We start from the raw sequence: 72089 nt of genomic DNA, 5'->3' as shown, positions 1-72089 counted from the left end.
CTGGTGCGTTGGACAAGCCGAATGGCATTACGAGATATTCGTAGTGCCCTGTTTGGGTACTAAAGGCAGTCTTCCATTCGTCTCCCGCTTTTATGCGGACAAGGTTGTAGGCACCGCGCAGGTCGATCTTAGAAAAGATCTTAGCGGTGCGAAGCTGGTCAAACAACACAGATATTAATGGTAATGGATACGTGTTTTTTACCGTTATCTTGTTGAGTGCCCTGTAATCTATACAGGGTCTTAAGGAGCCATCTTTTTTGGAAACAAAAAAGAACCCTGCACTTAAGGGAGACTTTGAGGGCCGAATAAAGCCTTTAGCCAAATTTTCTTGAATATAGGTATTCATGGACTGCGTCTCAGGTCCAGACAAGGAATAAAGTCTGGCTTTGGGAAATTGTGCCTTGGGAATTAGCTCAATGGCGCAATCGTATGTGCGATGAGGGGGTAAGACCTCAGCTTCGCCTTTAGAAAAGACATCCTGGAAGTCAGCGTAGGCCGCTGGAATCCCCTCCACAGAAACCATTGCCCCAAGTATAGGCTGCCCTAGACAATGACTGGAGCAATGATTACTCCAACGAGTTATTTCCCCTGCCTGCCAGTCAATCTGTGGGTTATGAACCCGGAGCCAGGGGTGACCCAGAACGATCGGCACAGTAGCGCATGAGATAAGAAAGAAAGAAATTTTTTCTGTATGAAAAATGCCCACACGTAGGGAAACTGGCGGGGTCTGATGGCGGACCACTCCGTTGACCAACGGGCTGCCGTCCAGGCCTCGCATTATTACAGGTTTTTTTAGAGGGAGCAGGGGAATGGCCAGTCTTTCAGCCAGCTGAATATCTAAAAAATTCCCAGCCGCCCCGCTATCAATAAATGCAGTAACAGACATCTTCACCTCTACACCCTGAATCTCAGTAGGGACTAATAATGCATTGTGAGGGGAAATAAGAAGAGAACCAAAGTGAATCCCCTCTGCATTCACTTGGTTTTGGCGTTTCCCGACTTGTTGGGACAAGCGCGGAGGAAATGCCCTTTGCTCCCGCAATAAATGCATAACCCGGCATTCATCCGGCGAGCTCTCTCATCTGGGGTGATGCGGTAAGCACCAATTTGCATTGGTTCTTCTTCGTCCTCTGAGGGTACAAAGCCGAGGGAAGTAGGCCTCAAACTGGGTCCTCTCTCAGACCTGCGTTCCCTAAGACGCCGATCAATTTTAATCGATAACTCCATGAGTTTATCAAGGGATCCCGGGACAGGATACTGGATAAGGCTATCCTTAATGGCTTCAGAAAGCCCTAGCCTGAATTGGCTACGTAATGCTGGGTCATTCCAGCCACAGTCATTCGACCACCGTCGGAATTCTGTGCAGTATGCTTCTGCAGGGTTCCGGCCCTGTCTGAGAGAGCGCAGATGACTCTCGGCAGACGCCTCTCTATCAGGGTCATCATATAGAAGTCCTAATGATTTAAAGAAAGCATCCACCGACGCTAAGGCGGGATTATCAGACTTTAACCCAAAAGCCCAAGTCTGGGGATCCCCCTGAAGCAAAGACATAATTAAACCAACTTGCTGCAATTCAGAGCCGGATGACCGGGGTCGCAGCTTGAAATAAAGCTTACAACTTTCTCTAAAATTAAAGAAATCCTTCCGGTTACCCGAAAACCGGTCTGGAAGATTAATTTTGGGTTCTACCAGAACCGGCGGATTTCCTCGTACACCCTCCTCCTGGGTTTTCATCCTAAGAGATAAATTTTGAACCATCTGCGTTAAACCTTGTAATTGACTGGCAAATGCCTGAGCCTGACCCTCAGGAGTAGGATTCATCTTAATAACAGATCCACTCCAGAGACAACAAAGATATACACACCCAAAATGCTATCTGTCCAGAAAAAACGGGAGAATAAGAAAGGGGAAGGGAGAGAGGGGAAAAAAAAAAAAAAAATTCTTTTTTTTTTTTTTTTTTTTTTTGTATGGCCGGTGATAATGTTAGGTTTTGGGTGTGACCCCACCGCCGGGACTGCTGTTTAGGACAGCCACGGCCAAACCCTATACTACCTCTGTTGTACCCCCCAGGCTGGGTGACCGACTCCTGCAGGTGTTACTAGGCTTCGCCTGTAGCCGCCACGTTTGAATGGGTAGGTTAAGCCCACCCAAGCTCCGGTGCAGCCAGGTGTTATGAGAGGACAAGGAGCCGGGGACCCCCCTAGGGTACGGTCAAGAGGAGAGCTGACTGAGGGCCTAACTAAAATTATAAAACGGCGACTTGCCGAGCCCTGGCTAACGCAACTAAGCGCCCGCGACCTGGTCGCCACAACCCGCGACAACCGTCGCCCAGGGAACCACACAAAATATGAGACACAATACCAAAGTATACAAGGAGCAGGAGGGACTGGAAAACCCCAGAAAAACTGGGAGACAAGGGGAGAGAATGAGTGGGAAGCAATGGGCCTTCCCAACATAAATGACCTGCCAATGCGGCAGACAGAGAACACAGGTAATGCGTAAGGTAATGACAATAAAGAAGGAGTGAATGAAACTACCCCAGAGGGGCAACTCACGACACAGGGGGGACCAATGGAAGAGAAGACCACGAAGGAGCCGCTGGGAACAGCAGGGAAACGGACCGGAGAACAGCAGACAGATAGGTCCAAACAGGAGCTATCACCGGCGAGGACTGCAGGGCTGGCTTCCTAGATAAGAAGGCTAGGAGCCAATGAGGATGGAGGCCTGAGTCCCGCCTGTCCTAACGAGTCCTTTCCGACACCTGCGGCTTGTTGAATTTCGCGGCTTTCCTCTCTGCCTAGCAGCGTCTGCCGTTGCTAAGCAACGGCGCTGCCGCGTCTCAGGCGCTGAGAGACGCGAGGAGGGAGGACGGGCGTCGCGCTCCGACGCTGCGTCCTCCGGCGTCCCTGGTTGCTAGGCAACCGGACGTCAGAGCCGGAAGGACAGGCGGCTAAGCGTACATGCCGCTCTGTCCTTCCAGAAGCGCTCCCACGGCGCCTAACAGCAACTTGGAAATTAAATAAAGGTCTGGCATTGTCTAACTTTTAGAATTTCATTTCATTTCCATCTCCAGTGGTAGTGGCTGGCCTCAGGGCCGGCAAGAGAAATCCTGGGCCCGGGTAAACTGTACCTGCCCCCCCCCCCCTCTCGGCACCCCTGGCTGGCCTTCCTATTGCACTACTCCAGTGATTATCATATAATATAACTAGGAGGCTCTGGCAGTAGAGTAGAGAAAAGGGGAAATGATTAAATCAAAATGACAGACACCAGGGTTGGATTATGGGGGAGGGGTGGAGGGGGGCAAAAGGGGGTGGTCGCTGGACTCCTTATGCAGCAGCAGAACCAAGCAGTCAGGATGTGAGAAGGACAGAATGTGCAGGCAGAGACGCAGGGGGTTATTCTGGTTGACTCTCATGGCTTCGAATTTGCAGCCTTATGAGTCCACCAAACTACGCCCAGCAAATTCCGGGCCGCCTGCCCCTCGCAGCACATGGTTTGCCCGCCCTGGCTGCGAATGGATGACTGGGTGACGGAGACCCGCTCACCCCCTGCTGTCTGCTACGCGAAGGGCAGCTCTTGACGCAATGCGTTAGAGCATATGCGCATAGTATCGCTGCGGTAGCTGGCGGAGGGGGGGCAGTAAGGGGCTGCGGATGTTAGTCCATCCCGCCCTAGTGAGTTTAGGCAGCTGGCAATACAACCAGAAGAAAAGTATAGAGTGCACCTAAAGTAAATGTGTTTTATGGAACTACGACTATCAAGCACCAGTTTCTGCTGCTGAATATATTCTCAGATGAATCCGTGCACTGACTCAGGCTTACCTACTTTTAGAGTTAGCAGCACATCAAGGGGCGGGGCCTGATCTTGACATCATCAAGCCCCACCCCCAGTATTGCAAATACCGAGATTCGCAGGTCTCCGAGGAGGGGGTGGGACTACAATGGCACGAATTGCATCATCTCCTCCCCAAAAAGCGGTATTTAAATGCCAATGTCTGAGGTGTCTGGTACATGTTGGAGGTTTGCCCACCTTTCCAGGGGGGACGGGAAGACATCCCTGCCCTGACTATTATGTACATACAGTGCATAAATATAAATTGCATTTTAAAGGATATATCTTTCCACAAAGTACATTTTTAGACACCATCCCACCTCCTCCTAACTAACGGAACTGTGTGGGCCCATGCTAGAAATCCACTAGTTTAAAAGTCCTTACCTCTTATCAGGACTAAATCCTATCATATACATGGTTGCCTACCCGGAAACTGTGTCGTCGTCTTCGTCGTCGTCCCCCCCCCCCCCCCGGAAAGGGGGCAACCCTCCCGTATCGCCCTCCATCTCCCGTGAAACTCCTCTCCCCTGCGCAGTGCAATGCCTGAAATACCAGCATTGCATGATGGGGATGGGACTAAATTGACACGATCACCCATATATAGGGCCCCCAAACTGGCCCTTTCCCCCTCCCGGTGATGGCTCCGCCCCCCTGCTTCACTGAGCTGGCTGTCCTCTCCCGAAGAGAGAGGTAAAAACAGAAATGTGACAGTTCTTGATTTATAGCAGTCCAGAAACATGGAATATGATCTGGGGCAATGCTGCCGGGTTACATACTACCACAACGTGCCCTATTCTGTTGAGGTGAAGGCTGGTGGCTAAAATGTACTTTGGTGGCGTACATCTTTGAATGCATTTTTCCTTTTGCGTATGTATGCTTATCATATTTATACACAGAGTGCGCATTCTTATAGTCCCACAGAAGGAGCTGGAGGTGGGGTTAAGGGTTAAGAAGGAAGGAATTCTCTGGCTAATGTGACAAAGACGCATGTGAGAGGGGATTAGTTGGGGACAGCGGACTCTTTGAGACAAGTTGTCTGACTAGTTATCAAAGTCTGGAACTGCTGCTTCAGGTCTGGATAAAACACAGTGTGTAATCGCTCAGTGTTATGGGGTTGGAAAGGGGATAGGGAAACAGAAAGAGATTGTTGTATGGAAGCACGTGTAACCACAACCCCATTGTGTGGGTCAGACCCACCTGTGGAGAGGATTATGGGCGCAGGTATTCACGTCTTAACCCTTTACTTGGCAATATAATGATTCCCGCTGACAGAATTAAACATTTTATTTTCATTTAAGTAATTTACCATTATGTAAGTTTCTGAAAGTGTCATTGCTATGTATTTGTATACATAATATGTAGATATTATTTTGTGTTATTTTGCTTTCTCAGATGTGAACTAACTGTGCTGACGCTTTTACACAACTAACAAAGTGTTTAATATATCTTGTTCCTACGGTACAGTGTGTCCTAGAGGGGCATATTTGGAGTGGATTATAAAATCATCTATATACATATGGAAACAGCTGGGACTGAGAGCAGTCTACATTAAGTCACCTGTGCATGACTAAAGAAATCCACAACACAGGACCTGTTGGTGATCCTTGAGGACTAGAGTTGAGATGCCCTACAAAAGTTATATAGTTTCTGCTGTCTATACATATATAGATTGTAAGGATTCAGTATTGAATCCCGGCGGTCGGGATCCCGGCGTTCTGAATCCCGACAGCCGAAATGCCGACAAGGGGGGGATTATTTATTATAAGTGGAGAGAAGTTACTGCTACTAAGAGGTGTGCTGGTGACTATCTATCTAGAAAAAAATCAAATAACGAAATAAATAATTCTTTACATTATATGGATCACAATGTTGGCATTATATTTATTTTTACCCTGATCAGCACCATGGACAGCAAGTGGGACATATAAGAATGTTGTAATATGAATGACAATGACATTCAGCTTCCGAAGGCGCATGCTACTGCCAGCTTTCCATAGTGGGCAAGTATGACTTAGCCAGATAGGGGTGTAGGTTTTATAAGGTTTTCAAGAATCACAACTTTGACTGATTTACTAACATTTAAACATTTCTTCTAGCTTCCAGAGCCAATCAGACACCTGCTATTATGCTCAGTGTTGCTGCAGTCGCACCATCCAGTTATCCTATTTGGGCCATAAGAAATGCACAATATGGTGTAAGAGAATCCAGCACATGTAATTACACTGCTTCACCACTTGGTGGCGATTGCGTCACTAATGAAAAGTACAGAACTGTGCTGCGTAGCCACGGATGGATATGGCACTACAGAATACAATGTACATGTACAGGTAATGCCCTGTATGTAACAAAGCCTAAAAAACGGCCCAGTGCACATTACAATACATACAGGTGCCTTTTAAATAAAATGATATTGCCTACACTATGAAATTCCACAAGCCCTAAGCGTCATTTTCTGCCTGTGTTAAAACTAAATGGCTGGCACAAGGATCACTTCATACGGTAGACACCTGGATGGACCTGGAGGGGCCATGCATCGCCATGACAATATAAACATCAATACTGCACCGGTTCCATTGCCAATTGAAGTCGAGACATTCGGGAAGAATTTATCTGTTCTGTAACCTGGAATCCCCATGATGTCCAGGACACCTCCACCAATGGGAATAATGGCTATAATCTCCACCTACCTGGTCAACACACTGTACAATGTATGCAAGGGGGGAATTCTGAAATCTGCAAACGTTGTTTTCTAACACCATGTGACATTGAATGTGTACTAGAAATAGCCTACGCACTTTGATGGTGTCAAGGGCAAAAGAGCACTGCTTAAAAATATGGGAGAAGACATCATGTCAAGATGCAGGCAGTGTGCCAGGATTGGGAATGCGGAGATGAAGAGGATAAAAGGCACATTTACAGTAATTGTGTGCTGAGGATACAGAGAAATATACCATGGAAGATGTTAGTCCATCAAACAAAATTTCCATCCAATGAATTTCCTTGAGTTAGCAATGAACATTGCTGGATTTAAGAACTATGTTGTATCCATCGAGGGGCTGCTGAGTCCATCAGCTATTGTCCTGTATGTCCATCTAAGGGCTTGTGCAGGGTCCTTGCAGGGACTGCTGTCTATGTACCATCCAAATCAAAACATGTGTAAAGCAGCTTGTGGTAGTATGGAAAGAATTCAGCAGGGTAGCCGAACATGACTGCACCTGATCAGAGCTCACTGTGAAATGCTTTGTGAGCATCTCTGCTGCAAAAAGAGAGGTTTCCAATGATTCCGTTTTGCGTCCAAAGCAGCTTGATAACAGTAGAAATAACAGTAGAAATCAAGGCATTAGTAGTTTGTGGCAGTGCAGAAAGAGTTCAGTAAGGTAGCAAATATGACTGAAGTAAGGAAAGGGCATGGTAACCTTTAGCAAACCCACTAAGAAAAAACAGCCACTGAGGAAGATGATCACCTGCAGTGATATATTGTAGTGATGCTCAGTGAATTTAATTGTCCTTAGCATTGAAACAGCTAACATTTTATGATGATGTTCATAGTTACTGTACAATTCTAGTACATTTTACAGTATAAAGCAATCTGCAACCCTGCATCAATGTGAAAGGAATATGGAAAAATTACACTCCACGCTTGTACAGCATGTACTGTATTTTTACATTTCTAGTTACTGTGCGTGATCTGTATTCAGCTATTGCTAATCTGTAAAGCTTGTTACCTCTGCGTGTCTGACGCCACACCTTTACACTGCAGTTAACGTACAGTAAAATAGTTTATGCACTATACTGTATTACTGTACTGTGATTTCATTGGAGATCACGCATGCGCAATGGTGATTTTCAAAAGTGACATCTGGTGGACGAACATAGGGACTCTGGTTCACTCCTTCTGGCAAATTCCTTCTTAGATGGACAAAACCATATGCACTGCAGGGGGGGGGGGGCAGATGTAACATGTGCAGAGAGAATTACATTTGGGTGAGGAAGGAATGAACCAGAATAAGGCCCATAAGTATTACACTCACCAGCAACACCATACACAGAGCAGACCCTAGGCATAGGCAAACTAGGCAAATGCCTAGGGCATTTTGAATGCCATGAGGCATGCAGCTCATATAACTGGGCCAGAAACAGCGGAAGCACCCATGTCGGGAGCAGAGACAGTGGAGGCAGCAGTGGGCAGTAACAAATATGGCCAACTTTGCTGGAGCAGGGCTGCTGTTTATGCCCAGCTGAAGCCGCTGATCCTCCCATTGGCCTTTGTATAAAGGGTACTACTGTGTGGTGCAGTGTGAATAAGAGGCAAAATTATGTGGTGTAATGTGAATATGGAGCAATAGGTAAGGGGCAGAAGTAACAACGGTGCTAGGGGGCACCAACCAAAATCTTGCCTGGGGCATCAAAATAGCTAGGGCCGGCTCTGACCATACACTACACTAAACGACAATGTGCCATGTTGCGACATACTATTCCACCTTGTGACAAGGCACAGTACGCTTTGTGTATGAGCATTACATCTGTATTAGCAAAGGTGCCCTTATGTCACGTAGGTAGGCTGGCTGACTGTTCCAAAATGAAACAAGTTCAAGTTACAGAAAATAAAACACTTAATTCTGTTGATTAAGTGGATATTCAATATGTGTCTGTTTCTACGTGGGTTCCAACTGTGAAATGATTATGCGTGTAACTTAATAAGCCACAGAGATGCATTGCAGTGCAACCTTTTCCCCACTATTCCAAGCATCTTATATTTTTTTAATTAAAAAAGTACTAAATTTGCACTAATATATTACAAAGATGACATAATGGTAATGTGTGCAGGTGTACTGTACTCTGCTTTCCAAAACTGGAGGGAAAAGGCTCATTTTGGCAGCGTACAGAGTACGATTTATAATGATCCCTTGTCACCTCGGAGTTCTGTGAATAATCTAAACGCTATCCGTATTCAGCCTCCTTGCTTACATTGTTATGGATCTCCTAATGATTTTTAATGTGATTTACACTAAGTAGTATATTACCCCATCTATTATTATTGCACTCATGAGCTCGAGTTTTGCTGAAGCAGACCTCCACCCAAAACATAAAATGTACTTCTCAGTGGGTTTGATGAGCTAACATGGGAAATAATTGTACATAACGTGGATGTTATGCTGGATCCACCAAGGTCCATATAGGCTGTATCGATTCGTCAACATGGTCCAGGGGTGCCGACTTACTTATTGTCTGGTGGGTGCTCCCACAGACCACCACCACCACAAAACTTATTTCAGTACTTGTTTTGTTTCACGGCGGCCGATATATCAGATGCGATATCGGCCGATATATCGGCCGATGCGATCCGATGTGATTTTTTTACCTGCTCATAAACCCACTATCAACTACGCATGGAGTTGATTTTATATAGTGTCATTGCATGGTATAAACCACTGATGCCTAACCTTGACACTCAAGCTGTTGTTGAACTACACATCCCAGCATGCTCTGCGACAGTTTTGCTATTTGACCATGCTAAAAATTATGTAGGGGGGCATGCTGGGATGTGTAGTTCAACAACAGCTGGAGTGTCAAGGTTAGCCATCACTGGTATAAACTTTCAGATAAAACCTTAATTTGTTAATTTGTTGCTAGCTCACCATACAGTGAAACTTTATCCTAAATGGTAGATGGTAGATAGATACAGATGGAGTCCCTCTCAGCCATCCTGCCAGCTCGCTATGACGATGTTTCTGGTGGCACTGACGGACGACGGGGACATGCAAGCATCTCACTCGCTCGTACGTTCTACTCAGCTGGGTGGAAGGGACCGGGGACAGGGTGCTTCCCTGTACGTCTCCACTTCACAGAGATGGACAGGAAGCAGGGAGAGCAGGGAGATGGGCGGGGAGATGGGCGGGGAGATGGACAGGAAGCGGGGAGATGGACAGGAAGCAGGGAGATGGGCGGGGAGATGGTCAGGGAGCAGGGAGAGCAGGGAGATGGGCGGGGAGATGGACAGGAAGCAGGGAGATGGGCGGGGAGATGGACAGAAAGCGGGGAGAGCAGGGAGATGGGTGGGGAGATGGTCAGGGAGCGGGGAGAGCAGGGAGATGGGCGGGGAGATGGACAGCAATGGGAGCAATTAATACGAATGAAAGAATTAAGGATCAAGTAGGGTTGAGGTTACCAAAACCTGAAAAAAGGCAGTGCTTCTTATGTGCCAACAACTTCTATGTTTAGATTAATGATGGATAGCGGAATGTACAGTATAAGAAAAAGAGAGAAGAAAATGGAAACAAAATGAAAGAAAGTGATAAGTACAGCAAAAGAAAGAAAAAAGAAAACACAAGAAAGTAAAGAAAGAAACAGAGAAAGAGAAAGAGAGGAAGGTGCTCATTTATTAAATAATATTTGCAGCTATGTCCCTGAAAACACCTGTTTTAGTGGGCTTTTCAGGTATCCCTCCATTGCCGTTGGTAGCTGCATCCCCCATAGGTTTCTAGGGGCGATGCAATGTTGCACTATTTACCAATATTGGGGATACAAATGATTCCCCATATTGGCCCCAGCTGTTACTACAATCTTCAGTAATCCATAGTATCCTATATGCTGCAGATCACGGGACGTAGTTCTGTCAGGGTTCCCCAGGAGCCCTCCAATGTAAATGGCCCCTGTGCATGGTGGTCGCAATGAACACGCATGCTCAGAAGCCCCGGCTGCCCTAACAGCACATTGCCGGTATGGGATCCTTTCAGAGCCTTTATCCCTGCAGGTGCATGAAGATATACTCACCTGATATAATTGCACTATGTCATGTGATCGGGGTGCAATATTAGCGCCCATGATGGCATTGTAAATAAAAAGAAAAGAGAAAGAAAGAAAGACAGAAAGGTTCCCATTTATCAGACAGTATTTGTGGCTATGTCCCCAAAAACATCAGTTTTCAAGGGCTAGCCACAAATATTATGCATGTCAAAAATGTAAAAAGGGGTTTCCAGCAGGTGTCTCTGATACCTGCAGCAATCTCCCCATTTCCATTGGCAGCCGCGTCCCCCATAGGTTTTGATGCTACCCGATTTACTAATATCAGGAATACAAAACTTTCCTCGTATTGGCCCCTAGTTACGGCACTGTTCCCCAGGAATCCTCCACTGGAAATGGCCCCTTTGCATGGTGGTCACAATGAACACACATGCTCAGAAGCCCCGGCTGCCCTCACAGCACATCGCAGGTATGGGATCCTTTCGAAGCCTTTGTTCCTGTGGTGCCAGGTGATACATTCACCTGATATGATTGCATTATGCAATGTGATCTGGGTATAATATTAGCGCTCAGGGATGTGCTAAGACACACACTTTCTGGGTGCTAGCCACATATATTAGGTATCCTCTAAATGAAAGAGGGGGTTCGCACCAGGTACTGTATCTTTGAAACCTGCTGCAATATCCCGGTTGTTGCTGATAGCTGTAACCCCCATTGGGTTCTATGGCAGATACGATGATGCATATTTTACCAATAACAGGATTGCAAAGCATTCCCAATATTGACCCCCAATAGGCTACAATCATGAGGAACCTTCCATCTGAATTGGCCCCTGTGCATGGTGGTCACAATGAACACACATGCTCGGAAGCACCGGCTGCCCCCATAGCACATTGCAGGGATGAGCTCCTTTCGGAGCCTTTGTCCCTGCAGGTGCATGAAGATATACTCACCTCAGGGGCAAACGCAGGATTTTCAGAAGGGGGTTTCCAGAGAGGGGCGGAGCAAAGCACGGAGATGGACACTTAGGTGACCCAGTATATGCCGGGTCAGTTAAAGTATTATAGATAGACCAAATGTATATTAATAATAATATATATATATACATAACAGCAGTGTAGACTCCTGGGCATAGGGGCCCCTACCTATCCTCCAGTGGTAGGGGTGGGGGGTGCTATGAGCGGAAGCTTTGATGTCCTGCGGGTGGTAGGGGGTATTATATCAACCGCTCAGCATGTAGGGCTCAGTAATTTCCACTAATTACCCCTTTACTGCACAGATGGTGGGAGATGGGGTGGGAGAAGGGGGCATTGGGCTGAATGAAGGGGTCCTGATACATAACTTCCAGGGTGGTAGAGGATGTTTAATATGCAGAGGAGGGGTGTATAGTGGAGTGGGCTTATTATTCATCATTTTCTGGTGGGAGGACAGCTTGCTTGACTGCAGATATCTCCAGTTCCCAGAAATAGATTTCTTAGATTTTAAAGGAATTAAAAACTAGAGAATCCCACCTACCAAATGGTATTGGGGACTAGGGGATCAGAGTTCAGGAGGCAGAGCAATCCGCCAACGAGAATATAAAACTACATACCAGGTGTGTGGAGCTGGAGCAGTAACCAGCTGCTGGAAGGCTGATATCTCTGGTTGTGGGAACAGTAAAGACAAGTTCCTAGTGTCCCTCAAAGGGGGAGAGTCCCATATATTTTGGAATATACCCTCAGAAAAACTCTAAGTCAGACAGAACCTGAAATATCTGACTGGGAACAGCAATTAACAGGCTTGGATGGGGACCACTGCTTTGAAGTAAGATATCTCCGGTTCCCCAGGGCCAATTTTTAAAATCCTTATACCCATGGAAAGAGGGGACCCTCAGGTTTCAGACTAGGGTCCTTAGATTCCTAGGGGGGTTTCTGGGTACTCAGAAACCCCCCCTGCATGCGCTACTGCACCTGATATGATTGAATTATGAAATGTGATCGGGGTGCAATATTAGCGCCCATGATGGCATTGTAAATGCAATCATTGTTAAATGTGAATGAAAGAAAAAAAAAACATTAGAAAGAAAACAAAGGAAAGATGACAAAAAAAAAGAAAGCAAAAAAAAAGAGAAATACAGGTTCCCATTTATCAAACCATATTTGCTGGTATGTCCATATACATCCATTTTCGGGGGCTAGCCGCAAATATTCTTATCTCACTTTTTGAAATCGCATTTTTTTCTCCATACCGATTAATGGGATGCGAAAATGTGCCAAAAAAGTGCGGTTAAGTGCGAAGAGATGGGATGTGGTGCGAATTATCGCCAAATATATGAGAATTACGTGACTTAGCGACTACTAAGTAAACGATTTCGCCAAAATGTGCGAAAATGCCATTTTGTTGCCTAAACCTCACCAAAAACCAACCAGCGCATCCTATTAAATGTCACCCATTATCTTTTTTTTATACAGCATATTTTATTTGAATTTATATAACAAATGTGAGCGATACTGCCATTTTTACTTAATATTTTGAACATCTGTCACAGAGATGTTGGCAGTCAAAGGGTTAATATTCCCTATTACATGTCACAAACCCCAGTAAACATCAGCGGTTAAGACCGCGGGCATTACCTTCTCGATGGTCTGCATTGCGGGTAAGGTCCTCGGTCAGCACTGGTGTGTGGCGTGATGTACCCTGGGCGCCTCAGGTGTCCGGCGATGTCTCATGTCGCCGACATGTTGACATGCCGGCTCCGGACGGCGTGGACGCCGCCATGACACTTCTGTCCACCTGACCTGTCTGACCAATCCGCTAGCCACTACCCTGAACTCTGACCCATGCACACCTGCACAGCTAGCAGGTGTGTGTACCTTTGCACAAGCCTTGAGTGATTCTGCGCAGGGCAGCCAATCACAGTTCGGCAAGGGGGATATAAGCCAGCTTCCCAGAGTCCTCCTTGCCTTGAACAATTGCTTTACCTGTTCCAGAGTTCTCCTGTGTCCAGAGAAAGTTCCAAGGCTCCAGGATATTCAGGCTTACCTGTGTCCCTGCTTCCAGCGTTTCTCCAGCTGCTGTTGATCACCTGATTATTACATCTCCAGAAGACTCCTGCTATACCATCTCTGCAGTCGAGTAACAGGTGTCTCGCTGAGCACCTGCCTGGCTCTTAAGCCAGCTATCACTATCAGAGACTTTTTACATCTTGTCCTGATCCTGTCGACAGTCCCCGTCAACACCTGGGTTGACTATCGGCTACTGTGCTCCACAGAGACTATCCAGTCAGCACACCTGTGTACACCATCCGTGTCGACACTTCCAGTCGTCCCTCCTGCAGTTCTCAGACTGCCTCCAGTCACCCTGGTCTCCCAAGGCCGTTCCAGGGTCCAGTCTCCCGAGTCCCAGCCTGCATCCAGAGGACCAGGGCAGGGGGCCGCAACCTGCCTGTCAGACGCAGCTAAGTCCAAAGTCCCTTGCGGGACTCCCTGGTGAACACCGCTGGCAGGTTAGACTCTGCGCCCCTGTCTCTGGTCTCCGCTAACCCTCTGGTTCGATGCGCTCTCTACCCCTTGGTGCATGTCATTCATTAAACCACCTGTATTCCGCTACACAGCGCCCTCCACTGGTCCACCACGGTCACAGCCGGGAACACAGCAGACCCCTGAGCTGACAGTTTGTTCAAGGCCGATGGACTCGGCTCAAGACCCCAGTGTGGGACCAGCGGCTATTCAGAATGTCACCGCTAGGATGGAGAGTCAAGAGGCCACCCAGCAGCAGGTTATAAAATTCCTCCAGGATGTATCACATCGGCTGGATAATCTACAGCAAGCCCTGTCGACACCTGTGTCAACTGTCCAGAGGAACACCTCGCCGCCAGCCTCTTCTTCCCGTCTCCAACTACCTGTGCCTAGCAAGTATGACGGCGATCCAAAGAATTGCAGAGGGTTCATAAACCAATGCCAGATTCAATTTGAACTTCTGCCCCATAACTTCCCAACAGCCAGAGTGAAGATAGCTTACATCGTTTCTCTATTGACTGGTTCTGCCCTCGCTTGGGTATCACCATTATGGGAGAAATCCGATCCCTTGCTGGCAGATTATGAGAAGTTCATTGACACCTTTCGCCGCATATTTGACACCCCAGGACGCTCAGCTTCAGCATCCACTGACATTTTGCGACTCAAGCAAGGTTCCCGATCCATGGGACAATATGTGATCCAGTTTCAAACCCTGGCGTCCGAACTACAGTGGAATAATGAAGCCCTGACAGCAGCGTTCTGGCTTGGCGTCTCTGACCGCATTAAAGATGAATTAGCAACCCGTGATCTCCCAGATCGTATGGAAGATCTAATCTCCCTATGCGTCAAGATTGACCTACGCCTCAGAGAGAGAGGAGTAGAGAAACAAAAGAAGTTAATTCCCAAGACTATCTCCAGAGTACGTTCTGAGTCTCCTGCTCGTGAAGAACCAATGCAGATTGGTAGATCACGTTTGTCTCCCGAGGAACGCACCCGTCGGCAGCGCAATCGACTCTGCATCTATTGTGCTGCACCCGGCCATTTCATTAATGAATGTCCCGAGCGGTCGGGAAACTCCAGGGCCTAACCTGTAACGGAGGAGTCAGGTTAGGTCACGTAGCAAAATCTCCTTCCAGTACCGACTTTGTTCTTCCAGTATCTCTGACGACCTCAGATGGGTGTGTCTCAAGTATGGCCCTTATTGATTCCGGATCAGCAGGGAATTTCATATCCCAAGGTCTTGTCTCCAAACTGCGAATTCCAGTGACTTCCATAAATCCCCATCTTGCGGTCACCGCAGTGGATGGTAGCAAGATTCCAGGCAGTGAAGTACATTCCCGTACCAGACCAGTTCACCTGAGGGTGGGTATATTGCATCAGGAACTGATTGAGCTTCTCATCATTCCCAAGGCATCATATGACATTGTGCTGGGCCTCCCCTGGCTTAAACAACATAATCCCAGTATTAACTGGGTAAACCTACAAGTGGAGCAATGGAGTCCCCATTGTCACCAGCACTGCATCAAACCTGTCATACCCATGCGCTCTGCCAAGACTTCTTCTGTGCCCGGTTTACCGGAGGTCTACAAAGACTTTTCTGATGTCTTCTGTGAACAATCTGCGGATACTCTGCCACCCCATCGCAAGTGGGATTGTCCTATTGATCTTCTCCCCGGGACATCTCCTCCTAAGGGGCGAACATACCCATTGTCTTTTCCCGAGACTCAAGCTATGTCATTTTACATCCAAGAAAACCTGCAAAAGGGGTTCATCCGCCCCTCTAAGTCTCCAGCTGGCGCAGGCTTTTTCTTTGTAAAGAAGAAAGATGGAGGTCTGCGACCGTGTATAGACTACCGAGGCTTGAATAACATCACTGTGAAAAACAGTTATCCTCTCCCATTAATCACTGAGTTATTCGACCGTGTGAAAGGGTCCAAAGTCTTCACCAAATTGGATCTACGCGGTGCATACAACCTGATAAGAATTCGAGAGGGTGACGAATGGAAAACGGCATTTAATACTAGAGACGGTCACTACGAGTATCTAGTAATGCCATTCGGCCTCTGCAATGCCCCAGCTGTATTCCAACAATTTGTAAATGAGATCTTCAGAGACATGTTGTACGTCTGTCTTGTGGTATACTTGGACGACATCCTGATCTTTTCCAAGGATCTGCCTTCTCACCGGTCTCAAGTCAAAGAGGTCTTATCCCGTCTCCGGCAGAATAAACTCTATGGCAAAATCTCCAAGTGTACATTCGAGGTACCCTCAGTTCCCTTTCTGGGGTACATTATTTCCGGCTCCGAGTTAGCCATGGATCCTGAAAAGTTGGAAGCCATAACTGGTTGGTCGCAACCCACTACACTGAAAGCGATCCAGCGTTTCATCGGCTTTGCCAACTATTATCGAAAATTCATTCGAGGTTTTTCTACGCTGATTGCTCCAATTACAGCCCTCACCCGGAAGGGTGCCAATCCAGCTGTATGGTCGTCTGAGGCTATCTCCGCCTTCCAACTCCTGAAGCAATCCTTCATCACTGCTCCAATCCTGCGACAACCTGACATGGATTCACCCTTCATCTTAGAAGTGGATGCCTCCAACATTGGAGTAGGTGCAGTATTGTCCCAGACTTCCAGTGATGGGAAACAACATCCTTGTGCATTCTTCTCTCGCAAGTTCCTGCCAGCAGAAAGAAATTACTCCATAGGTGACCAGGAGTTACTTGCCATTAAATTAGCACTCGAGGAATGGAGGTACCTCTTGGAAGGAGCTAAATTCCCAGTAACCATCTACACCGACCACAAGAACTTGTTGTATCTTCAGTCAGCTCAGTGTATGAATCCTCGGCAAGCACGATGGTCTTTATTTTTTTCTAGGTTCTCTTTCAAGATCCTGTATCGTCCTGGCACTCAAAATGTGAAGGCTGATGCCTTGTCCCGGTCAATGGAAGAGGGTCAGTCGACACAAGAGAATCATCCCATAATTGACCCCATCGCGTTTGCTCCGACTCAGGTATCTCCTGTGCCTCCTCCTGGCAAAACCTTTGTGTCCCCTGACCTTCGCCCAAAATTACTGTCGTGGGCTCACAAGTCATTATTTTCGGGGCATCCCGGTGTCTCAAGCACATTTGAAATCTTGCAACGGTCTTACTGGTGGCCGCAAATCAGAAAAGACGTTAAAGAATTTGTGGCCTCCTGTCCTGTATGTGCTCAACATAAAATTCCACGTCAAACTCCCGCTGGTAAACTGCATCCTCTGTCCATTCCGACACGTCCATGGACTCACATCTCAATGAACTTTATCTCTGAGCTACCAAAATCCCAAGAATTCAATACCATTTGGGTAATTATCGACCGATTCTCCAAAATGGCTCGATTCATTCCTCTGGCCGGGTTACCCTCTGCTCCCAGTTTGGCTCAACTCTTTGTACAACATATTTTCAAGTTACATGGCCTACCAACGGAGATTGTCTCAGACCGGGGAGTGCAGTTCGTGGCTCGCTTCTGGAGAGCATTATCGGCAGCTCTTCAAATCAAATTAAAGTTTTCATCGGCTTATCATCCTCAGTCAAACGGCCAGACAGAAAGAGTTAACCAAGATTTGGAGACCTTCTTACGTCTGTACATCTCATCTTCTCAGGATGACTGGGCCAAACTTCTTCCATGGGCAGAGTTTGCTCATAATTTCAGGTATCATTCTTCCACAGGACACTCTCCCTTTTATGTCGTTTATGGTCAGCATCCCCGGCCACCTTCTTTTGAAGAATTACCAGTGACAGAAGTTCCCGCAGCCACTGCAGCTTTAAAACACTTCTCGCAGATCTGGAAAGAGGTTCATGTAAATCTCAAGAAGTCTTCTGTACGTTACAAATTCTTCGCAGACCGTAAACGGCGCACTGGTCCAGAACTCTGTCCAGGTGACAAAGTATGGCTTTCCACTAGAAACCTCCGTTTAAAAGTTCCTTCCATGAAGTTTGCACCCAGATTCATTGGTCCATACCTTGTCAAACAAAAAATCAATTCTGTTGCATACAAATTAAAGCTACCCAGGTCTTTGCGCATTCCCAACTCATTCCACATCTCTCTCCTACGTCCTCTGGTGCTTAATCGTTTCCAACCATCTCCTCCAGTACTCCCCAAAGTCCGGACCACTCGTGGAGTGGAGTTCGAGGTAAATAAAATCATTGACTCCCGTCACAGATATGGACATCTCCAATACCTCATAGATTGGAAGGGATATGGTCCTGAGGAGAGAAGTTGGATCAATGCCAAAGATGCTCACGCTCCTCGTTTAATAGAAAAATTCCATCAAGAAAATCCATCCAAGCCAAAAGGGTGTTCGGTGCCCACCCTAAAAGGGGGGGGTACTGTCACAAACCCCAGTAAACATCAGCGGTTAAGACCGCGGGCATTACCTTCTCGATGGTCTGCATTGCGGGTAAGGTCCTCGGTCAGCACTGGTGTGTGGCGTGATGTACCCTGGGCGCCTCAGGTGTCCGGCGATGTCTCATGTCGCCGACATGTTGACATGCCGGCTCCGGACGGCGTGGACGCCGCCATGACACTTCTGTCCACCTGACCTGTCTGACCAATCCGCTAGCCACTACCCTGAACTCTGACCCATGCACACCTGCACAGCTAGCAGGTGTGTGTACCTTTGCACAAGCCTTGAGTGATTCTGCGCAGGGCAGCCAATCACAGTTCGGCAAGGGGGATATAAGCCAGCTTCCCAGAGTCCTCCTTGCCTTGAACAATTGCTTTACCTGTTCCAGAGTTCTCCTGTGTCCAGAGAAAGTTCCAAGGCTCCAGGATATTCAGGCTTACCTGTGTCCCTGCTTCCAGCGTTTCTCCAGCTGCTGTTGATCACCTGATTATTACATCTCCAGAAGACTCCTGCTATACCATCTCTGCAGTCGAGTAACAGGTGTCTCGCTGAGCACCTGCCTGGCTCTTAAGCCAGCTATCACTATCAGAGACTTTTTACATCTTGTCCTGATCCTGTCGACAGTCCCCGTCAACACCTGGGTTGACTATCGGCTACTGTGCTCCACAGAGACTATCCAGTCAGCACACCTGTGTACACCATCCGTGTCGACACTTCCAGTCGTCCCTCCTGCAGTTCTCAGACTGCCTCCAGTCACCCTGGTCTCCCAAGGCCGTTCCAGGGTCCAGTCTCCCGAGTCCCAGCCTGCATCCAGAGGACCAGGGCAGGGGGCCGCAACCTGCCTGTCAGACGCAGCTAAGTCCAAAGTCCCTTGCGGGACTCCCTGGTGAACACCGCTGGCAGGTTAGACTCTGCGCCCCTGTCTCTGGTCTCCGCTAACCCTCTGGTTCGATGCGCTCTCTACCCCTTGGTGCATGTCATTCATTAAACCACCTGTATTCCGCTACACAGCGCCCTCCACTGGTCCACCACGGTCACAGCCGGGAACACAGCAGACCCCTGAGCTGACATTACATGTATGCACAAATACACTCTATGGTTAATATTTTTTGTTAGAAACCAATTTGCCTAGCAGTATGCTTGCGGCATGAGACTGGAGGACTCGGGAGTAACCCATGAACGCACAGGGAAAACTTACAAACCATCTTGGCGCACTGAGGAAATAACTATTACATCCACAGTTCTGCCTTGGTGCAGTGTTGTAGATCATTTACATGTAACAAATAATGCTGTCTCTAGTGGGAACCATATATCTTACCAATAGCTAAATATAAGCAGGTCAACGTTGACTACATGTGGATTTAACACCAGTAATAAAGTAAGACTCAACCAAGCGCTGTACGCGGCACAAGACAGAAAATAGTGTTGGCCATAGAGGCAGTGCCTCTGACTTACAGGGGATATTATGGCCTCCCTGCTGCATCTCCAATGACAGACAAATTGCTGCTCTCTCAATTTAAACCGATTTACTTTTCAACATTCTCTCCCCGCCAATTAATGGCTTTAATTTGCTGTGTTGCGACCCTGTAAATTGCAGCCACAGAAAAGATAATTGACAGTGACTTGATCTCTTACAGGAGGGAACAGACACAGACTAAACTGTTCTCCTAGTAATCTTACTTTTATTTATCAGTATCAACATTGCAATTAGATGGTGAGAAGCAATGCCCCGGAGACACGGTGACACACTCGCAGCATACTGGGCCATGCTAAAAATCTACCTCCAGTTATTCTTATGACAAATAACATGTATTTTAACTAATCATTATGTTTGTAAAATTATACTAGTTTTAGCGTGATTATAGTTGGTAGCAGAGATTCGCATGGCATTGAGTTGAGGGTAGGGTGGCCAATCCCGGGATCGGGAACGGCAGGATTCCGGGATTTGGCGCCAAAATCCCAGGATTTCTGGATTAGAATGCGAATGCCCAGTCTAATGCCGGGCAGTGTCTGAGCACCCACTCTGACTGATGCTGCCCGGCGGTTCCAGACCGCGGTGCGCGGTGTTCAGTATGGCCCATACTCCCCACATCGCCGTAGTAACACCACCAGCAGGAAGTGCATGGCTTGACACATTAATGAGAGAGGACAAAATTACCCCAAATAACAGGCACAGGACAATTAAACATGTACGTAAAATATGCATAATAAGATGTATAATAAACAATAACAGCCCAAGAAAAGAGAAAAATAAATCTAAATACATAAGTGGAAGCATAAACAGCAGAATACGGCACATGCATTCATATAGAATTAGGGACACCATAAAAAAGAGGTGTTTTCTGCCATAAACAAGCCCAAAAATTGCAATCTTGATTGACACCGCCTATCCCATTGTTTATGGTAATTGGAAATATCATTTACTAAGGCCCCCCATTTAAAAAGGTCAGGGGGTTCACTTGTAAACCAGGACCTTGACATTATCTATGGAGTAAAGTTACTAAGAAGGGATCTCTATTGAAGATGGGTTGGTTGTCCATAGCAACCAATCAAATTGTATCTATTCTCTTCTAGCAGGTGCTAAATAAACAAGAAGTAGAATCTGATTGGTTGCTAAGGGCAACATCCCATCTTCAGTTGAACTCCCATCTTAGTAAACATACTGTACCCCTATAACCTTTGCCCGAGGTGAAAGACATAGGTTATATCGAGTATGTGTATCTTAAAGATCAAGGCCAAATAAACATGTTCTAGGATTCAAAGGAGGAAAGAAAGGGGCACAGCTATCCTAACATCATCCCGGACCTTGGCCAAAAGGGAAGACTACCCCACAATCCCAGCGCAGATCCCAAAACCAGGTCCTGCTGAGATGCACTTCCGGCCTAATTTTATATGGATAGATGGGAGCGCGGTTATGAAGGACGTAGTAATGAACCCGCGGATAACTCACACTTGCGGTGGGATTATTTAATACAGTCTGAGTTTGCCGGGATGTACGGGAGGCCGGCCAAACGCAGACATTTTTTTAAAGCGGCAATCATTAACAAGCCTTGGCCTTGCCTAGTAAATGATTGCCATTTTAAAGTCACATCGGAGTCCGGCCGGCATCTTGAACCTCTGGTGAACTCGGACTGAATTACATCTCGCCGATGGGCGGCGTAACTTTATTGATCCTTAAAATCTGCACACACTGGTCACAATACATAGATCCAAGGACAGCGTCCCCTTTAGTTTCAAGGGGATCCAATAAATTTGGCATCAGATGGGTGTTAAGACTAGAAGATGTGAAGCCTGTTTCATATGTATTTCTTGCACCTAGCATGGTGCTGGAAGAAGTACAGATATTGATGATTGTGGTTATCAGCATATAATCCGTAGACGTCCGTACGGACCCCCACGTTAGTTACTCGGATTCTCGCATTAGCATAAGACAGTAAATCAGGCCGCCGCAGCTGCACACAGCTCCGGACAGTCTGAATACCACATCACCCCAAGGAGTGCGTGCCAGACATAATAAACCAGTGCTAGTTAGGAGCAACCATGTCGGTGTTTTGTAAATAAACATTAATATTAATCTGAACTTTTTTCTCTCTTATCTGACATAGATGTCCCTAGGAGACATATAGCCGAGTGACACGCAAGCTCTAACGTCACCTTTTATCTGACAACAGCAGTGTCAAGAGGAAATTAAAAAAAGCTGAGATATTCTCTGTCAGTGAATCTCCCAGGGAACAGGGGTATCGGTAATGATTTCAGTCACAGCTGCCTCGGAGGATATTCTGTGATAGTACACTGGAAAGTGGAAACAGTACATACATGTAATAAGAATATATATAGTGCCTTCCAATTGTCAATTTATAGATGTTGACCCCCATCTTCCCCCTCTCTCCCAATCCTTCCTATTTACGTTCCCCTGGCCTTCTCTGATTCAATATATTTTTTACATTTTCTGTGGAATGTGATAAGTTACTGTATCTTATTTGTTTCCGGCTTATTGGAGAAACAGCCTTACTACCTAGTACCTCCAGTAATTGGAACAAGGCCGGATTTTAAAAACTCTTCAGTGAAATGTTGTCAATACTGCAACCAAAACAGAATTTGTTAGTGATCCATTGTAGTTGGGGTTTCAGGGGTCTTCTCCCTGGGTTCTCTCTCTACCGACTCTCCTGCCACTATTCTCTTTCTTTACCCCTGTAGTCCTTGTTCTCTCCCTCCCTCTCATTTTTCTATCACTTTTTCCAACGTAGTCGCTCTTTTTTTATCTCTTCTGCTCATTCCCTCTGCCCCATTCTTTCTCTCCTCCTTTTCTCTCTCTCATACTCTGAAAATGATCCAGCCTGTAGGTACGTCTCTCACTGTCCAGTGGAAGTGCAGCTGCCTCATATCATCTTGGAGTCTACATACTGCCACAGTGTTGTCACCTACCGGCAGGGGCGGGCTGGGCCGGGGGGCAGGGTGCCATCTGCCCCCCAGGCCGCTCTGGCAGGTGTGCTGCGGGCCGCGGCCGTGTCCGCCGCCTCCTTACCGTTTTTTGCACTGCCGGCGGCCATGTTCCTGTGGTCTTTTAAAAGATGCCTGTGGCCACAAGAACATGGCCGCCGGCCTCCACAGCTACGTGGAGGAGGGCCCGGCCGCCTGTCACTATGCACACACAGACAGGAAGCAAGTCTGTCTGTGCATTGAGAAAAAGGAGGAGAGCTAGCAGCCGAGGCTTCACTGAGGCTGGCCCCGCCCACCACAGGCTCCGTGTGTCAGCCCTGCTCTCACAGCTCCTCTCCTCTGCCTGGGCTGTGTGCAGTGTGCTCACTTCCTTCCTGCACGTCCCTGGAAGGAAGAACACAGGCATGTGAGTGCTGCGGGTACTGAGGGAATGGGGTCTGTGTATAATGTGTGTAATTGATGTATTGTGTGTGTACTCACTGGTTGTAATATGGGGGGGGGGTCTCTGTATAATTTACTTTTGTGTTGTGTGCAATGTACTGTGTGTATTGAGTATAATATGAGGGGGGTCTGTGTATAAGTTACTAGTGTGCAATGTGCTGTGTGTATGGAGTATAATATAGGGGGGGTCTGTGTATAAGTTACTAGTGTGCAATGTGCTGTGTGTATGGAGTATAATATAGGGGGGGGGGGTCTGTGTATAAGTTACTAGTGTGCAATGTGCTGTGTGTAATATGGGGCTGTGGATAATGTTGTGTGTGTGTGTGTGTGAATGTACTGGGTGCAATATGGGGGGTTGTATATTGTATTGTGTGCTGTGTGTGTGCTGGGTATTATAATGTACTATGGTGTTGTGTAATATGGGGGGCAGACTTGCCTCCAACTTTTAGCCCAAGTCCCCCGCTGCTCTGCACATTGAAAGGAAATTGGCTTGAAAGGAAGGCTGGTAGTCCCGTGGGAACAACAGAGCATGTGGCCTCGCCCTAAGTAGCGTGTAACCCCGCCTCAAGCAGCGCATCATCCTGCCCCAAGTTGTGTGTCTGTTACCATGCTTACATACAGCCCTATCTTGCTCACATCCCCCTCCCCCATCCACAGCACTCCTGCCCCCCCCTCCCTCACAGGTACCCCTCTCCTACTAACTTTTTCCTCACATGACCCCATCCATGGCACCCCTGGCCACCTTCCCACCCACACATGTACCCCTCTCCTGCTCACTTTCCTCATATCCCCCTTTCTCCATGGCACTGAGGTTAGAGCTGCTGATTCGACTATTGTAGATAGTACATTCTTCATTGCTGTCTCCTCTCCCAGGGCATGACTCTGGCATGAGCGCGACCTGACTGCTGACGTCTGACATCGGCAGATCCAGATCCCCACGGTCACCTCCATGCTGCCTGGTTAGTGCTCTCTGCTGCAGCTTTTCCAATACCTACCTACCTACCTCTCTCTCTCTCTCTCTCTCTCTCTCTCTCTCTCTCTCTCTCTTCACTGACACCTTCTCTCTCACCGCTTCTCTCTACTCCTGACACTCTATCTATCTATATGGAAACTGGAGGAGGCGCACACCGTAAGCATATATGTTATAGCACTTTACTAAAACTAAAAAGCTCACGTAGATTTCAGTTTAGGTACATCGGCAACCAGGCGGGCACAAGTCAGCGCCCGCCTGGTTGCCGATGTACCATATGCTGGTGACGGAACTGCTATGTACATATTTTTAAACTGAAATGTACGTGAGCTTTTAAGTTTTAGTAAAGTGCTATAACACATATGCTTATGGTGTGCGCCTCCTCCAGATTTTTTTTTCCATGTGATTTTGCTATTATATATTTCATTATATATATATATATATATATCTTGTCCCTTTTTCATCCCCTCTCTATCCCCGTCACCTTCTCACTCTCACCCCTCCTCTCTATCCCTGAGACTCTTTTTCAATCTCCCATCTCTCTATCCCAGACACCCTCTCTTTCTCACCCCCTTCTCTCTCTTACTCCTCTATTCATTACACCTTCTCTCACTCTCTCTCTGTCTGTCTGTCTATATATCTATCTATCTGTGACACCTCTCACTCCCTCTATCTATCCCTGACATTCTCTCACTTCCTTTCTTTCTTCTCTCTCTCACAGCCCCTCTCTCTATCCATGACATCTTCTCTCTTATCGCCCATCTCTCTATCCCTGAGTCTCTCTCTCTCTATTCCCTCCATCTCTCTCTCTTTCAATCTCCCATCTCTCTATCCCTGACACCCTCTCTTTCTCACCCCCTTCTCTCTCTTACCCCTCTATCCGTTACACCTTCTCTCGCTATCTATCTATCTATCTATCTATCTATCTATCTATCTATCTATCTATCTATCTGACACCTCTCACTCCCTCTCTCTATCCCTGACATTCTATCACCTCCTTTCTTTCTTCCCTCTCACAGCCCCTCTCTCTATCCATGACATCTTCTCTCTTATCCCCCCTCTCTCTATCCCTGACATCATCTGCCACCCCCTTTTTCTTATGCCCTCTCTTTCTCTCACACCCTCTATCACCGCATTTCTCTCTTCCCTCTCTCTTTCATCCCATCTATCTGATCTCCCGCAACTCTCTATCCTGGGCACTCTCTCTCTCTCACCCCCTCTTTATCTTTGACACTTTCTCACTCTTTCTGTCATTCCCTCACTTTTCCTTACAGCCAAATTATTTCTATCTATCTCTTACACACCCTGACACTCTCATTCTCCTCCTTGCATTTCCTCAATTTACCTGCCCCATCCCTGACATTCTCTCTCTCTCTCACACACACACACATACACTTTCTCTCTTTCACTTCTCTCTCTGTCCCGGATTCTTTCTTCACTTTTATTCTAATAGGGTGGGACCTGCAGAGGAAATGTCTTGTTTACAGGCCATCCACTCGCACTGTCACCGCCACAGAAGTGCTAGCACACTTAGGGAAAGCTGTACCAAGGCATTATGCCATGACACCACAGGCTGCTCCCTCTGTATAATAATAATGCCATGACACCACAGGCTGCTCCCCCTGTATAATATAAATGTAATGCCATGACACCACAGGCTGCTCCCTCTGTATAATAATAATGCAATGACACCACAGGCTGCTCCCCCTGTATAATAATTTGTGTCATGGCATTACTATTATTATATTATACAGTGGGAGCAGCCTGTGGTGTCATTGCATTATTATTATACAGAGGGAGCAGCCTGTGGTGTCATGGCAATTGTCATGATTATTATACAGGGGGAGCAGCCTGTGATGTTATGGCAATTGGCATGATTATTATACAAGGGGAGCAGCCTGTGGTGTCCTGTTTTTAATGTAAGTGAGCAGCCTGAGGTGTCCTGTTTTTTAATGCAAGTGAGCAGCCTGTGGTGTCCTGTTCTTTACGCAAGAGAACAGCCTGTGGTGTCCTTTTCTTTACGCAAGAGAACAGCCTGTGGTGTCCTGTTCTTTATTTATGCAGGAGAACAGCCTGTGGTGTCCTGTTCTTTATTTATGCAGGAGAACAGCCTGTGGTGTCCTGTTCTTTATTTATGCAGGAGAACAGCCTGTGGTGTCCTGTTCTTTATTTATGCAGGAGAACAGCTTGTGGTGTCCTGTTCTTTATTTATGCAGGGGAGCAGCCTGTGGTGTCCAGTTCTTTATTTATGCAGGAGAGCAGCCTGTGGTGTCCAGTTCTTTATTTATGCAAGGGAGAAGCCCATGCTGTCTTGTTTATTTATGCAGGGGAGCAGCCTGTGGTGTTCTGTTTATTTATGCAGGGGAGCAGCCTGTGGTGTTCTGTTCTTTATTTATGGAGGAGAGCAGCCTGTGGTGTTCTGTTCTTTATTTATGGAGGAGAGCAGCCTGTGGTGTTCAGTTCTTTATTTATGGAGGAGAGCAGCCTGTGGTGTTCAGTTCTTTATTTATGCAGGAGAGCAGCCTGTGGTGTCCAGTTCTTTATTTATGCAAGGGAGAAGCCCGTGCTGTCCTGTTTATTTATGCAAGGCAGCAGTCTGTGGTGTCCGGTTCTTTATTTATGCAGGAGAGCAGCCAGCGGTGTCCTCTTCTTCTTTTTTTATGCAGGTGAGCAGCCCTGTTGTGGCAGGGGGGAATTGCGACGACGGGAAGTCAGGCAAATTTTCAGTGTGCCGTGTCCCGCACCAAGCCAGGCTGATACATACAAAACCTCGGCTGCCACAATCGGAGCTTCTGCATTTGCGCAAAATCTCAGTTAACCTGGAGCCACATGACAATAATGTGCTAGGCCAGGGGGTAGTGTCACTAGCCCCCCTGCATCATAAATTAGGCTGGCTGCAGGAGACTGTACGCGTGGCAGCTGCGGCCACTCTCGCTGTCATAGGTGAGCAGCTCCGCCTCCTTCAGCTACTCAGCTGTTTAAGGAGGCGGAGCTGGCCAGCTATGACAGTAAGAGCATCCAGAAGCATCCGCAGCCAGCTGTAAGCATGGCAGGGGGGGTGGAGTGGTATGTGCAAAAGCCCTCCGCCGTCTACTGTGAGTTTGTGTGTGCCAGTGCCTGGCTTCCCCTGATCCTTGTGCGGGTAGCAACCTGTGGTGTCCTGTTTTTATACAGGGGGAGCAGCTTGTGGTGTCCTGTTTTTATACAGGGGGGAAGCCTGTGGTGTCGTTATATTTTTAACGAAAAACCTCCATTTTAATGATGCGCTGTTACTTATGGGCCAGTTCTCTGGACTTGCCCCCCAGGCTAAAAGTTGCCAGCCAGCCCCTGGCCGTACATGTAATCCCTTCTGGATAAATTGGCGGTATAACTTTTAAAACAGATTTCAGTTGAAATACTTTCTTCCGAAGCTCTTTATAGCATAAGTCATCAATAAAATCTTATCCCAGAAATGTGCAAAGATTTTATTTAAAATCACGGCTTCTGAAATCATACAATTTTTACCTCAACTGGCTAATATTTTTTCCAAAAACTGCTCAAAAATTGTCTGGGTTTTCTGTGTTTGAATTTGGTCTATCTGATTTTATATAAAAAAGCAAATAAAATAGTTTTCTTTGAAACATCAGTACAATTATCGATGGTAAGACCATCGGACCATAGATGGTCAAAACATTGTGACTTCTCCTGTAGCCTCCGGGGGTCCAGAGGGGCTGCTCTCTAACATTTCCCCAGTGACTGCTAATTTCTTCAGCCATGGAAATGGCCAAGCTGACTTACCAGCAAAGATTTGCAGCATGGAAATCACAGACTGGTTGCATCAGATGCGACCTTCTCAGGGAAAGCCCATCCTGCTGTGACCATGTTAGGCAAGCGGTTAAGGGATAGTGGGACTGATTCAGAGGGTGCATGCAGCTGCGTGCGTAGAACCATTTTTTTTGCAGTGGACTTTTGAAAATACATTAAGGCCCAGAAAACGGTCAGGTACTTGTGGACTTTCACGGCTCCCATCGCATGCCATCGCATGCCATATGTAGTGGCATGCGACGGCATGCGATTTTTGCCATTTTTATGCACTAAAAAAATCGCATGCGATCGCATCGCATGCTTTTTGATCGCATGCAATTTGATCGCATGTGATCGCATGCAATTTGATCGCATGTGATCGCATGCGATTTTGAACAGAAATGCATCCAAATGCATTGAAATTTGTATGAAACGTGTTCAATGGCCCCCAAATGTCATTTTTCAGGCTGTAACACCCCCACTATCAACGCGAACCCGAAGCGTGGCGAGCACAGCGAGCCCGCGAGGGGCGGCGGTACGCGTCCTACGACCTTTTCATACCCCCACTATCCACGTCGGCGTGGAGTTGAGAATAGAAAGTGTGGTGAGCGCAGCGAGCCACCAAGCCCGAAGCGTGGCGAGCGCAGCGAGCCCCGCGAGGGGACGCGGACACCTGTGAAGCCCGTGAGGGGACGCGTATACCTGTGAAGGTATCCGTGTCCCCTCGCGGGGCTCGCTGCGCTCGCCACGCTTTGGGCTCGGTGGCTCGCTGCGCTCGCCACACTTTATATTCTCAGCTCCACGCCGACGTGAATAGTGGGGGAATGAAAAGGTTGTAGGACGCGTACCGCCGCCCCTCGCCACGCTTCGGGTTCGCGTTGATAGTGGGGGTGGTACAGCCTGAAAAATGATATTTGGGGGCCATTGAACATGTTTGATACTAATTTCAATGCATTTGGATGCATTTCTGTTAAAAATCGCATGCGATGAAATCGTATGCGATGCGATAGCATGCGATGCGATAGCATGCGATGCGATAGCATGCGATGCGATGTGATTTTTTACTATGCGATGGACATCGTGGGACCCGTGATTGTCCACAAGTACCAACGGTCATGACATGCCTGCAGTTTTCTCAGCCCAACCTGTTACTTCCTACAAATGCTGACTACTTGTCAATCACTTTGCAAAAAATCCACCGTGTGCACACAATCACTAGCTATTCACAATACATGCCCAGCGCACCTTCTGCGTATTCTAAGTGGCAAAAAAAAAATTCACTACACTGCTTACAACAAAGACATATGTGAAACTCTGAATCAGTTCCATTGTAATGTCAAAATAAGTGGCTAAATGTTACAATATACTTTACGAAATAAAATCAAAGTAAAGAAGCTAGGATTTCTTTTTTTGAAAATTTTACTTTGGTTATATTAAAATTGGGAACTTGTTGGTACTGTGGAGACCATTTTATTTTCCAGTATGCTTATTATAAATAAAATAAAGGTATTCTGTTTGTGGGGGTGTTTTCTTTTTCACAGTACACAATGGTAGCGAAACGGCACCTGTTGCATAAGCTCCGTCCATGCTCTACAGTGATCTGCCCACATCACTGATATAAACTAAGGCTATTTGGAGGTTTTACTGGTGAGTTCTTGGTTGTTGGTGGCTGTTTTTGGGGTGTGCATCTTCTGATGGCTACATCACATAAAAACACCAATATGGTCCCCGGCGCTCATAGGAAATCCTATTCTTTTTCTTTAATTTACACCCCCCCCCCCCCCAAAAAAAAAGATAATAAATACAATGGTGTAAGATTATTAAATTGATCAAAATTGATGGGTTCTGATGGCCCCGTACTGTTGAAATTTGTCTACTGCGTGGGTAGACTCCAATGTATGTGATGAAACGGTCACGTCACTGTTAGAACCTCAAATCATTAGTCCTGGTCATCAGTAACTGCAAAGGAAAAGAATACCACAATAGTGTAATATCATTTAGGCTATTGGATAAGAAAATAGAAAATATATAATAGTACCAAGACCTGTACCATTAAAATTTGTCTGCTATACAGATAGACAACAAGCGTGAGTGGGAGTCTGTGTAGCCATCGAACAAATCTTGGACAGAAACCTCATGGAGAGTGTGTGGTTCCTTAGCATGATGGCCCCATACAGCATTGCAGGAGGCATCAAGAGACGATGGCCATGCATGAGAACATAATTTGATAGAGTTAATCCATCACATAATGCTAAGAAAATATTTGAGGTCATGAGATAGGTCTCTGGAAGTAAAGGCCAGCCATGCAGAACAATACAAGACAACCACTGGCAAAGGTAATTCCTGAGTGTAGCATCATAGAGTCCCTCCATGCACCTCGAGGAGAGGAAATCAAACGCCATGATATCCAGGTAATCAGCAGCCCATGAGTCCAGGAGGTGAACGTGTGATATGGAGTCAGTGACATGGAGGCCCCTTCCACATTTGTAAACCACATCCATATAACACTTTTGGATGGATTTGTGCTGAGGCAGTGTGCATGGGTTTGTGAAGAATGATCATCAGTTATTGGTGACTAGAGACAACAGTTCCCATTCAATCTGAGGGTAGCAACGCAGTCTCGGTAAGAGTCCCAGAAGCAAATCCTATGGGTTTGTTATGCTGCAGGCACGAAGATCACGCTGGGAGTCATCAGCAGAGATCACAACAGGAACAGGCATGTCAAAAATTTGGAGCACCCGGTTGGACGTTTGCTGAGCCTTGTTGGAATAAAAAATGATAGCATCATAGCAGTCTAACCAATACCATTCAACATCATTGTGCAGAAGTGGTATGTGGCATTAAAATGTAGTTGGTCATATCCAAAAAACTTTGCCTGTGGAGGTAGGTATGCTCTGTATAACCTTTATCTTGGCAGAATCTTGTCCAATGGGATTTGCTGACTACACAGTTGGCATCCAGTGATAAATATCCTTGCATTTGACATATCAGCTAGTACCTGCTCTAGTTCTAAGGGTGCGACGCCGTCTCATCAACGCTTTGTTCAAATACAAATCTCGGTGAGCTGAAATATCTTTTTTTGTTATTGACCAGGATTGCTTCTACCAATGAAGCGTTGATGTCCAGTGCTTTCATGCAGTCTAACTCTACTATCACTTCCGCTGTCCTTCACTGCCAGAGGCACACTATTCACTGCTATATCCAACATTTATTCCCAAGTATAACCAATATATTCATCATTTAGTTCCAATAGGTATAACCAAAACATTTGTTCAGGGGTGTAAGACGAACCATGGGTGCCCCATAGAAAAATATTGAAAGGTCCCACCTTCTCCCCATTGGCTCTCTCCCCCAAACCTCCTCGCCATCTGTCGGACACTCTCTTCTCTCTCTTTGACGCTTTTAAAATGAAGTCCTAATTTATTCCAAGCTTGTTAGCCATCACCTGTCCCTATGTACTGGTGACTGCCAGGCGTCTGTGCCAATGTAACTGATGGAACCACACATGTACAGTACGTTTAACAGCATTACAAGGGGAGCTACATGTGCCTCAACCTAGGACACCTGGAACCTGTAATCAGGCCCTGATATTAGGTAAGTAGGGCACTTTCTGCAGATACTATAGCTAACCCTAGCCGCCCTTAAAGGACAGGTATAAGATTCTACAAAAACTATGAGATATCACTAGGCACAAAGGGCCTGATTCAGTCCTGGTTGCCAGGCCAAGAATTTTCGCAGCCTATTGAGCAGGTTAATGATGCACGCCCACCCCGGCAGCCGAGCCCAAGTGCAGGGCTGCGAACAGGTCTGAATCGGACCCAGAGTTTCAGAGATGGTGCATTCAAGAGATACCTTCCTAGTCTTCCAGTGGTGGCACTATCTTTCCAAGCAACCAGCGATGTAGAGAAATGTGATTATATGGGAACTGCTTTACAATGTCTTGATGCGAGTGTCAAATTGCACCAGATAATATATCTCCCCCATACAGTGGTATAGTTACAATGGTTGCATTATGGGCCCCCGAGTCCCAGGGGGGCCACACCACAAATGTTGCACCCATTTTTGTAATACCCTCTGGAGTTCAGCTGCAGCAACAGGAACACTGCCAAAATAGCCAGAATAATGGCGAGGAAATTTTCCCAACGATCTGCACATGCGCAGTGTAGGGGTATGGTCCAACCCAACTTAGGTCGACACTTGAAATACTGTAGGTCAACATGGCTAAGGTCAATGGGGTTGGAAGGTTGACACAAGCATTAGGTCGACAATGGTAGGTTGACAGCCAGAAGGTCAACATGAGTTTCACATTTTTTTTGGCCCAAATGGACACCATCTAAGTGTATCGCTATGCTCGCCATGCTTTGCCATTTTATTCTCCCACCATGCCGTAGTGGATGGTAGGGTAGGAATTACCACCTGTCGGCACATGTCCGCTCAAATAAAATGGACTTTTTGACTGTTGACCTAGCCATTGACAACCTAATGCTTGTATCAAATTTTCAACCCTGGAAAGGTCCAGCGAACACCGTAGTAATTGGCTAGAAAGCATCTCATATGGTCAATGTATCAGAATTAAACACAACTGTTCTGACAAAAAGATTTGTGAAGAACAAATTCTGAACCTTTCCAACAGACTTATAACGAAAGGGTATAGCCAGCAAACTTTGGAAAAAGTGAACTAGTCGCCTGTGATGACGTATTAAAAGCAAAGAGAAATAAAGAACCCAATTATATCATCATTGGTAATTTATTTAGAAATAGTGGGCAAGATTTAATGCCGTCCGAGTTCAGCGGCAGTGCCAAATGTCCGCTGAACTTTTTCGCCTTGTAAGTTAAATTCCCTTTAAAGAACTTCTTGCACTGCCGCTGAAATCTCACCCATAGTTCCTGTTTTAGGGATATCGAAAAAAATATTCCGGAACAATTGGAAAATTTAATTGAAAATTTAAAAAACAGGACCCGTTATTACAGTAGGTCTAAAGATTCCTCGATGTCCATACTTTATTTACAGGAGAGCACCTACTCTTAAGGACGAGTTAGTCCGTAGTTCAATAGAAACAGAGACAAAGCATCCGCACTAAGGGATTCCACAGATGTGGAATGTCTTATGTGTAAAACCATAAAAAGTCCCTGTAATGAAATACAAGAATTCACAATTAATGGAAAAAGTTACCGAATTAATGAATTTATAACATGCAACTCAATAAATATTATCTATGTCATTTATTGTATATCGGCAAAACCACAAGAAATGTTAAAATTATCTTAACGGAACATGTATACAATGGCCCTTATTCTGATCTGTGCGGAAATTCCCGCATTCTTACGGAGCGGTCCGCACGCCACGGTGTTTTGCCGCGTGCGGCCATCGTCCGTAGAAACGCCCACGTGTCCTCCGCATTCGGACGGACTCACTCTTTAAGAACAGGGCGTGTTTACGGACGACATACAAACCATGCGTGTGCGGGAGAAACACTCCGATTCGGCACGGTATTACAGAGTATTACAGAGTATGCTCGGGAATACCGCATCCGACCGGGAGCCAAGCGGTGCTACCGCACGTAAGCGGAGTATTTACGCCAAACAACCCACTATGAAGTATCTTCTGCAAGACATCACATGACCCACTTATTCAATTACCTATCCTCATAAAAAACTGCTTATTTGGAAATGGAATCAATTAGATTCCAATATATCCTTACAAGCATGCCTAACACATGCATTGCACACATTAACCCTTACAGCAATTGAAGTGCAATGGTTTCAATTAAAGCACTGACAAGCGTCCTATTAGTGAGTAATGAGTAAAGGAGTAGATTGTATTGGGTTCAGGTGTTAATGGTTGTAGTCATTAGGCGTACGTTCGCCTACCGCATGAACGAGTGGTGTCCGCAAAGCAATAGTACACTTGTGGACACCGCACATTTCAGCCCTTTTTGCTCGCGTGCATTCGGAGTGGTTTCCGAATGTACGCCCCCCAACATAAGTGTACTCCCCCGTGTCCGCCCATGTTTCCGCCCCGTTTTGCCCACTTTGAAACTACGCCCATGTGTCATTCCGCATGACGCCCATAATACGCCCCTATTTCCCGACTGATTGCGGGGACCAGTTTTGGACGGGCTTTGTCCGAACTGGTACCGAGTCAAGGCGTGGCACATGCGCGTAGCGTTCTCCACGCATGCGCAGACGCCGTAAAGACGCTATCCGTAAGAACGCGGTAAAGTCCGCATCAATCAGAATAAGGGCCAATATTAGAAAGGGTTTGGTTACCCATGCATTATCATGCATTATCTGCCTATTTTAAAAACACCCATAACTGTAAAAAATTTAATATAGTACAATTTCGGGGTATTCAGATGGTTTTGCCTAAATGCAGGAGTAGAGGCACAGATTAAAGGTTATCCCAACTGGAGATGAAATGGATATTCAAACTCAAATCATTAGCACCGTTGGGATTAAATAGTGACTTCAAATTAAAATGTTTTTTAGAATTAGCACTTTTCATGTGTTATTTTCTCTTGTTTTATGTGTTTTTATTACTTCATTTACTATGTATTAAATTACCACTTGCTATATGTGATTATATCATTGTCCTCATTTTTATTCGTATAAACACTCCATACCCACTCTTTACCTAGATATATTCCAACTAGTTGATGTAAAAACCTGTATGCCGAGATATTGTATATCGATAACCAGATTCATGAGCTATTACATGGACAGTCATCGTTAAATGGACTGGTGGAACGCATATTGGAATGCAAATTCTGGCAACCATATTGGACTAAGACAACTTCCGGGAAAACAGCCCATGGAATGCAGGTTGGAATGCATCGCGTCGTGGAGGTTTGGCGGCCATACTGGATCCGGTTGAAACCACGCCATTTACGACCTAAGGAACGCAGGTTGGAATGCATCGCGACGTGGAGGTTAGGCAGCCATACTGGATCCGTTTGAAACCATGCCATTTACGACCTATGGAATGCAGGTTGGAACGCATTATATCATGGAGGCACTGCGGCCATACTAGATCCAGCTTCAACCGCATCACTTCCGGGACACTTTCAGTGTAATCCAGGAAACCTGTGTTATGTGTATTAAAGGGGGTTTAAAATACGGGTATGGTAGCCAGTCTATCCACACTTAAAAGAGTTTATAAGAGCTTGAAGTGTGGCTACCTACCTGCTTTTTGTTTTGGCACATCCGTCTTTTGGACTGACTCTGATGACCATCATCCATCGGGCCCAAGGAGATCGTCACTGACCATCGCGATAGCTGTTTTTCCACTGGAAAATGTGTTTTTTTGTGCTTTTAAATTCGACTTTAATCTCTAAGTGCAAAATGTATTAAAACCTTTCGTTTTACTACAGGTGCTGCACTATTATCATTTTATGTGTCTTGGTTGATTCCCTGTGGAGGGAGAAAAAAAAAGACCATTATTTTTCAGAACCTGCATGAAATCCTCTGATTCCCGGTGCCAGAAAAGGGAAACCATTACCGGTCCATGTATTTTTATTAATTTTACACCTATGGTGACATATGGTTATAAAGAGTTTTAAAAAGAAAGCGCCATAAGATTTACACATGTTTATTACCGGCAGCATACTAATACCAGCTGGTGCCCCATAAACCACCAATGTAAACACGAGTGGCCCCTAGGCAATGCACATGTCCTAGGCAATGGCCTAGTTTGCCTATGCCTAGGGCCGGCTCTGCACAACATACATACAAATTGAAAGTACTCAACCGCCATACAGGACGCCACCACTTCTTCTTCTGAGGAGAGGAGAGCACACCAAGCATCGCTCCTTCCCTTCACTGTGTCCCTGTGACTGAGCGGTCAGCCACTCAGAGCTATGTTCTGGGAGTGTCAGGTAAAATGCAGGTGTGCTCTAGAGTTTGAGGGGAAGTCATAGGACGTCAGTTCTGGCCTGATCAGCCTGTTTCTATGACATCCACCAAGGACCCCTGGCCAGGCTGACCGGTCAGAGGGCTGAATGCTTTGGCCGCGGGACCTTATATAATAAGTGTCTCCTGGCTGTGGCATTACCCTGCTGGCTGGTTTGGCCTGGGGCTGGTTCTTAAAATACGGGGGACCCCTAGTCATTTTGTCCCCAGTATTTTGGGAACCAGCCCCGGACCTGGAGCCTGGGGCTGGTTTTAAAAAATCAGCGAAGCCCTATTTGTCGGGTTTCCTGATTTTTTAATACCAGCCCCGGCTCTTTCAGCCTGGTGCTGGTTACGGCTGTGGGGGGGACCCCATGCCGATTTTTTTTTTTAATAGGTAAAAGGGTGACAGCTATAATTATGCCCTAACCCAGCCCATTATGATAATTTTGGTCACATGTGACGTGTCAATAGCCCAAATCAAGACAGTGTGTACGGTGGTACAATCTTTTTCTTGCGACTGTTTGGACGGGAGTACATCAGACGTCGCAAGTAAAATTGTACAGGTGTGTACGCACGTGTCGGCTGTTGTTTGTGGACGGTCCGACAGGAGTACGGTCGGCTGAACGGTTGCCAGAAATAGGGATTGTATAGATGTGTACCCAGCTTAAGTCCTGGGCTACACATACTGCACATGCTGGTGAATCATTATATGGTGTGGGGCGTGGCCAGGTGTATGAGGGAAAGCCATGTGACCTCAGCTCCGCCCCAATCAGCCTGTATCTATCACAGCCGCTGAGTCAGTCCTGGGCTACGCACAGACTGCGCACACTGGGGAATCATTATATGGGCCCTTATTCTGATTGATGCGGACTTTACCGCGTTCTTACGGATCGCGTCTTTACGGCGTCTGCGCATGCGTGGAGAACGCTACGCGCATGTGCCACGCCTTGACTCGGTACCAGTTCGGACAAAGCCCGTCCAAAACTGGTCACCGCAATCAGTCGGGAAATAGGGGCGTATTATGGGCGTCATGCGGAATGACACATGGGCGTAGTTTCAAAGTGGGCAAAACGGGGCGGAAATATGGGCGGACACGGGGGAGTACACTTATGTTGGGGGGCGTACATTCGGAAACCACTCCGAATGCACGCGAGCAAAAAGGGCTGAAATGTGCGGTGTCCACAAGTGTACTATTGCTTTGCGGACACCACTCGTTCATGCGGTAGGCGAACGTACGCCTAATGACTACAACCATTAACACCTGAACCCAATACAATCTACTCCTTTACTCATTACTCACTAATAGGACGCTTGTCAGTGCTTTAATTGAAACCATTGCTGCTTCAAGGAAACCTTAGTAATCCCCCACATATGCTGTACTTGTCACACACTTTAAAACTGCTAACAATGGACATGACTGAATATTAATACTAGCAATACAGAAGATATATAATAGTGGGTTGTTTGGCGTAAATCCTCCGCTTACGTGCGGTAGCACCGCTTGGCTCCCGTTCGGATGCGGGATTCCCGAGCATACTCTGTAATACTCTGTAATACCGTGCCGAATCGGAGTGTTTCTCCCGCACACGCATGGTTTGTATGTCGTCCGTAATCACGCCCTGTTCTTAAAGAGTGAGTCCGTCCGAATGCGGAGGACACGTGGGCGTTACTACGGACGATGGCCGCACGCGGCAAAACACCGTGGCGTGCGGACCGCTCCGTAAGAATGCGGGAATATCCGCACAGATCAGAATAAGGGCCATGGTGAGGGGCGTGCCCAGGTGTATGGGGGAAGTCATGTGATGTCAGCTCCACCCCCAATCAGCCTGATTCTATCACAGCCACTGAGTAAGTCCTGGGCTACGTACAGACTGCACACACTGGGGAATCATTATATGGTGAGCGGTGTGCCCAGGTGTGTGAGGGGAAATCATGTGATGTCAGCTCCGCCCCCAATCAGCCTGTATCTATCACAGCCGCTGAGTCAGTCCTGGGCTACGCACAGACTGTACATGCTGGTGAATCATTATATGGTAAGGGGCGTGGCCAGGTGTTTGAGGGAAAGTCGTGTGACCTCAGCTTTGGCTCAATCAGCCTGTATCTATCACAGCCGCTGAGTCAGTCCTGGCTGGGCTACACACAGACTCAGGGGCGGGCTGGGCCGGGGGCCAGGCCGCACTGGCAGGTCTGCTGCGGGCCGCGGCCGTGTCCGAGGCCGCCTTCCCGTTTTTTTTTTCACTGCCGGCGGCCATGTTCCTGTGGTCTTTTAAATTATGTCTGAGGCCACAGGAACATGGCCGCCGGCCTCCACGACTACGTGGAGGAGGGCCGGCAGCCTATTCCCTCTAATCCCCGTCGGCAGTGACAGGCGCTGGGTGGGGACGTCATGACGATGACGCCTCCCACCCACGCGTCTGCAGACTCATAGACTGGAGGCAGCGGCAGGCAGGCCGCAGGACAAGTCGTGGGGGGCCGCAGCAGGAGGCCGCACAGAGTATAATTGAAATTCCTGGAGCAGCAGTAGGAGAGGAGCCTGGGGATAAAAAACAGTGAGTAAAACGATATATCTGCAGTTTCATGTATATTAATAATAATGCAATGACACCACAGGGTGCTCCCCCTGTATAATAATTTGTGTCATGGCATTACTATTATTATATTATACAGAGGAAGCAGCCTGTGGTGTCATGGCATTACTTTTATATTATACAGGGGGAGCAGCCTGTGGTGTCATTATTATTGTACAGGGGGAGCAGCCTGTGGTGTCATGGCATTATGCCATGACACCACAGGCTGCTCCCTCTGTATAATAATAACGCCATGACACCACAGGCTGCTCCCTCTGTATAATAATAATGCCATGACACCACAGGCTGCTCCCCCTGTATAATATAAATGCAATGACGCCACAGGCTGCTCCCCCTGTATAATAATTTGTGTCATGGCATTACTATTGTTATATTATACAGCGGGAGCAGCCTGTGGTGTCATGGCATTATTATTATACAGCGAGAGCAGCCTGTGGTGTCATTGCATTATTATTATACAGCGGGAGCAGCCTGTGGTGTCATTGCATTATTATTATACAGAGGGAGCAGCCTGTAGTGTCATGGCATTAGTTTTATATTATACAGGGGGAGCAACCTGTGGTGTCATAATTGTTATTGTACAGGGGGAGCAGCCTGTGGTGTCATGGAATTATGCCATGAAAAAAGAAAAAGATGGAACTGCGCAATAAAGGGGAATATATGCAATTTATTTATGCACTAATAAAAAAAATACACAATTTCAAAATACAATTATAAGAATTAATAATTAATAAAACAAGGGGGGGGGGGTATATAAAAATATTAGCACAACCGGTCGTGTCTGATTAGTAGATATTTAAAACCAAATACAATTTGCTTCCCTTAAGTTAATCACAGTCAGATTAGTGTATTAGTTGGTTAGAATGCTGGTTTTTATAACAGTCTTGTTTCATGGATTAGTGAAGTAACTGTCCAGGTTTTTAATGTCTGGCCAGACAATTTTTTTTGGTGTATGTGGGGTACCTTACAGCTGCCACCTGTAGTTCCTCCGGTCTCCCAGTGGATGGTGCTGAATCACCTTTCTTGTTCCCACTTTATCTGGAGTCACCTTTGTGCTGGTGGTCTGATGATAGGCTTGTATGGTTCTCCCCTTTGATGCAAATAAAAAGAGTTATGGATGTCCCAACGCGTTTCCCCGCCTCCGGTAACGGTCTCAGCGGCTTTTTCAAGGGAAATGTAAGGAAAATAGCAAGTCTATCATCAGACCACCAGCACAAAGGTGACTCCAGATAAAGTGGGAACAAGAAAGGTGATTCAGCACCATCCACTGGGAGACCGGAGGAACTACAGGTGGCAGCTGTAAGGTACCCCACATACACCAAAAAAAATTGTCTGGCCAGACATTAAAAACCTGGACAGTTACTTCACTAATCCATGAAACAAGACTGTTATAAAAACCAGCATTCTAACCAACTAATACACTAATCTGACTGTGATTAACTTAAGGGAAGCAAATTGTATTTGGTTTTAAATATCTACTAATCAGACACGACCGGTTGTGCTAATATTTTTATATACCCCCCCCCCTTGTTTTATTAATTATTAATTCTTATAATTGTATTTTGAAATTGTGTATTTTTTTTATTAGTGCATAAATAAATTGCATATATTCCCCTTTATTGCGCAGTTCCATCTTTTTCTTTTTTCTGGTACCAATTCGGGGGAACTGAGCTACCCCTTATAGAACAGCGGCAATAACGGGGATTGTGATTTTGATAAATTTTTGTTAATATTAATGGATTAGTGAAACCAACCCACTCACGGCGCAGGACTTAACCAAAACCTTTTCCAATTATGCCATGACCCCACAGGCTGCTCCCTCTGTATAATAATAATAATAATAATAATAATAATGCCATGATACCACAGGCTGCTCCCCCTGTATAATATAAAAGTAATGCCATGACACCACAGGCTGCTCCCTCTGTATAATAATAATGCAATAATGCCACAGGCTGCTCCCCCTGTATAATAATTTGTGTCATGGCATTACTATTGTTATATTATACAGCGGGAGCAGCCTGTGGTGTCATTGCATTATTATTATACAGCGAAAGCAGCCTGTGGTGTCATTGCATTATTATTATACAGCGAGAGCAGCCTGTGGTGTCATGGCATTACTTTTATTATATTATACAGGGGGAGCAGCCTGTGGTGTCATGGCATTATTATTATACAGCGAGAGCAGCCTGTGGTGTCATTGCATTATTATTATACAGCGAGAGCAGCCTGTGGTGTCATTGCATTATTATTATACAGCGAGAGCAGCCTGTGGTGTCATTGCATTATTATTATACAGCGAGAGCAGCCTGTGGTGTCATGGCATTAGTTTTATATTCTACAGGGGGAGCAACCTGTGGTGTCATAATTGTTATTGTACAGGGGGAGCAGCCTGTGGTGTCATGGAATTATGCCATGACACCACAGGCTGCTCCCTCTGTATAATAATAATGCCATGACACCACAGGCTGCTCCCCCTGTATAATATAAAAGTAATGCCATGACACCACAGGCTGCTCCATCTGTATAATAATAATGCCATGACACCACAGGCTGTTCCCCCTGTATAATATAAAAGTAATGCCATGACACCACAGGCTGCTCCCTCTGTATAATAATAATGCAATGACACCACAGGCTGCTCACTTTGTATAATATAATAATAGTAATGCCATGACACAAATTATTATACAGGGGGAGCAGCCTGTGGCATCATGGCATTATTATTATACAGGGGGAGCAGCCTGTGGCATCATGGCAATATTATTATTATAGAGGGGGAGCAGCCTGTGGTGTCCTGTCTTTTACGCAGGGGTGTGCTCTCCCCCGCCCTCCCTCCCCCCAGCAGCAGCAGCAGATGGAGAGACAGCAACAATGGTGAGTTGCTGGTGGGAAATTTTGGCACTGTGGGGGCATTTCTGGCACTGTGGGGGCATATGTGTATTTGGCACTGTGGGGGAATATCTGGCACTGTGGGGGCATATGTGTCTCTGGCACTGTGGGGGCATATCTTGCACTGTGGGGGCATATGTGTACTTGGCACTGTGGGGGAATATCTGGCACTGTAGGGGCATATGTGTATCTCGCACTTTGGGGGAATATCTGGCACTGTGGGGGCATATGTGGCTCTGGCACTGTGGGAGCATATGTGTCTCTGGCACTGTGGGGGCATATCTGGCACTGTGGGGGCATATGTGTATTTGGCACTGTGGGGGAAAATCTGTCACTGTGGACATCACATTGTGCGGTGTAATGGGCATCATGGTATGGGGCATAATGGGCATTAAGGTGTGGGGAGCATTGGGTAATTGCCATCAAAGTATGGGGTGCAATGGGCATCAAGGTGTGCGTCATAATGTGTAATTAGCATCACAATGGCAATCTGCAGGTACACAATACAATCATGGTACAGGCCATGCCCCCTTATGATAGGCCACACACATATCATAAGGGGGCGTGGCCTGTACCATGGGGGGGGGGGGTATGGGCCAGTGCTCTGGACTTGCCCCCCAGGCTAAAAGTTGCCAGCCAGCCCCTGCCTACCGGTGTCTCTAACCCAGGGGTCCTTAACCCCTTCCCGACATTTGACGTATATATACGTCATGGCCGGGATGTACTTCCCGACACATGACGTATATATACGTCATGACTTTAAACTGTCCCCGCGTCTATAGACGCGGGGACAGTTTAAACATGTCTGCTGTCCCTGACAGCAGACATGTCCCTGCATGCCATGGGGGGGTGGCGATGCCTCCCCCCCGTCGGCGATCGCTGTGATTGGCTGTTCAATGTGAACAGCCAGTCGCAGCGTTTTCCTGTGTTACCGGCGAATCAGACGCTCGGTAACACAGGTGTCAATCACCGCCGGGTGTGAGGGGGCATGAGGGGGTCACCGGTGATGACCACACCTCACCCCACCTCACCCCACCTGCCCCCAAGGCTGTGATTGGTCCGTCGGACCGACGGACCAATCACAGCCAAGGCGCGTCATTTAAACTAACGGTGACTGCGCTGCAGACGCCATTCCGGTCTGGAATTGCGTGCAGAGCGGTCACCGGCCACTCTGTCGTGATATACATACCTGAACCTTGCCTGATACTTACCTGATCACCGCTGATCACCGCTGGTAGCGTGCTGCCAGCAGCTGGATGCTTCCTGGATCTTGTGACTTCCTGTGTCCTGCTGCTGCAGTGTCATAGAGTCACAGATCGTGAGAGATAGTGACAGATAGTGACAGAGAGTGACAGAGAGTGGTAGAGAGTGATAGAGAGTGATAGAGAGTGCTATATTTTGTGTCTGCTGCACCCCCTTTTGTGCTGATCAGTATATCTGTGCTGATCAGCAACTTTTTGGGTTTTTTTTTTTTTATATATATACCTGTCAGTTGCACCAAAGGTTGTGCTGCCTGTGCAACTGACTGCTGCCCCCCCCCCCCCCCCCTTTTGTGCTGATCAGTTTAAATCATTAACTGATCAGCAACTTTTTGGGGGTCCAGGTTTTTTTTTTTATATATACCCTGTCAGGTTGCACCCACAGTTGTCTGCCTGCTGCCCCTCACTGCTAATCAGTGTCGCATCACTGCATCACTGATCTGCAGTTTTTTTGGGGGGCGGGGATTGCAGTGGGGTTTTGTTTTTACACCCACGTTGCTTTTGTGGGTGCTTTTGTGGGTGTCCTGTGGCCGCTGATCAGTGACGTACATCACTGAACAGCATTTTTGGCACAGGGTTGATATAATTTTTTTTCTGCAGTTTTTTAAATTGTTTTTTTTTTGGAGAGTGCTGTGGTATTTTTTTTTTTTTAAATTGTTTTTACACCCACGTTGCTTTTGTGGTTGTCCTGTTGCCTTTGAGCGCTGTTCAGTGACGGACGTTACTGACCAAAATCTGTGCTCAATTTTTGGCGCAGGACCTTTTTTTTTTTTTTTAACCCCTTCATTTTTTATTTTTTTTTATTGGGATCAAATTCCTGTATAAAGTATTTTTTTTTCTGCACTACATACACACTACACACTACATACCCCCCGTGTTGAAATAAAGTTTGTACCCCCCCTACACTATACACGTGTTGAAACATTACACTTACAGAAACACAAAAATAAAAATGGCATCCCAAATGTCATCCCAAATGTCATCCCAGTCATCCAGAAGAATGTATTCAGCGGAGGAGGCATATGCCATGCTTGCCTCTGACTCTGACACAGCGAGTGATGCAAGCGGGGAATTTGAAGGATTCGTCTTAAGCTCCTCTTCCTCCTCTAGTGATGAGGGACCCCCTCAAAGACGCCCCCGTAGAGCAGCTGAGACCCCCCCCCCCAAATGATTGATCCCGTATGGACCCCACCACCAGACAATTTTGAGCCCCAGGTTCCTGAGTTTTTGGCCATCCCAGGAATCCAATTTGATTCAACAGGTCTCAGAGAAATTGACTTTTTCAAATTATTTTTCTCTGATGATTTTATAAATTTAATGGTGGACCAAAGTAATTTATATGCCCAGCAGTTTATTGCTCAAAACCCCACGTCATCATTTGCTAGGTGGACCCCTGTAGATGCAGTAGAGATGATGACGTTTTGGGGTCTGGTGTTACATATGGGCATAGTAAAAAAGCCAGAAATTAGGCAATATTGGAGTACAGATGTTCTGTACAGCACCCCATTTTACCGTATGGCCATGACTCGGACTCGTTTTGAGACAATCCTTAAATTTTTACATTACACCGATAATGCACAGTGCCCACCCAGAGATGATCCCACCTTTGACCGGCTATTCAAAGTCAGGCCGGTCATTGATCATTTCAGTGCCAAATTTGCAGAGATGTACATCCCTGAAAAATTTATTTGTATCGACGAGTCCCTTATACATTTTAAAGGAAGGGTTAAATTCCGCCAGTACCTTCCCAGTAAGAGGGCAAGGTATGGCATAAAAATGTATAAACTGTGTGAAAGCACCTCAGGGTACACCCACAGGTTTAGGGTATATGAAGGGAAGGATTCAAGAATTGAACCGCCAGAATGCCCCCCCTCCCTCGTAGGTGTTAGTGGAAAGATTGTCTGGGATTTAGTGCACTCCTTCCTGGATAAAGGTTATCACCTCTATGTGGATAACTTTTACACTAGCATCCCCCTGTTTAAGGCCCTTGGTTCAAGAGGTACAGCAGCTTGCGGTACTGTGCGCAAGAACCAAAGAGGCCTCCCAAAAACGCACGTTGCCCAATTACTGAGAAGGGGTGAAAGCAGGGGAATATGCACCGAAAATATGTTGTTGGTCAAATATAAGGACAAGAGGGATGTCCTTATACTGACAACAATTCATGGAGACAGTACCACCTCCATCCCTGTACGAGGTACCAGTACCCACACCTCAAAACCTAATTGTATCCTAGATTACAATAAGTACATGGGCGGAGTGGATCTTTCAGATCAGGTACTGAAGCCGTACAGTCCCCTGCGGAAAACAAAAATCTGGTACAAGAAGCTGGCCGTGTATATCATCCAGATGGCACTGTATAACGCTTACGTGCTATTCCGTTCTACCAGCCAGAGGGGGACATTTATGCACTTTCAAGAGGAAGTCATAAAGGGCCTAATATTTGGGAACCAGCAGGCAGAGGGCCCCAGTACTTCTAGTACTGGCCCCCGTATTGTACCAGGGCAGCATTTTCCTAACGAAATCCCCTCCACTGCAAGAAAGGGCAGGACACAAAAAAGGTGCAAAGTTTGCAATAAAAAGGGAATAAGAAAGGATACTATTTTCCACTGTGAAACTTGCCCCGACAAACCCGGCCTATGTATAAAGGAGTGTTTTAAAATATACCACACATCTATGGATTATTAGGTTCATCATTTCACCGTGCTTCGGGGGTCTTGCTAATGCCACATAGCACCCACCATTCATTCCACCAGAATCTGAGCTGCAAAAATCCAAAAATCACTCCTTCCCTTCTGAGTCCTGCCATGCACCCAACTGGTATTTTTTGGTCACATATGAGGCATTGCCATACTCGGGAGAAATTGGGGCACAGATTTTGGGGTGCTTTGTCTCCTTCATTCCTTGTGAAAATGAAAAATTTGGAGCCAGAACTGCATTTTTGTGTAAAAAATGTAATTTTTCATTTGCACAGCCCAGTTGTATCAAAATTGGTGAAACCCCTGGGGGTTTGAAATGTACACTATACCCCTAGATGAATTCCCTGAGGGGTGTAGTTTGCAAAATGGGGTCACTTGTGGGGGGGTTCCACTGTATTGGTGCTTCGGGGGTCTTGCTAATGCGACATAGCACCCACCAACATTCCACCAGAATCTGTGCTGCAAAATCCAAATATCACTCCTTCCCTTCTGAGTCCTGCCATTTTTTGGTCACACATGAGGCATTGTCGTACTCGGGAGAAATTGGGGCACATATTTTGGGGTGCTTTGTCTCCTTCATTCCTTGTGAAAATGAAAAATTTGGAGCCAGAACTGCATTTTTGTGTAAAAAATGTAATTTTTCATTTGCACAGCCCAGTTGTATCAAAATTGGTGAAACCCCTGGGGGTTTGAAATGTACACTATACCCCTAGATGAATTCCCTGAGGGGTGTAGTTTGCAAAATGGGGTCACTTGTGGGGGGGTTCCACTGTATTGGTGCTTCGGGGGTCTTGCTAATGCGACATAGCACCCACCAACATTCCACCAGAATCTGAGCTGCAAAATCCAAAAATCACTCCTTCCCTTCTGAGTCCTGCCATGCACCCAAATGGTATTTTTTGGTCACATGTGAGGCATTGCCGTACTCGGGAGAAATTGGGGCACAGATTTTGGGGTGCTTTGTCTCCTTCATTCCTTGTGAAAATGAAAAATTTGGAGCCAGAACTGCATTTTTGTGTAAAAAATGCAATTTTTCATTTGCACAGCCCAGTTGTATCAAAATTGGTGAAACCCCTGGGGGTTTGAAATGTACACTATACCCCTAGATGAATTCCCTGAGGGGTGTAGTTTGCAAAATGGGGTCACTTGTGGGGGGGTTCCACTGTATTGGTGCTTCGGGGGTCTTGCTAATGCGACATAGCACCCACCAACATTCCACCAGAATCTGAGCTGCAAAATCCAAAAATCACTCCTTCCCTTCTGAGTCCTGCCATGCACCCAAATGGTATTTTTTGGTCACATGTGAGGCATTGCCGTACTCGGGAGAAATTGGGGCACAGATTTTGGGGTGCTTTGTCTCCTTCATTCCTTGTGAAAATGAAAAATTTTGAGCCAGAACTGCATTTTTGTGTAAAAAATGTAATTTTGCATTTGCACAGCCCAGTTGTATCAAAATTGGTGAAACCCCTGGGGGTTTGAAATGTACACTATACCGCTAGATGAATTCCCTGAGGGGTGTAGTTTGCAAAATGGGGTCACTTGTGGGGGGTTCCACTGTATTGGTGCTTTGGGGGTCTTGCTAATGCGACATAGCACCCACCAACATTCCACCAGAATCTGAGCTGCAAAATCCAAAAATCACTCCTTCCCTTCTGAGTCCTGCCATGCACCCAAATGGTATTTTTTGGTCACATGTGAGGCATTGCCGTACTCGGGAGAAATTGGGGCACAGATTTTGGGGTGCTTTGTCTCCTTCATTCCTTGTGAAAATGACAAATTTGGAGAAAAAACTGCATTTTTGTGTAAAAAATGTAATTTTTCATTTGCACAGCCCAGTTGTATCAAAATTGGTGAAACCCCTGGGGGTTTCAAATGTACACTATACCCCTAGATGAATTCCCTGAGGGGTGTAGTTTGCAAAATGGGGTCACTTGTGGGGGGGTTCCACTGTATTGGTGCTTCGGGGGTCTTGCTAATGCGACATAGCACCCACCAACATTCCACCAGAATCTGAGCTGCAAAATCCAAAAATCACTCCTTCCCTTCTGAGTCCTGCCATGCACCCAAATGGTATTTTTTGGTCACATGTGAGGCATTGCCGTACTCGGGAGAAATTGGGGCACAGATTTTGGGGTGCTTTGTCTCCTTCATTCCTTGTGAAAATGAAAAATTTGGAGCCAGAACTGCATTTTTGTGTAAAAAAATATTTTTTTTTCATTTTCACTGCCCAGTTGTACCACAATTGGTGAAACCCCTGGGGGTTTGAAATGTACACTATACCCCTAGATGAATTCCCTGAGGGGTGTAGTTTGCAAAATGGGGTCACTTGTGGGGGGGTTCCTAACTTTTAGCATCTTATGGTGCCTAGAAACCTACATGGTGCCTAAAAAATAATCTCATAAAAAGGAGGCTCCAAAATCAAGTAGGTGCTTCTATTATGAAGCCTGTGGTTTGGTCAACGTGCACACTAGGGCCACATATAGGATATTTATGAAAACAAAAGAATTGGGGGAATCAATTTTTAGTCACATTTCTCTAGTAAAATCTACTGTGTTCCTTAGAAAAATGTATTAAAATTGCAAATCTGCAAAAAAAATGAAATTTTGAAATTTCACCTACACTTTGTTTTAATTCCTGTGAAACACCTAAAGGGTTAACAAACTTCCAAAATGCTGTTTTGAATACTGTGAGGGGTGCAGTTTTTGAAATGGCATCATTTATGGGGGTGTCTCACATACAAGTCCCTCAAAGTCACATCAGAACTGAACTGGTCCCTAAAAAAATCAGTGTTTGAAATTTTCTTGAAAATTTGAGAATTTGCTATTCATATTTTAAGCCTCCTAGTGTCCAAAAAAATTAAAAGGATGTTGAAATAATGATGGAAACATAAAGTAGACATATGGTCTATGTTAGTTATTAACTATTTTGAGTGGTATGATTATTTGTCTCACAAGCAGAAAATTTAACATTTTGAAAATTGCTAAATTTTCCATTTTTTTACGACATTTTGGTATTTTTCACAAAAAAACACAGACTGTATCGACCCAAATTTACCACTAACTTGAAGTACAATGTGTCACGAGAAAACAATCTCAAAATCACTGGGATAAGTAAAAGCAAAAAAAAGTTATCCCCACTTAAGTGATACATGTCAGATTTGAAAAAAAGGGCTCTGTCAGGAAGGCAAAAACTGGCTGTGTCAGGAAGGGGTTAAACTACGGCCCATGGGCCAAATGCGGCCCGCTGAGGACGTTTATGTGGCCCGCTGGGTTATGGCAAAATCAGACCGGAAGCAGCTCTAAAAGGAGTGCTGTGGGCCGCGGTCCCTCACCTTCTCCTGCACTGTCGGCGGCCATGTTCCTATTGGCTTTTAAAACATGGCCGCGGCTACAGGAACATGGCTGCTGGCCTCCAGGTCTATGTGGAGGAGGTTCCCTCTGAAGCCTCAGACGCTGGGTGTGGACGTCATGACGATGACGCCGCCCGCCCATGCATCTGTGAAGCAAGTAGGAGCAGCAGGCTGTTGGAGGTGTGGACGGGGAGTCGGGGGCCGCTGCCGCATGAAGGATCAAGCAAGCTGGGAGCCGCAGCAGCAGGTGAGCTGTTTCCTGAGGTGTCTTTCTTTAAATGTGTTAAGGGGGAGCAGCCTGTTGTGTCCTCCTGTTATTATGCAGGGGAAGCAGCCTGTGATGTCATGGCATTATTATTATACAGGGGGAGCAGCCTGTGGTGTACTGTTATACAGGGAGAGCAGCCTGTGGGGGTCCTGTTATTATACAGGGGAGCAGCCTGTGGGGGTCCTGTTATTATACAGGGGAGCAGCCTGTGGGGGTCCTGTTATTATACAGGGGGGAGCAGCCTGTGGGGGTCCTGTTATTATACAGGGGAGCAGCCTGTGGGGGTCCTGTTATTATACAGGGGGGAGCAGCCTGTGGGGGTCCTGTTATTATACAGGGGAGCAGCCTGTGAGGGTCCTGTTATTATACAGGGGGGAGCAGCCTGTGGGGGTCCTGTTATTATACAGGGGGTGCAGCCTGTGGGGGTCCTGTTATTATACAGGGGGTGCAGCCTGTGGGGTCCTGTTATTATACAGGGGAGCAGCCTGTGAGGGTCCTGTTATTATACAGGGGGTGCAGCCTGTGGGGGTCCTGTTAATATACAGGGGGGAGCTGCCTGTGGGGGTCCTGTTATTATACAGGGGGTGCAGCCTGTGGGGGTCCTGTTATTATACAGGGGAGCAGCCTGTGGGGGTCCTGTTATTATACAGGGGAGCAGCCTGTGAGGGTCCTGTTATTATACAGGGGGGGCAGCCTGTGGGGGTCCTGTTATTATACAGGGGAGCAGCCTGTGGGGGTCCTGTTATTATACAGGGGGGAGCAGCCTGTGGGGGTCCTGTTATTATACAGGGGAGCAGCCTGTGAGGGTCCTGTTATTATACAGGGGGGAGCAGCCTGTGGGGGTCCTGTTATTATACAGGGGGTGCAGCCTGTGGGGGTCCTGTTATTATACAGGGGGTGCAGCCTGTGGGGTCCTGTTATTATACAGGGGAGCAGCCTGTGAGGGTCCTGTTATTATACAGGGGTGCAGCCTGTGGGGGTCCTGTTAATATACAGGGGGGAGCAGCCTGTGGGGGTCCTGTTATTATACAGGGGAGCAGCCTGTGAGGGTCCTGTTATTATACAGGGGGGAGCAGCCTGTGGGGGTCCTGTTATTATACAGGGGGTGCAGCCTGTGGGGGTCCTGTTATTATACAGGGGGTGCAGCCTGTGGGGTCCTGTTATTATACAGGGGAGCAGCCTGTGAGGGTCCTGTTATTATACAGGGGTGCAGCCTGTGGGGGTCCTGTTAATATACAGGGGGGAGCAGCCTGTGGGGGTCCTGTTATTATACAGGGGAGCAGCCTGTGAGGGTCCTGTTATTATACAGGGGGGAGCAGCCTGTGGGGGTCCTGTTATTATACAGGGGGTGCAGCCTGTGGGGGTCCTGTTATTATACAGGGCGTGCAGCCTGTGGGGGTCCTGTTATTATACAGGGGGGAGCAGCCTGTGGGGGTCCTGTTATTATACAGGGGGTGCAGCCTGTGGGGGTCCTGTTATTATACAGGGGGTGCAGCCTGTGGGGGTCCTGTTATTATACAGGGGGTGCAGCCTGTGGGGGTCCTGTTATTATACAGGGGGGAGCAGCCTGTGGGGGTCCTGTTATTATACAGGGGAGCAGCCTGTGGGGTCCTGTTATTATACAGGGGGGAGCAGCCTGTGGGGGTCCTGTTATTATACAGGGGGTGCAGCCTGTGGGGGTCCTGTTATTATACAGGGGGTGCAGCCTGTGGGGGTCCTGTTATTATACAGGGGGGAGCAGCCTGTGGGGGTCCTGTTATTATACAGGGGAGCAGCCTGTGGGGTCCTGTTATTATACAGGGGGGAGCAGCCTGTGGGGGTCCTGTTATTATACAGGGGAGCAGCCTGTGGGGGTCCTGTTATTATACAGGGGGGAGAATATAACTTTACTTCATTTTAAATATTGTATTTGTTCCCATTTTGTTTCTTCACTTTAAAATAAGATATACGCAGCGTGCATAGGAATTTGTTCTTAGTTTCTGTTTTGACTATAGTCCGGCCCTCCAACAGTCTGGGGGACAGTGAACTGGCCCCCTATTTCAAAAGTTTGAGGACCCCTGCTCTAAACCCTCAGCTTTTGGCATTTGCCATCAAGTTAGCACCTTTTCGGTTGGGTTACCACCATATATATATGTGTGTGTGTGTGTGTGTGTGTGTAGATAGATAGATAGATAGATAGATAGATAGATAGATAGATAGATAGATAGATAGATAGATAGATAGATACAGTATGTACATACTTGGAGGACATTACTAGCGCAGTAAAGTGGCTTCCTGCAGCACCACCATGAAGCATCTGAGAGATGGGGCAGTGGTAGCTAGAAGTAGGGCCGCCATCAAAGAAGTCCTGGTAGGAGGAAATGTGAGTATAATATCCTGTATCCCATGGGTCTTCAACCTATGGCCCTCCAGATGTTGTGAAACTACATGTCCCAGCATGCATTGCCACATTTTTTCCTATAAGAGCAGGCCAAAACTGTCAGGGCATGCTGGGACATGTAGTTTCACAACATCTGGAGGGCCACAGGTTGAAGACATGTGCTGTATCCGTTCCTATTGTGAACCATTGATCCTTTCCCCTTTATCATTTCTCCCACTAGTGCATCTACCCCACTTCTCACTAATGCCTCCTTCTCAACTGGTGCCTCTGCTTTTAGGATGGCCACTGATGGGTGATCTATCAATGGTACTAATGATTGGTAACTTCAATGGTATCACCCACCTGTGGTCATCTGTGCTTTAGTGTTGAATGAGTTATGAGTCAATAAGAGCCTGGGACACACACACACACACACACCATCATTGGTGCTTGGGGGCGGAGCTAGGATATGTGTCCCGAAAACTTGAAGGAAAGAAAAATGGGTAGCCCTGTGTCATAGATGGTGGGAAACCATATGGTTCTCCCCATTGATGGTAAGAGTAGTAACCATTGGTCATAGTGGTGATTTTGGTTGGTTTGCAAAAGCAAACTTCCTCTTTAATGGACAAAACCATGCTGCACTGCACTGATGTAACATGTTAGATTTGGGTGGGGTGTGTTCAAACTGAAATCTAAATTGCAGTGTAAGAATAAAGCAGCCAGTATTTACTCTGCACAGAAACCAAATAAATCACCCAAATCTAACTCTCTATGCACCCTGTTACATCTGCCCCACCTGCAGTGCAGCATGGTTTGGGTCCATTAAAGAAGGTGTCTGCTTATACAAGCCAACCCGAATCACCCCCATTGATAATTTTAGATTATAGATGGCCGATTGCCATCCTTACTCAGCAGGTGCCTCTGTCTTCATTCCCACACACATAGTTGTGATATAAGACGCCTGATGTAGAGTATTAAGCGATGTGCCACAACTGCAGCTGGCCCGTGTTCTCCCCTATCAATGTAACATCGGTGGCGCAGTTTGAACGGTGTAACATGACCGCTGTGGTAGCAGCACATCTCATAACTTAGCATATTAGTATGCAGCTACATGCGGAAATACTAATGCAGTTTGCACCCACGCAGTAAGGATTTCTGAGGATATTGGTGCATGTGCAAGTGAAAAAACATTGCTCATTTGAGAAAACAACTCTGAATCCGGCACAATGTCTGTGGCTTTACTTTTGCACAACACTTTTCTCCCATTATGCTCCAATCTCCACTTCTGTATGGTCCAGGTAAGTACTTTTGACATTTAAGCTGATCAGAAGTGTTGTGGACAATGGGGTCATAAACAGGGGAGGCTGCAGAGGGGTGGCTGCAGCACAGTTCAAAATTCCAATAGAGGAGGCACCGCAACTGCCACCAACTGCCATCTCTGCAGAGGTAGCAAGCACAACATTCCAGCATTTTGAGAAACACATCTTAACTTGCAAAAAGACTGTCATCAGGGAATAAAAAACAAACATTTCACATCCTCAAATATTCACGTTGAATGCTATTAATCATAATAGTATATTTATGTACACCTGTCGTTGTGAGAAGGACAAAGAGTTCAAATGGGGTACTACTGTATGCGCCCCTGTCATTATTGGTCTACAACAGACCTGGCCAAAAGGTAGATCCTGATCTCCCAGTAGATCTTGGGGCATCCGCTGGTAGATCACGGCCAAATTAACAAAATACACGTGAACTTGAACATCTGACGTTTCAGAACGCCAGCTCCTGGTAGTGCCCCTGATGTCATGACATTACCGGAACGCTGTGAAGAGCCCTCTGCAGCTGCTATATATCAGTCTGGCCCCACACCCACATATGATGGGCTTACCGCTCGGTACCAGCACAGAGGTTTCTCACAGCACCAAGTACATCCTGAGCGACTCCTGGATGTAGTGTGTGGGGTGTAATTGTCTGATATGGGTGGTACAGTGGCTGCAGGCTGATGGTGCTGGAGTACAGCCGCCGCCTGCTCCGTTATATGATACGATACCCCAGTGGTTCCGTGCTTGTGTCCTGGTTATCAGTCGCTGACTGACTAATAGATCCTATAACAGAAGAAAAATGGCTGTGCGCTGTCGGACCACGGTGTAACAAATTCTGAGCAATCACAAATATTCTGTTCAGGCAGCAGTCAGATGCGGGTACTTGGACCACATATAGAAAGATCACAAAGAGAGAAAAAGACAGACTGCGCTAAAATAATAATCAAATGTAATCCAAAAATAAGCATAAAGGTATCAAAGCAATTCAAATACAAAATAAAATCTAACAATATAAAACCAATTTCATTTGAAGGTCACTATGGCCAGTATTAGTAATACTATTAGTAATCCAATCACATATAGCATCTACCATTCTTATATATGTGATTATATAACTAATAGTAGATAAACTTGTATGCTGCATGGGTGTATATTGTGTGCAGGTATTTTAGCAATTGTCCGTGTTGATCGCCCCTGTGAATGTGGGGCTGAGATTCGGCTGGCCTGCGAGGCGTAAAACTTACTTTTACCAAGCGAATGATTTTAAGCTCAATCAGTCCGAGCGCTCTCACAGTGGAGCGAAGCCACCGCCCAGCACATGTAGTCACCACCCCAGTATATGCCCCGGTTACCGCCCAGCACATGTAGTCACCACCCCAGTATACGCCCTGGTTACCGCCCAGTTGTGCCCAGTTTTGTGGCCGCGCCAATCCATACGCCCACATTACGAGTACTCTGCACGAGTTTGTTCGCTAGCGTATTTCTACTCGTAAGGTCGCGAGTGTGCGCGGTTCCCCAAACCTACACATGCGCTTTGCGAATGGTACACATGCACGCATGAGATACACATGTATGTTTGTGTATGTATGTATGTATGTATGTATGAATGTATGTATGTATGTTTATGTATGTATGTATGTACGTACGTACAGTATATGTATGTGTGTATGTGCAGTTGTTGATTCTTATGTATTTATATCTACAGAAATATACAGTTATCATCTCTACTGGCAGCAATGCCATGTGCCACTGTGCCCGCCATCGTACAGTTAGATTTACGGGTCTGCAGTAAGGGGTTTCCGGTACTTTCATGTATGCCGAAAATAGCAAAACACAATATCAGCCTATGGGCCACCTCCGAATCAGGCCCATTGACAATGGTAGATCTCCACTAAATATGTGAACTAAAAGTAGATCCCGCATACCTCCCAACATGACCCATTCCAGGAGGGACACAATGCTCTGCTCCTGGACTTGCTGCCAGTGGTAGTTGCAGAGGTGGGACTGCACCAATGTCGCAAATTCAAAAAGGGGAGCCACACCTGCCCGTGAGTCCAGACTGTGGTGTTTAGGGTGGCAGTTGGTGGGGCTCCCCTATCTGAATTGTGGACTGTGCTGCAGCCCTGCAACTGCCACTGACATGAATGTCCAGAAAGAGAGCATCTTGTCCCTCCTGGAATGGGTTATGATGGGAGGTATGATCCCGGGACACAAAAATCTGGCCACCCCTGCTAGAAAACAATGTAACTATAGTGACAATTGTGTTCATATAAAACCTCACATTACCAAAGATTTATAGGGAAATCAAATAATACATTAGATTCTGATGTGAATGTAATATTTAAAATAAGAAGTTAAATCACATTTCCCTTAGGTCAGTCATGCAAAAGACAAAAGACCTGTGATGTCATAATGGGTCTCAAACCACAAACAGCCAGCCCTGGCCAATCAGGTGGGGCCTGTGAGGTCATAGTGATGTCATAATCAGGGCTGTACTGAGGCTGTCTCATTCATTCACCTCACAGGACTCGGGCAGTGCGCAGCTCACCAGCAGGAGGACATACTCACATAAGGTTAGTGACTGGACAGAGATAAGGGCAGGTTAGTGCGATGCGGCGGCAGACTCGGAGCGCGACTACTGTAATATATGACTGATCACCTGACCGACAGGACAGTATTGGATAAAAACAAATCTCCCACCTAGGGGGGGGGCAGTACTAAGCAGCCACTAGGGCTGTGCCTGGGACACCTAAGGGCGGTGTCTGGATGGCGCTGGATAAACCCTGTATGGAGCGGTTAGGACGTGTCGCAAGGCACAAGGTGTCCTATGCTGCATCAAGTCCCCGTACGGATCCCTACTTATTAATGTGCAGAGGTGGGAGAGATGTATACGGTGCTGTACCCATTACTTTGTTATTATCTGATACTGTTGTTACAGATATATCATACTTTGGGCTCCATGTAAGAGTGATACTAAATACTGGCAGCATATTGTGTTAGTGTCCGTGTGATACACAGGATATGCCGCTGGTATTTACCATCACACACAGTATCTTTCCAGCGAGGACCAGCGGTGTCCCCTCCTCCGCTGCATCCTCTGCTGTGTTGCCAGCAGCCTGTTGGCAATGGGTTACTGACTAATGCACATACATGACGGCCGTCTGTGTATGTGTATAGAGATCAGACCCGGTGGGGACATAGGAAACAGAGTTAGAGCTGTCCTATATATATCATTGCAGCCCTAACCCCTTATAGCACCAGAGACGAGTCCTAAAGGGGTTCTGGCTGGTTCTTACATGGAGTCCTAATACTAATAGGTAGCTACCTTGTCTCTTTCCCCCTACCTTGTCTCTCTCGCCCCCTACCTTGTCTGTCTCGCCCCTTTACCTTGTCTGTCTCGCCCCCCTACCTTGTCTGTCTCTTCCCCCTACCTTGTCTCTCCCCCCCATTACTGTGGACATGCGCGTGCCCCCCCGGTGCCATCGGGTGCGTTCTTCATCATCCGGGAAAAAAGTTAAAATACAGATTTGGGGTGACAGAAGGGATGACGGGTTATATAAGGTTAGTGGGTGGGTGGTTTGGGCAAACTCTGCAACGTCTCTTAATGCCTAGAGGGACGGGCAGTCCGTCAGCCATGGGTCCCCAGAGGTTTCCCCCACAGGGGGTTTTTCCTCTCCTGAGTGCTGATGGATGACTCCACCATCTTGTTCCTCTTATAGGACAAGTGTGTAAGAGTTCTGGAACAATCCTGTTCCAGTATTCCCTATTTTATAATGCAGAGCAAAAGTAATATATACATTTTACTTAAAATAAAAGTTATAATTTATTTATTAAATATATTTTGTGTGAAGTTGTCTTTATTTATATTAATAAATGCTCCAAAAGGTCAGGAGGTCACAATGAGGGCTGGTGGGTAAATGAGAGCAGAGGTGGTAATGGAAAGTAAATGGAGTAGGCTTACACCATGATCACTGAGGTGACCATACAAATGGGAGGGGCTTATGGAGTAGGTTTACACCCTGATCTTTGAGGTAACCATACAAATGGGAGGGGCGTATGGAGTAGGTTTACACCCTGATCTCTGAGGTGACCATACAAATGGGTGGGGCTTATGGAGTAGGCTTACACCCCGATCACTGAGGTGACCATACAAATGTGAGGGGCGTATGGAGTAGGTTTACACCCTGATCACTGAGGTGACAATACAAATGGGAGGGGCTTATGGAGTAGGCTTACACCCTGATCTCTGAGGTAACCATACAAATGGGTGGGGCTTATGGAGTAGGTTTACACCCTGATCTCTGAGGTGACCATACAAAAGGGAGGGGCGTATGGAGTAGGTTTACACCCTGATCACTGAGGTGACCATACAAATGGGAGGGGCGTATGGAGTAGGTTTACACCCTGATCACTGAGGTGACCATACAAATGGGAGGGGCTTATGGAGTAGGCTTACACCCTGATCTCTGAGGTAACCATACAAATGGGAGGGGCGTATGGAGTAGGCTTACACCCTGATCTCTGAGGTAACCATACAAATGGGAGGGGCTTATGGAGTAGGTTTACACCCTGATCTCTGAGGTGACCATACAAAAGGGAGGGGCGTATGGAGTAGGTTTACACCCTGATCACTGAGGTGACCATACAAATGGGAGGGGCGTATGGAGTAGGTTTACACCCTGATCACTGAGGTGACCATACAAATGGGAGGGGCTTATGGAGTAGGCTTACACCCTGATTTCTGAGGTAACCATACAAATGGGAGGGGCGTATGGAGTAGGTTTACACCCTGATCTCTAAGGTGACCATACAAATGGGTGGGGCTTATGGAGTAGGCATACACCCTGATCTCTGAGGTGACCATACAAATAGGTGGGGCTTATGGAGTAGGCTTACACCCTGATCACTGAGGTGACCATACAAATGGGTGGGGCTTATGGAGTAGACTTACACCCTGATCACTGAGGTGACCATACAAATGGGAGGGGCGTATGGAGTAGGTTTACACCCTGATCACTGAGGTGATCATACAAATGGGTGGGGCTTATGGAGTAGATTTACACCCTGATCACTGAGGTGACCATACAAATGGGAGGGGCATATGGAGTAGACTTACACCCTGATCACTGAGGTGACCATACAAATGGGCGGGGCTTATGGAGTAAAGTTACACCCTGATCACTGAGGTGATCATACAAATGGGTGGGGCTTATGGAGTAGACTTACACCCTGATCACTGAGGTGACCATACAAATGGGAGGGGCGTATGGAGTAGGCTTACACCCTGATCACTGAGGTGATCATACAAATGGGAGGGGCATATGGAGTAATGAATCAATGCCTCTGACTAATATATGCTCAAGGTTTGGTAGGGAAACATTATATTTGTATGTGTTGTATGTGAATAATGCAAGTCGGTTACATGATATATGGGTTATTATCTCCTGATAAATAATAATAATAATTATAATAATAAATACAAATAAAAAGAAGATGTAACAAAGGAGGAAGAGAAAGAGGAAGAGGAATTAGATTTCTACAGTAATTTCTCCAGTTCGGCACAAGACACGTTACAGATAACATGAACGTATTACAGAAGTTTAGGTTTTCAGAGAATACAGAAACAATGAATAAAATACAAAGGTGTGACAGACATTTTGTGTTATCAATGCCAAGGATCATTCCTCCTACGCACATTGGGATTAGGAGAGATCATTGCATAATTATCAGAACCAGTCACGGCTCTTTCTACACAGGAGAGTCCCAGGCGAGGTGGCCATCTTGGACGCACTACGTAGGTTACAATGTGCAATTAGCAATACATGACAATAGGACATACAAGGGTAAAATAAAAAGCAACCTATACCCCTTTCCCATCGCACCTACTACAATTACCAGGTTCATGCCGGTAAGACCCGGTAATTGGTGCAATGTGAAAGGGGTTACCGGGTCCTGCAAAGCCGTAGCAACACGGCAATATGAACCGGTAAAAAAGAAGGGTTCTTACCGGGGATTCAGTATTGAATCCCGGCGGTCGGGATCCCGGCGTTCAGAATCCCGACAGACAAAATCCCGACAAGGGGGGGACGTGGATCGCCCCCCCTTGAGGGCTCGCTGCGCTCACTACGCAGCGGGCCCGGTGCCTCGCTACGCTCGGCACACTAATTTATTCTCCCTCCAGGGGTGTCGTGGACACCCACGGAAGGAGAATGTGTCGGGATTTCGGCGGTCGGGATTCCGGCGTCGGGATTCTGAATGCCGGGATCCCGACCGCCGGGATTTTAACTGCATCCCCTTACCGGTTCATTGCCGTGTTGCTTTGAGGTGTGAACAGGTTACTAAGGTTGAGAGACCCGTTTCCCGTTCACACCAATGGAGGAGGCAGTGCTTGGAGCAGCGCCAGCACTAAGCGTTGCCTCCTCCACCTCCCCCGATGATGCTCTGCTACGCACCTGGGTGAGGTCAGCGAACCGGCAATATTGGCAGTTCGCTGAGGGGATGTGAACAGAATAAAATGCAGGGTTGCTCCGGGACTGAGCCGTTTCAAAGTCCCAGTGCGACCCTGCATTTTGTGATGTGAAAGGGGTAGAACAGGATTCACACTGCAGAAATAGTTCTGCTGCTTACAGAATAAGGAATATGGTCTTACTTTCTGTATCCACATTACTCCGTTACACCATTTTAAAGACAGCTGAAGGGAAAATATCAAACGAGGTTCCAGTCACGGACAATAATTACATATCGGCCTGACAGTAAAAAAAAAATAATAATAAAAACGATATTAATTCCCTGTTACATTTGGAAAATGTTAAACTGTGAATTGCATATAATATAGGCACGATCCCACGTGGATTGCTGACAGCTCAGGAGTGATAACTGTGGGCTGTGGTAATGGTTCCAGTGATACAGACTGTTCGGTAGGTTGTGTATGTTAGCAGCCTAGCGAACATCTGCCCCCCCACATGTGGCCGAATAGGAGAGAAATCAATCGATGTTCGCACACCATCGAATGCTTTCTTTGGGTGATGCTGCTGGAGCACAGCCGCCTCCTGCTCCTTTAATATACCACCTGAGTACGCGGTTCCGTGCTTGTGTCCTGGTCATCAGCCGCCTCCTGCTCCGTTAATATACCACCTGAGTACGCGGTTCCGTGCTTGTGTCCTGGTCATCAGCCGCCTCCTGCTCCGTTAATATACCACCTGAGTACGCGGTTCCGTGCTTGTGTCCTGGTCATCAGCCGCCTCCTGCTCTGTTAATATACCACCTGAGTACGCGGTTCCGTGCTTGTGTCCTGGTCATCAGCCGCCTCCTGCTCCGTTAATATACCACCTGAGTACGCGGTTCCGTGCTTGTGTCCTGGTCATCAGCCGCCTCCTGCTCCGTTAATATACCACCTGAGTACGCGGTTCCGTGCTTGTGTCCTGGTCATCAGCCGCCTCCTGCTCCGTTAATATACCACCTGAGTACGCGGTTCCGTGCTTGTGTCCTGGTCATCAGCCGCCTCCTGCTCCATTAATATAACACCTGAGTACGCGGTTCCGTGCTTGTGTCCTGGTCATCAGCCGCCTCCTGCTCCGTTAATATACCACCTGAGTACGCGGTTCCGTGCTTGTGTCCTGGTCATCAGCCGCCTCCTGCTCCGTTAATATACCACCTGAGTATGCGGTTCCGTGCTTGTGTCCTGGTCATCAGCCGCCTCCTGCTCCATTAATATACCACCTGAGTACGCGGTTCCGTGCTTGTGTCCTGGTCATCAGCCGCCTCCTGCTCCGCTTATATACCACCTGAGTACGCGGTTCCGTGCTTGTGTCCTGGTCATCAGCCGATGACTAATAGGTCCTATAACGATTTATCTATCACAGAAGGCGATAATAAAATCCCCCCTCATTTATGGTCTTCAATAAAACAAAAACAATCGCTTGTAGTCTTGTGCAGTATATATAGTACACAAGTTTACTGTATTTTTTTTGGGGGGGGGGGGGGCAGGGGGGTGTAAGAGGTTGCAAATTTGAAGCAACTCTGTATGTGTGTAAGAACGGCCAGCAAAACAAAACCTGTTGTTGGGCCAACTTTGGGCTGAGGTCCATATCTGCTGCCCCCCCATTACGAGAGCCGTTACCTCCTCCCTCGCGGGTCCTCTTGGGGGGCACCATTAAGTTCCTCTGGGGCAGCAACATCGATAGGGGAGTGGGGGCGGGCTCCAGCAGTCCTCGGCCGGAAATCTCTGCTATCGCAGCCGGGGCTGCAGCCAGATGAATCTTAGATAAGGCCGCAGACAGTGCCCCTGCCCGGAAAGGGTTCGGTGTGCTCCCTAAGGTGCACAGACAGGCGCTACCAGGGGTGTTCCACTAAGAGCTGCCATTTGACAATGGGGTTGTGAATCCCAATGAAACAAGAGGAACAAGAAAAGAGACGTGGCGCTTGTTTGATGAAAGAGTATACAAGATATTTAATAACAAATAAAAAATCATATCACACAATTACATTGACAATAAAAAAAATGTAAATGGTAGATACACACTAAGAGCATGGGGGAAGGAGCTGAACCAGAATGAATAGGGGAATAAAGCAAAATGGGTATTCCGTCTCAGCTGGTCAGAGATGTAACTGATGTTGGGGGGAAGTTTGATATGCCCACTGCCCGCACTGCTAGGTGCCAATGGAACGGCAAACAAGCTGTTACATCATAGTTACCTCCCCTCCTGCATTCGGCAGGAGACTCCGACATAGCAGCAATCTCCCTCTCTCCCTGATTAGTCTAGCAATCTCCCCCATGTCACCTAGCCCACATTACTCAGTTACACCATAGTTACCTCCCCTCCTGCATTCTGCAGGAGACTCCCTGACATAGCAGTAATCTCCCTCTCTCCCTCATTAGTCTAGCAATCTCCCTCATGTCACCTAGCCCACATTACACTGGTACATCATATTTACCTCCCCCCCCCCCCCCCCCCGCATTCTGCAGGAGACTCCCTGACATAGCAGCAACCTCCCTCTCTCCCTCATTAGTCTAGCAATCTCCCTCATGTCATCTAGCCCACAATCTCCCTCTCTCCCTCATTAGTCTAGCAATCTCCCTCATGTCATCTAGCCCACATTACACTGTTACAGCATAGTTACCTCCCTTCCTGAATTCTGCAGGAGACTCTCTGAAATAACAGCAATCTCCCTCATGTCACCTAGCCCACATTACACTGTTAAAGCATAGTAACCTCCCCTGCTGCATTCTGCAGGAGACTCCCTGACATAGCAGCAATCTCCCTCTCTCCCTCATTAATCTAGCAATCTCCCTCATGTCACCTAGCCCACATTACACTGTTACATTTTGGTAGGAAAAAGGAATGAGAGACAGATACATTTACATTGAATCATCAGCACCATTTCCCAGCATTTTACCAAGTATAGTAGCTCTTACTAACTGTTTTGCGGCTCATCTACATTTGGATATAAGTAATTTTATAAGATTCCTCTCAGACGTAGCAGTACACAACCACGCTTCTAGGTGCCACGTTCACAATCTCTTTTCACAATCTCTACATATTTGGAACTAGACATGCACTTTGGGTGGAGCATGACATGCCCCCTCAATGGGGCGATGTGCAAAATTCTACTACCAACTATAATCTCCCTGAAACTAGTTTTCAAAAGTAGGCAAGTATGTATCAGGAACCGAGGCGAGGCGCTTCATCTTACTGAGACGTGCGTGCGTCTCACACGCACGCGCTTCTCAGTTTCTGGGTGGCAGGGTGACGGGAACCCTGTCCGTCTCCGCTTCAGGGAGACGGACAGAGTTAGGGGAGGCGGCGGGGGGGGGAGCGGGGAGGTGGTGGGGACCCCGGGTGACCGTCGGGGACCCGGGGGAAGCGCCGTCGGAAGGGGACGCGCGCATCCCATGCGCGCGTGTCCCCTTTCACAGAGCAGATGGCGGCTGGTGGGGGATGGCGGCTGGCGATTCTGCCACCATCGCCTTCAAAGACCAGGCCGGCTCCATCTGTACATTCACAGCTCCCCCACTACTCAGTATTGCCCCTTGAACATTCATATCCCAGGCACATGTGTTGTTGTAGTGCTAGCTAACAAATCTGCATGCTTTCTCAATGTCAGGGGCTCGCCATACTTTCCATAGACATGTGATTTATTGTTTTGTGTCCGATAAAACAGAACTTCAAAAAAGAGCAATCCTCAGCCACCTGATAAACAGTCACTTCCAAATGTGCAGTAAATTCTCACTTTGGCGCGTATCCTGTAAAACATTTCCACAAGAGCAGGACAAAATAAAGAAAATATATTCTGCTGTTACAGTGACCTAATTTCCCATATAAGACTTTCAGATTCTCTTCTGTCCTGAATGTTTATTGAAAGATCCTACAGCACCACCTGCTGGTGCACTTAGAGATTGCATGAGCAATCTGCACTACCACCTAGGAATAAAAGTTCCTAAGGTCCTTCATATGGGTTCTGGGTGATAGAATGACAGTATCTAGGTCAACTGTGAAAAGGTTGACACTTTATGGTCATTATGCACAAGATCGGCATAGGCCGAAGGTCAACACAACCAAAAGATCGACATGGAAATGTAGACACGTGAAAAGGTTGACCTGAGCTTTTCACATTTTTTTCCTACTTTACCATCCCCGTGGATTGGTAATGGTAAAGCGTGAGCCACGTGGCCAAAAGCGAGGGGCTGCGGTACAATTATTGAGGGTCCACGTGCCGAAATCTACAAATTGACACAAAAAAACATGAAAAACTCATGTTGGTCTATTCACGTGTTCATCATTTCCATGTCAACCTTTACTTGTGTTGATCTTTTTTCCTTTGTCGACCTTGTGCATGTCACCCTTTTGGGATTGATCTAGACACTGTTGCCCCAATGACTATGACCCTCTGATCTTTACCCGCTTCATATCTTAACTGTGGCACTTGCTGGTTCTGTAATACACCCCCAGGTGCTGTGAACTGTGAAGGATGGTGTACGGTGAAAGGTGGCACTGCTTAACCCTTTGGGTGCCAACATCTCTGTGAGCCATGTGCAAAATATCTGCCAAAAAATGCCGGCGTCGCTCACATTTGTTATATAAATTCAAATAAAAAATGTTGTGTATAAAAAAAAGGTAATATTTCCTATATGAGGTACAGATGGCGCGCCGCTCGTTCAGCGCCAGGGATTGCCAGGATGTCCCCGCTGGCGATTGCGGGTTGGCAATCCGACTGTCAGACCCCCCTAGACAAGACGGACTCCATCTGTAACGTTACAAATCATTGTGATGAATGAAAGTGTCTGCTTGCCAATTGTCACACCTATTTTGACAAATTCACTTGGCACTCAAAGGGTTAAGCAACATACACACCAGAGGATATTGTAAAAGATACATTATCCCCCAATATCGTTACCAATGCCCGCTCCTGCCCATCGATAATGACCCCCCTTTTTCAGCTGAACATGCAGTTGAATTTGGCGATATAACTAAAGATTCACATGTTCCGTGAGTCCCGGCGTCAGCAGTGATTGACATCGTTCCGTGTGTACACTGATATCGGCCCCCTGCGGCTCATATCGTTACCGATACCATTCCTGATCCGCTGTGCCTGATGTGTATGGGGCTTTACAATGTCAGAAACAATCACTGTGGTGTCTTTCACATCGGGAACATAGGGCCTGATTCACAGACAGACGCAGCTCATACAGCCTCATACGAAAATATGCTAATGCAGCATGAGGCACCAAATGACAGTAATTGCCCCTGACATACCTTCTAATGTGACTCATTTTGTAAGTATGAGTTACAGGCAGCGGCGGCTCCAACATCAGTGCAGGAGTTGGTCTGCCACTGGCCACGATGCCGTCCCCCAGGCACTGGCAGTCCATGCCACTGGAGGTCGCAGCCGCTGCTGGTCCCCACTGTCGATGCTGTCATCCCTGCTGGGGTCGTGGGACCGATGCATGCTCAGTAGCGTCCTCGGTAGCAGCCCATAGAAGATAAATCACAGTCCTGGCACGCTGCAGATGACAAGTATCAGGACCAATGCATTCGCAGTATCGGCCTCGGTACTACGGATGCACATACCCTGGATTCTATGGGCTGCAGCCGAAGCAGCCCATAGAGGCATCCTGGACGGAGGGAACACCCCCCAATGGGATTGCCTTGGGTCAAACTTCCAACAGGAAGTCACTGCCGGTCACAGTGGAGTCAGCGCAGTCTCACAGACTGCATCAGGATTCACTTATTCAGGGCACAGTTGTGGATTTTAGCTGGGGGCGGGGGGCTGCAGCCCATAGGTAGAACCGACACTGGCTATAGGTACATTTCTGTCTGACAGTGCCAACACAATTATCAATGCCAGTTGTAAAAATAAGTTCTGCCGACTGCCCCCATCTCAGCCACCCACCCCTAGTGCATGTGAGGTCATGATCACAGAACAGGTGCTAAAACAATAAGACGGGCGCCAGGCATAGTACAGTGTGCCCGCTGTGCTGACCATGCCCACTATGCCTAATAGCGCCCACTTCACATAAATCCGCAAGAGCTTTCACAGGTGCATTACCAAAATAGTGGACTGTGGATGTTACGATCCGCCTCCAGCGGATCGGTGTAAATGTGCAGTTTTACATATTCTGTGTGTAGTTTGTCTGTTTTCCCTGGATTCTGCTCCCTGGGTTTATTCCAGCCTGTGTGTGTGTTTACTCGCTGGTGGCCTCCAGTGGTCAGCCTGGGCCATTGCAGCTTACTTTCAGTGGTGTGTCATCAGGACTCAGGTGTGTCTTAATTAGGCTTCTAGCCTGCAGTGCTCACCTGTAGGCAATGTGTAATCAGCACCACATTGTGCTCTCTATATAAACCCTCTGGTTATTCAGTCCCATGCCGGTTATAGTTCTGTCCTGCATGTCCAGAGTGTTCCCGGTTCCTTGGCATTACCCCACCTGTCCAGTCTGTTGGTTCCCGTGTCCTGAGGCTTGTCCTGCCTGTCAAGCTCAGTTTGCCTGTCCAGTGAGTCTTCCTGGTTGTTCCAGTCTGTCACCTGCTGCTTCTGTCCTGAGAACCTGTTACCATCCAGAGTGTTCCATACCTGTGAGGGAAGCAGTGGTGCCGTGGTCCGTGACAGTCCTGTCCGAGACACCCCTGTCACCGTGAGTCTGGGTGGGACACCCTCCGGGGGTTCCCCCAGTATATCCTTTTACATTCCTGATTGTTCAGTGAGATTCTGTTATTGGTGCCAACTTTAGCATTGTTGCTATTCACCATTGGGTTATACCATCCTGGCCCTACTGTCATTTGTTGTTATCTTTTAAGACCTATACGCATTGTTGCGTTTACCTGCACTTCCGGTAGTCAGGTCATTAGCGGGTTCACCACTGTGTAGGCATCTCCCTGTGTCATCCACTCAGTTGTGGTTCTGGGGTTCCCCGCCTTCATTGGGTCTAGCTAGTTTATCCCCTTGTTCTCTCCTGGCCTCGGCGGACGAGTTGTCCATACTTAAGACCTGCCTGTAGCGGAGTGGGGCGGACCTAATTCGCCCTTCAGCCGAGACGGGCCCAGGTGAAGCCTAGCCCTGCACTCGTCCGTCGATTCCAGGTGGAGGCAATGGAGTTAGGGTTGGCGGGGATCCCAGATCCTAACAGTGGACCTGCTCCATATTCTGTTGCAAAAGGATGAAAAATGAACCAATCGATAATTGTTGCAGATCCTTTTTTTTTTTTATAGGGACAGGGGCCGTGGTCATCAGCCCTGCCCATTTTACCAAGGTCATAACTTATTTTGGGAGGTGCGTGGCAGTGCTGAGCATACAAAAGTTGGGAGCTAAGCGCATCCAGATGTATACAAGGGAGAGACTCTGAAGCAGCGTTTGCATAAAAGGGAAGATAAATGATCCAATCCATAATTGTGGCAGTTTTTTCTCCCAACTCTTCTGGATCTCCACCCTCTCTGGGGAGGACAAGTCTGATCTCCATTTTCATCCACGTCCAAACTGGAAAATAATCTGTTTTCAGTGCATGCTCGCCATCTGGTGGTTAACCAGGGTAATACTATTTATCATGTGACAGCCACAGTTGAGCATGTCTGTCTTATACTGCATCTATAGAAAACAATGAAATCATTTATATATTGTACTGTTATCTGACTACAGGAGCACTTTTAGTATGTACAGCTGCTGACAATGCCGTAGTCATGTAGTGCGTATGTGCAAAAGTTTGAAGGGTACTTGTTTCCTAGAACGGCGCCCACTAAGTAAATAGCTTAGTGAGCTATTCTGCGTAGGAAAATCGCATTGCATCGCATCGCGTACCGTGTATAGTGCTGTGCGATGTAATGCGATATTTGATTGTATAAGCACCCATGGCATGAGATGTGATGGGTGCTTACTATGCCATGTGATGCAATGAGATGTGATTTGTGCATAGTATAGCATGTGATGGGTGCTTACAACATACCCTCCAACGGTACCAATTTAGCCGGTACAGTACCGTTTTTTTACGGTCTGTACCGGCTAAATAAACATGCACCGAATGTACCGATTTTTGTCGATCAGGGGCTGGCCTGTTCAGACCGTAGGTGGTAAACAGCCAATCACAAGCGAAGGTGGCGCCGGGAGAAGAGATGCTGGCTGCAGAGCGAGGCTTGCCTTGCACCGCAGCCAATCAGAGTGCAAGGAGCTGGGAGGCTGCAGTTTTATGAGAAGAAGGGCAGTCTGGTCTCCTGATCCTCAGAAAGCCGGGGACGCGTCGGTCCGCACACAGTAATTGCAGTCCACTTACTTCTATGTACGGCCAAATGCCCCCAAGCTCTTGAGACTGCTTCCGCAACAGCGCCCACATGCCCACGCCTCAATGGTCTGTCTGGCTGGAAGCGGCAGGAGAACAAAGTGTGACTTGGATCACACGCAGCGCCGGTGTCTTAGTATTACTGTCAGTGACACGCCCCTTTTGACATTGGACACGCCCATTTTGCCATTGGACACGCCCCCTTCGGAACATGTACCGATTTGGGTCTGTCAAAAGTTGGAGGGTATGTTACAATTGTAAGAACCTCTGGCATTTTTTAGCGTCACCTCCAGTATCCATGCCACCCCGAAGTGTGGCGAGCTTAGCGAGCCCCGCGAGGGGAGGCGGAACGCGTCCTCCGACCTTTTCATACCCCCACTATCCACGTCGGCGTGGAGTTGATTTTACATAGTGTGGCGAGTGCAGCCACGGAGCCCCAAGCGTGGCGAGCCCCGCGTGGGGACGCGGAATACATGTAAAGTAATCCACGTCCCCTCGCAGGGCTCTCTGCGCTCGCCACGCATCGGGCTTGGTAGCTCGCTGCGCTCACCACACTATATAAAATCAACTCCACGACGACGTGGATAGTGCTGGTGTTTTAGGAACACATTCACACCTGCAAATTCTTACAGCTGACACAGTAATGACGACATGTGTTAACTAAGAACTAATTTACTTAAATAATTTCATTAATGAGCATAAATAATTAATAACAAATAAAAATATAACACATTTATAATCAGTAACAGAAATGATTAAAGAACAAGAAATAACAAGAATAATAAATGAAAGCATGATTATTAGTCCTTTGGTCGGAGCTTCAGGGCCTCAGTCAGACGCATGAAAGGGTCCTCAGCCCCCAAAGTTTTGCGCCACACAAACTCCGCGAGGTATGACTGCCGTTCATGTCGTGCAAAGCCTCTTTGGCGCTTATTTCTCCACTTACACGCACCCCAAAGTCATTCCACATTTTGGGTGTGGACCCCTGTTCCCAGATCAACGAGATTGAACCGGTGGTTTACTGTGAAGTGCTGGTACCCAGAAAGTTCAAGTCCGGCCGTCGAATACGCCCTCCAACAGTCAGTATAGATTGTCGTGCCCGGCTCTACATTCTCCTGGGTCCATCAATGTAGTGGCATCCCGCCTGGGCACCATTTGCAGAAAACACTGGCCTGTCTCCCGGCATATCCCTCCGAACACCCACTGCTGCAGAAGAATGCGGCCAGCGTTGTTCTTCCTCTTCACGAAGAGGGTCTCATCCACTTCCACGATTAGCCCCCGTTCTCCAATATGACGCTGGGACTGCACCATTACATCCAGATCACTTGCCTCACGCATCCACCGGTTATAGAGGACAGTGTTTTTTTTTTTTTTAAGATGTTCAGCTGCTGGCTGCAGTACTCCTGTGCCCACGAGTAAATAAACCGCAGCATTGTCACAAACGACAAGCGGCAGCCCGGAAACCAGTGTGCCGCTCTCAAGCTCACATTCTTACGACAAACTCGGATGTGGCAGCGCCAAATTGACTCCTTCAACGAATTTTCGCAATTCATCGCCACAGGAAGAAGCCCAACGCCACAGCCTCCTCCTCCGTCTGCGGCAGCAACATAGTAATCGATCCAGCCATCTCGATAATAACACCAGCTCTCTATTATGCTTCCTCTCTCTACACAAAATCACCTCAGAGTGATTTCTGTCAGTGTCTTTTTACATAGACAGAGGGAATGGGGGCATGGCCAGCAGCTCACAGGGCACTGGCCATTCCCCATAGTGATGACAGTCAGGCGTGGCTAAAGGGAGCCTCATCGCAGCAAAGTCACACCCCCTATGTTTGCTATGCAAGAGTCCTGAATGTAGCATTGCCGATGTTGGGAGATATGCATCATCGTATGATCTCTGAAAGTAGGGGTCGCAATCCTTGCACATTCACATACCTCCCATCTGTCCCTATTTTTGTGGGACAGTGCTGGTTTTTTAAGACTGTCCCGCATCCTACCAGGGACCGGAAATGTCCTTCCTTGGGGCAGTTAGGAGTCCGCTTGCCTGTCAGCGGTGAATACGCACAGCCAGTGGCATAACTTGAAATTGGGCGCCCTCATCTCCGCACCTCCACCGGCACCATCCATTGCTGCCTGCTGGAACCAGCAGATCCTCCTGTCTGCGGTCCCGGAGCTCCTCCTGAATGTCACTTCCAAAATGGCCACCGCCTTAAAGCAGACCTTTCTTTAGGATGCAAGAGGAGGTCGATAAATGTCTGCTGTGTGGAGGCAGCCATTTTAAAAGTGACATTCTGTCAGGAGGAAGATCCGCTGTTCCTAGCGGGCAGCCGTCACAGTAGACTGAGTAGCAGCGGTGAGGACTCGGAGCGCCCAATCTTACCTATCGCTTCTAAGCCACCACGGGGGCTTCAGAGCTATTGTTACGCCACCGCACACAGCGTTTATTCCTTTGGAGACAGAGGGATAGGGGGCATGGCCATCAGCCCTGCCCTGTTTACCAAGGCCATACACTTTGCAGGGGTGCACAGCAGTGCCATGCGCAGGAGTTCTGAGCCCTGCATCCAAACTTGGGACGTATGCCCATTCAGATGTATACAAGGCTCTGAAGCAGTGATGGAATAAAGTTGCAGATGTTGTGACAACAGACTCTGATGCAGGCGATTCTGCCTCCACCTCCAAAGTGACCTCCTCAGAGTGCAAGTGGCTGAGGAGACTTATTGACTGTTTGCTGATCATTTCCAAGAGACATAAGAAGGCAGAGGTGTTGGTCATTGATATACAATTCATATTATTCTGGCTCGGTCCTTAATGCGCTCCATGATATGTAGCGAGATGCAGGACTAGGATCACACAACTACCCTGAATAACCCCCTGCCCTGTACACTGCATGGGAGAAGTAGGAAGGGTGAGTGGGCTGCTCTCCCAGTAGATGAGCGACTATTTGCAACTGTATAGCACCCTGCAGTGCATGTGACCCCCATAGTTACACCCTGCAGTGCATGTGACCCCCATAGTTACACCCTGCAGTGCATGTGACCTCCATAGTTACACCCTACAGTACATGTGACCCCCATAGTTACACCCTGCAGTGCATGTGACCCCCATAGTTACACCCTGCAGTGCATGTGACCCCCATAGTTACACCCTGCAGTGCATGTGACCCCCATAGTTACACCCTGCAGTGCATGTGACCCCCATAGTTACACCCTACAGTGCATGTGACTCCCATAGTTACACCCTGCAGTGCATGTGACCCCCATAGTTACACCCTGCAGTGCATGTGACCCCCATAGTTACACCCTGCAGTGCATGTGACCCCCATAGTTACACCCTGCAGTGCATGTGACCCCCCCTAGTTACACCCTACAGTGCATGTGACCCCCATAGTTACACCCTACAGTGCATGTGACCCCCATAGTTACACCCTACAGTGCATGTGACCCCCCTAGTTACACCCTGCAGTGCATGTGACCCCCCTAGTTACACCCTGCAGTGCATGTGACCCCCCTAGTTACAACCTACAGTGCATGTGACCGCCATAGTTACACCCTACAGTGCATGTGACCCCCATAGTTACACCCTACAGTGCATGTGACCTCCATAGTCACACCCTACAGTGCATGTGACCCCCCCTAGTCACACCCTACAGTGCATGTGACCCCCCCTAGTCACACCCTACAGTGCATGTGACCCCCCTAGTTACACCCTACAGTGCATGTGACCCCCATAGTTACACCCTACAGTGCATGTGACCCCCCCTAATTACACCCTACAGTGCATGTGACCCCCATAGTTACACCCTACAGTGCATGTGACCCCCTAGTTACACCCTATAGTGCATGTGACCCCCCCTAGTCACACCCTATAGTGCATGTGACCCCCATAGTTACACCCTATAGTGCATGTGACCCCCCCCTAGTCACACAATATAATGCATGTGACCCCCATGGTTACACCCTACAGTGCATGTGACCCCCATAGTTACACCCTACAGTGCATGTGACCCCCATAGTTACACCCTACAGTGCATGTGACCCCCATAGTTACACCCTACAGTGCATGTGACCCCCCTAGTTACACCCTACAGTGCATGTGATCCCCCTAGTTACACCCTACAGTGCATGTGACCCCCTTAGTTACACCCTACAGTGCATGTGACCCCCTTAGTTACACCCTACAGTGCATGTGACCCCCCTAGTTACACCCTACAGTGCATGTGACTCCCATAGTTACACCCTGCAGTGCATGTGACCCCCATAGTTACACCCTGCAGTGCATGTGACCCCCATAGTTACACCCTACAGTGCATGTGACCCCCCCCCCCATAGTTACACCCTACAGTGCATGTGACCCCCCCATAGTTACACCCTGCAGAGCATATGACCCCCCCATAGTTACACCCTGCAGAGCATATGACCCCCCTAGTTACACCCTACAGTGCATGTGACCTCCATAGTTACACCCTACAGTGCATGTGACCTCCATAGTTACACCCTACAGTGCATGTGACCCCCCCATAGTTACACCCTGCAGAGCATATGACCCCCCTAGTTACACCCTACAGTGCATGTGACCTCCATAGCTACACCCTACAGTGCATGTGACCCCCATAGTTAC

The 72089-nt window shown here is 47.3% G+C and overlaps 1 long non-coding RNA gene across 1 annotated transcript; it reads left to right on the top strand.

The window, feature by feature from the left end:
• The first annotated feature begins 23270 nt into the window (after positions 1–23270).
• Positions 23271–56492, top strand: LOC146036481 (uncharacterized). The gene is made up of 3 exons (XR_014460821.1): positions 23271–23301; positions 24210–24295; positions 55238–56492. It is a non-coding gene; the product is annotated as an uncharacterized LOC146036481 (long non-coding RNA).
• The last annotated feature ends 15597 nt before the right edge of the window (positions 56493–72089 follow it).

Source organism: Crinia signifera, chromosome 9, assembly GCF_055691185.1.
Source record: "Crinia signifera chromosome 9, ASM5569118v1, whole genome shotgun sequence".
In the NCBI taxonomy this organism is placed as follows: domain Eukaryota; kingdom Metazoa; phylum Chordata; class Amphibia; order Anura; family Myobatrachidae; genus Crinia; species Crinia signifera.
This window is presented reverse-complemented; position numbering and strand designations above follow the sequence as displayed.